Genomic DNA, 72,089 nt, shown 5'->3' with positions numbered 1-72,089 from the left:
CCCCCAAATCATCAAAATTTCACATTTCAAAAAGCTTTAAATCGAGGTATTCCGACTTACTTTTTGGTAAAACTCATGTATATAAAATTCTTAATAGTTGCTTTTTACTGTGGTCTATATTTTTTGTGATCATTTTGTGATTTGATTAATTTGTTATTTTTTATCCGGATTAGATTATTTATGTGCTAAAAAATTAGTAAAAAGGATAAATTGCTATTTTATGAATAATTAATGTTATATGTGATTTTATTATTGTACGTATCTTAATATGTGACTTTATTGTTGGTTAGTGTCCTTTAGTGTTATGTTGTGCCCTTTAGTGTTATGTTGTGCCCTTAATTGTAATGTAGTGCCCTTTAGCGTAGTAAAACTGATAATAAATTTTAGCTTATGATAGTTGACTTTGTTCATGGCTATTTAAAGTAGAATTACTTTAGTAGAAAAATGTTGGAAACTAACATATGAAATATTAATATAAAAAATTTATCAACCTAAGTATTTGTTATATGAATAATTATCAAATTATCTTTGTAGTTATTAAAATTAATTATTTAATTATCTGTTAACCCCAAAAATATCTGAAAAAAAGATGATAACTTAAACACAAACCCTCTCGAATTTTAGTCAACAAATGTAAGAAAATAACATAAAAACAACAATATAGAAAATTTGTCAAACTAAGTATTTTTATATGAAATACTTATTAATTATATTATGTATAGTTATGAAAATTAATTATTAAATTCTATTATACTCAAAAATAGCCGAGTAAGAAATAAACATATAAAATAGTAAATAAACAAACATATAAAATAATAAACTAACATATAAAATAATAATATAGAAAATGTATCAACCTAAGTAATAATATAGAAAAAATATCGATTAAATATTAATATAAAAGATATTGCAATATATTTAAAGATGTTAAACAATTAAACAGAAAAATACTTTAATTAATATTATTCAATTTACAGACATCGTCATGGAGCTTTCCCCTGTGCATTCCAGACCTGCATCTCGAGAGCTACTGTTGCTATAGGGCAACCATAGGTCTTCACACATCTGGGATGGGTATTGTCTGTCCCAGACATTCCGCCCCAGATGAATAGACGATATGTGGGAGTTCATTGGGGACCACCCACTGCATTCTCGTATAGTTAGATGCCTTCAGGATACAGATTTCTACAGGATCATAGAGATCAGCCGGTTGTAGTTCGACTGGATGTTGATCACGGCTATGATAGAGTGGTGGCGACCGGAGATGCACATGTTTCATCTACTCATCGACGAGGCTACCATTACGCTTGAGGACGTGGAGGTTCTTTTCGGGCTGCTTGTTGATAGTATACGTGTAGCTTACCCGCATGCTCTTAGAGACTATAGGGGAGTGGATTACCTTCATATGTTGCAGCGGCTCACCGATTTCTAGCCAGCGGAGCCGACTGCATTGAGTGGGGCCAGTCGATTGCAGCTGACGCTCGTTCGGCAATATCTAGTGGCGATGGACGCGGAGATTACAGATGATTCACCGCCAGAGGATATCGACCGACACACGAGACTATTGCTGATGCTGATGTTCGGTGGTATACTGTTCACGAACACTTCGGGAAGCCTAGTCAGCTTGAGATTTCTACATCATTTGGAGCGGCTAGATGATTTATTTGGTTACAGCTAGAGTGCAATTGTTCTAGGTTACATGTATAGGCAGATGTGTCGGGCGTGCATGGGCACCCAGAAAGACGTTGTCAGATTTTTACCGCTGCTGCAGGTGAAAACATAGTCAATTATTTTCATGATTATAACATAAATAGTAAAAATAATACCTTAAATTTTACGTCCACAATCTATATTAGGTTTGGGCCTGGGAGCGGTTCCTGTAGTTCTAGCCAACTCTACCACCGATCACTCCGGATGCACCACCTACACCGTTTCTCCTTTTAGCTTGGAGGTGGGTTGATAGGTGAGGCTACGCTCGCGAATTCGAGGCTCGACATCATCTCCCTTATTACAAGAATTTGTTGGATTTACTTAAAGGCGCGCAGGTACATATATACATAAGTTTACTTGGCAAGGCTTGATATGTGTTGTGTTTACTCACAATTATTGTGTTTAATAAATAGTTCGTATGGAGGACATATAACGATACACTCATAGCTGGTTTGCCCGATTATTGCTCTCGCAGCCGAGCTATGTGGATCTCTTCTGTCCCACTGATATGTTTCGATATAGTCGAACATCATGCCACCGAGCGAGTCCTTCGCCAGTTTGGTCGCCCGCAGCTTGTACCTATTCCGCCCACTTGGCACAAGACACATTACCAGCGGGATGATCGTTGCACGGTTGACCAGACATACTTGGACTGGCTAGAGGCCCAGATTGAGGTTGGGGACTAGATGTATGACCTGATTCCGCCATACCCTCCACCTGAACGTATGGAGGGTGATCATGAGTACATGGGTTGGTATCGCAGTGTTATCCGACTTCTCATCGGGAATCCTGTTCATCGCGCTGGTGGTCGATATATTCCATACGCTGGGAGGCATGAGGCGCTAGTATGTTATTTGTTATACTTACTTATAACATTACATTATCCTTCTATAATTAATATTTTATGTTATGCAGGTTATTGGCTTACATCAGTTCTACTAGTTGGGACTGGAGATGCTGCAGCATACAGGCGAGGGAGCGGCAGCTTTGCACGTGTTTGGCCGTCGGGTTACTGATCTTGCTGTTGACATATTGAGACGTGCCCGAGAGGATGAGCGCTTAGGATCTGCTTATGTGCCGCCCGAGGAGTACCATCATGGGCCACCAGTGGAGCCTGAACGTGATAGACGTGGCAGGCATGGCCAGAGAGGAAGGGGTGGCCTACTAGGTCGTGGTGGTCGGCGAAGACGGGGTCGCCAGTAAGGGGGCGTTGAGGCACCCGTGGAGGATATTAGAGATGATCATCCAAGTGAACACCCTGAGCCACACGATGCTCCTCATGATATGCCGTCATTTAGCCTTCAGCTATTGCCAGGGACTTCGCAGGTGACCCCGTCAACTCCATTGTTGATCGCGGTCATGACCATTACTCGACAGGAGTGGGATCAGTATTTTCCTGATCCCCTAGAGCCATCGACGATTGCTGTTGATCGTCCGATATAAGAGGTGCATAGTGGGCGACGACTGAGTTATAGCTCATCACCGAGGGATGCTGAGGATCTTTCCCATACTTCATCTACTCCATTGCACCTCGATATTCCGACAGAGCATTGTGGCGCTACTCAGGTGCAGGTTTGTTTGTATTACTATTATTTCAATTTGTTTTTATGTCATTGATTAGTCAGTTATATCTAAAGTGTTTTTATTTTTGTAAAGATTTCATCATCGCCAGTCACGGAGGCCACATTGTGTGATACTGACTAGTCGGAGACGGATGATTTTATTCAGGAGCCCGTTGAGACCATGGTATGACCATTAAATGTTCTTTTGCTAACACGTACGTTAGTATTTTATATTTCATATACTAAAATATCTTATTATTCTGTAGGTTACTGTTGGCCAACGACCGTTTCTACCGAGTCTTCCAACCTTACTGACGATCATGTTGTAGCGCATCCTCCAATAAAGAGGTGATGTGATGAGGATGATCCTGATAGCGTAGCCGGGCGGGATGGGATACGCCTCAGGCCAGCCAATGCTTTAAAGCATACATGCTGTGGGACTCATTGATATGTATTATTAGTTGTATATATGACATTAAATATATAATAGAAACATTATTTATGTTTTACATAATTTGCGCATGTGTTTTTATTTCTCGGGTTATTTATTAGTTTAACACTAGAACACAAAAACAAAAACAGCTTAACATAAATTTAGATTTGTTACCAATTAATGATAATACATGACACGTACAACATAAAAATAAAATACTACACTAAACGCATCCATGTGTTTATTTAGTCACAATCACTCATTATTCTATGCTTCAACCACTTAAATTTCTCTTCCAACCTATTTTTTTCTTCTTCTACCTCTTTTAGTTTCTCTTTCACTGCCGCAAGTTGTTCTTGTAGTTTCACGATCTGAAGTTCGTATTCACCGGTCAAATTCCAAATATTTAGCAAACATGATTTGTAGTATTCCTGGTTAATGGGTTCATCATACCATTCTTCAAAACCACATTGATTTTTGTCCTACCAATGGGACAATAACACAAGACTATTAATTAACATGTTATATAAAAAGTATTAACAAATATTTTTTTCCAAGAATAATAACTTACAACTTGTTTACACATCCAACGTCTGCGCCCCAGATTACAATTTGACCAACATGGTTTCAAAATCGCACGTTTATCATGGTAACACCTTGGTACGTCATTGCATCCAGACATGTCGTAATGCTCGAAAATGAAAAATTAATGGAAAGTTTTTCTATTCGTTTCGTTACAATGCAAATAATTACTAAAATGCTCGAGGTTTTTATAGGTAGCTAAGATTGATTTTAGGTTACATAACGCATAATAGTGAAGCGCTAAGCATCGCGTGCTAATGATTCTTTAGGGTACAAGTGGGTGTAGTTTTTCAGATCGACAGCCTTTTTAGGTCGACATGACAATACACATAACGCATATTGGTGAGGCACTATGTTTCACGTGATAATGATTCTTTTGGGTACAAGTGGGTCCGGAAGGGTGCGTACAAGATGTTGACGAAGAAGATGAAGACAGTGATAATGAAATAGTGCCAGATAGTGACGATAATGGCGAATAAAAATTATTATTTATTTCTTGGGATGTATATTAAATTGTTGTATTGAATCTTTAATGCTAAATATCAATTAGATTTAACCCTATTAGAAATATAATTTTATTTCATAAATTTTGCAAACTGAACATTTACAGACATTTAGTACAACAAAAATACTGCCATAAAACACTACGTTTATCCTTGATAAATGGGTATATTGGATGAACTGCCACCTGGAGCTGAATTACCACCGCTTTCCAAACCAGCTGAAGGATATTTATGGCGGTTGTGTCCTGTTTGGGAACATATGCCACATTTACGCGCATAAACGGTATCACCAACATCCATTTAGTTCGGTATCCGCGTTCTTTTTTGCACTTGCCGTTGACGCACATAATCCTTGTTACACACCATTTTAAATGGTTCCGACGTCCAATAATGCTTAGCACCCACTGGCTGCAACTGTCCACTATAGGTGTTTAAGTATGCAGCAACATTATATTCTTTATTAACGTATCTCGTTGCCGTGAAATCTGTATGTTGAAAGCACTTCATGGCATGTTGATGGTAGGCTATAATCCCGTATTTTAGTCGTTTATTGCACTCTAATTTACTACACTTTACTCATGTTGAGCTTTAATTAGTAGTATTTTATACTTATTATGTGTTTTATGCCGTGTAGGAGTGATTTCGAGTTATTTAGTTGTTATGGAATGAATCCAAACTATTCTGGAGCTTTCAAGTCTGAGTAAAAGCCCAATGATTAAGTTGGAATCGTGTTCGGGGATCAACGGATGATAGTGCACTTTAAGAGCGAAATAAAGAATCGAGCAGGCATACTGCATATTGTCCAGTAAAATGTACATAACGTTTCACTCAGAAATCCGTTTACGCTCCACAATATATCGTTGGAAAGTTATTGAAAAGGGCTACAATGTTCATGTTTTACATTTTTCCAAATTCCCAACTGACGCGGTGCATGGGGAAGCGCGAGGTACGGCTATGAAAAATGTGCCCAGAAAGTGATTTTGCAAATGTTCTGGAATTCTCCACAAGCGCGCCGCATGGTGCGGCATGGCATGCAGCGCGGTAGTGCAAAATTCTTAGAGTATGTTCCCATTTTCGCTAAAAAGGTATTTTCGTCCGGGGTTTATTTGGGGGATAGTTAAATACACGGAACAAATACCATTTCTGGACTTTCGACATACCTTAGACCTAAGTAAGCCAAGGAGAAGAGGGAGAAGCTAGAGCACAAGGATTTTCTCCTTCCTTTCTCACTCAAGATCCGGGTTTGGATTGTATTTATGTTTTCCTCTACTTTTATTTCACTTGTGAAAAAATTCTCCATGTCTGTGGAGTAGAACCTTTTGGGTTTTGATGTATTTGGTGTATTGATGGTCGTTTGTGGATTATAACTCTATTTTTATGTATTCGTTTTTGAAGGATTTAATTATTGCATCTATGTTCACATGTTCTTGTAATCGAAAAAAGCATAACTTGTGAGATATTTGCACCATATTGTTGGTTGAGTTCATAGATTCTTCTAAGTAATCGAAAGAGGCTAGTTGAATCCTTGATTAAACCTAGTTAGGAGGATAATCTAAAGAGGTTCTCCTAAAGACCAATCCATTACGAATTCTTGCATATCTTCACCGAGCTTAAATTGGTTCGTATTGTAAGGTTGAGACTTAATCGAGAGAGGAGTTTCTACTAAACAATTTTACTGATAATTAAGTGAATTCAAGAGACTCACTTGAACATTAGAAGTGAGTTATCTAGAGTTAGATTCCAAACAATTATCTTGCACCTATCCTATCAACCCATATTTTCTCCCATTGATAACTTCCTTGCTTACCTTTGTTGCTATTGCCATTAGTCAATAGCATTAAATTCTTAGTTATTTGTAGTTAGAATTCATATATATCTCTATTATTGATCCTCCTGGACAGCAACCTAGCTACGAACTACGATAATACTGTTTAACTCCAATCCCTGTGGATACGATAATTATACTTGATGTTTTAACTTTAATACCACATGGGAGGGGGTGATTTGTGTGGTATCCAATTTTTTACGTGCACAGATTATAGAAGGACCTGGTTCTTCTATATGTTCCTTATACTACTGTTGTGGAATAATAAATGCAGAAATTAAAGAACACAAGTATTTTACATGGAAAACACCTGGCTCAAAAGGTGAAAAAACCACGACCTACTTCCCAGTAGGATTTTCCCAAACTCTCCACTAAATCACTGAGCCAAAAACTGCATTTACAAAACATTTTGTAAACCTAGGATTAACTCTAATCCCGTTGTAGCAACCAGCCTCTAACTGCTGCGACAACTTCAAGTTAACTCTAACTTGAATACTCTGAGTACCTATTACAATTGCCTCTAGATAAAGCTGAAAGGTACAATATGAAAACACCTACTACAATTGAACTAGAATAAAAGACAGACACTTGGAGCTGGTTCTTCTATCTGGTTCATGTAGCTTCAGGTTCGCACACTTGAATCACACACGAACTGCTTGCAAAATGCCATGCTATTTTACTCTCAATTCACGTTTAACTTCTGCTTTTGTGCATTACTTGTAGAGTGAGAACATCTTGCAATATATAGAGTTGGTAGATGAGAAAATAACTAGAGTTCTAATGCTACTCTTCCTTGGTGGAAGAGTTCTAGTTAATCTCAACTCCTAACTCCTTCCTTATCTTGGATAATGTTCTCGTTGAGTAAGGAGTCCTTCTCCTTATCAATTATGCAATCTTTTCGATCAGGAGATATCTATTATTATGCCAGATTTCGTTTATCTCCTGCATGTGCATCTCACGTGCTTTGAATCTGCCTGTGTCTATGCCTACCGGTGATGGACACGGTTCATTCCTGAGTTCCTTTGTCAATCTTCAAAACTATCCTTTACTTGGGCCAATAAATTCCCCATTTTTTATGATGACAAACTCTGTGCTTCCATAAGCTTAAGGCCTGTTTCAACTTAGCCCCACATCAACACAATGTTAAAATAATTTTCACTTATCATTAAGGACCAGGTTCATCAAGTTATAAATATCACTATTCAGAATACAAAGCACACGTTTTCCCCTTTTTGGCATCATCGAAAAGTTGCATAAAAATGTGTGAAACCCAGATCTTAAAACTTACTCATGGCCACTGGGGCTACTTCAAATGCATTCATGGATTAATTAATAATAATCAGGCTAAGAATTTAAACTATCAGAGAAATATAAACAAACAGTTAGAGCAAAAACCAGCAGATTTCATTGATAGTCGATATGATTCTTCCACAAAACACAAAAAGAAATAAAAATACTGAAAACATGAGCAAAAACAAGAGATATCCCAAATCTGGGTCACTGAAATTTTGAGACTGGGCTAGGAAGTTAAGGCTTGGAAGAACTAGAGGCTTGATTTTTAGCTTGGAGAAGGTGCAACATGTTTTGAAGAATTCCATCATTCTTCTCCTTTTCCTTTACAAGTTCTGTTCGGAGAGCATCTCTCTCAGATTCTACCTCAGCCAATCGTGTCTTTAGCCTTGCTATCTCAGCATCCTTTGCCCCACTCTCATGCACCAAAGCTCTGACCTTGCTATTTACTGGTGTCCTTTTAGATGAACCAGGTTCATTGGGAGTGACATGGACCTCATTATCACAAGCGAGCAGGGTGTTAACCCCAAAATGGTCTTTTCTTGTAGCCATCTCCCACTTCTTTAGTGGCACCCTAAAATGAGCAAGAACAGAAGTGAGAATGAAGCCATGGGGAATTGCATGGGCTTTGGAGCTATTGATAACCCTATCAAGAAGTTGGATAATAAATTCAGGCCAATTGATCTGCGTCCCACTATCTAAACATTCCATCAAAACCAAGTCCATGAAGTTGGCAATATGCCTCCTTTCCTGCCTAGGCAGAACGCACTTGTTGATGAATTCAAACAATACTTTGTGGGGGGGCTTCATTTCACTTTTGTAGACAGCCTTGGGCTCACTTTCTTCTTCATTATCACAGAATTTTCTGGTAATGGTCAGGGAAGTAGGAAGGGTGTCTGGGCTTGGCCATTTCTGCCTTGTGTAATCACTGTGCCCTTTAGAAGGTACACGTAGCATATCACCCAGCTCCTTTGCATTAAAAGAAATATGTACCCCTTTCACCAGGCTTGTGACTTTTCCATCCTTTACCTCAGCGTTAGCCGTGAATTCAACAGTTTCATTCCTTGCCAGTCTTCCATCTATCTGAAAGACTGTGTCCTTCCACCCTTGCACCTCTAATTTTTCCAGCAGCATGACCATCCCTTCTTCCTCCAAATCCTTCAGGAGTCTACCCTTCAAGATAGTTCGTTTGCCAAACTTGGCCAGCTTGTCCTTGTCATTGTCTAACTCATACTCTTCCTCTTCACTACATTCTTTTTCTTTAGCAATTTTAACTCGTTTGGTTTTCACTGCAGACCTGGTCCTTTTGGCCAAGGTAGATGGTTCAGCAGACTTGGGTAAAAATGTAGACTTCTTAGAAGAAGTCTTGGCTTTCTTGGGCTTAGGGGCATGGACCTCTACCTCAATAGTCACTTGTTCACCTTGATGGATGTAACGACCCGACTTGTCGTTTTAAGAATTTAAGCACCGTCTGGCGGCATAAGGCCCTGAGCAACTTCTTATTATGTGTATTGACCTGCGTGTATGGTTGAATTCAGTTACCGGATGATTCAAAGTGATTTAGGACACTTGGTCCCTAAAAAGGAAGCTTAAGTCTTAGGATTTTGACCGTAGTCAGAACCATATGAAGACGACTCCGGAATGGAGTTCCGTCAGTTCTGTTAGCTCTGTATGATGATTTTGGACTTAAGATCGTGTCCAAAAAATTATTTGGAGGTCTGTAGTGGAATTAAGCTGGAAATGGCGAAACTCAAAATTTTGGAAAGTTTGATCGGGGGGTTGACTTTTTAATATCGAGGTTGAAATCCAATTTCGGAAGTGGGAGTAGGTCCGTAATGTCGAATGTGACTTGTATGCAAAATTTGAAGTCATTCCGAATTGATTTGATGTGTTTCGGCACAAGATATAGAATTTGAAATTCCAAAATTCATTAGGCTTGAATTGGGGTATGACTCGTGGTTTTCGAGTTTTTGGAGGCGATTTGAAGGTTCGACTAAGTTCGTATGATGTTTTGGGACTTGATGGCTTGTTTGGTTGAGGTCCCGGGGGGCTCGGGTGAGTTCCATGATGGTTTCGGACCATTTCTCCTTGTTTTGCAACTGCTTGAACTGATATTTGGTATTGTTCTTCGCGAACGCGAAGGGTCTCACGCGTTCGCGAAGAAGGATTTTGGACGGCTAGGATTTGCCCATCGCGAACGCGATGAAGAAGACGCGAACGCGAAGAAGGAGATGAGGAAAGCCTACGCGAACGCGAGTGGTCAGATGCGAACGCGAAGAGGAAAGGGAGTTCGGGGCCTGCCTGGCGTAATGCCTTCGCGAATGCGACTCGTGTATCGCGAACGCGAAGGGAAGAGGTCGGAAGGCATCGCGAACGCGATGAGGATATCGCGCACGCGAAGAAGGAATCTGGGCAGCACATTTTTGTGCTTCGCGAATGCGAAGCTATGGTCGCGAACGCGAAGAAGGCCTACCTGGGCAGAATTAAAAGTCCCAAAAACAGGGGTTTGAGTTCATAACTCAAAATCAAATTTGGAGCTTGGTAGAAGGCGATTTTCGGAGAGATTCTTGTGTGGGTGTTTGGGGTAAGTGATTCTTATCCAGTTTTAATTAATTTCCATGATTATGTCTTTGAATCCATCATTTAATTCGGATTTAATGGAGAAAAAATCAAGATTTTTGTAAAATCTTCCAAAAACAAAAATTTAAGATTTGAAAGTCGAGTTGTTATTGGAATTCAATAAAATTGGTATGGTTGAACTCGTATCGGAATGGGTGTTCGGATTTCATAAAAATTATATCGGGTTCCGAGAGGCGGGTCCCGCGTTGACTTTTGTTGACTTTTTGGAATAAATTTTTAAGTCGACATATTATTATCCGGAATTATTTTCGACAAATTTTAATGGAGTTATACAATTAATTTGGATAGATTTGAGTTGTCCGGAGGTCAATTCAAGCGAGAAGGCTATTTTGGAATATCGGCCTAACTTCTAAAAGGTAAGTGTCTTGCTTAACCTCGAGTGGGGGAAATACCCCTTAGGCATTGAGTATTATGTGCAAATTGTGTAATTGAAAACCATGTACGCGAGGTGACGAGTACGTACTTGGTTTATATGTGCAGATTTCATTGATTTAAAATCCTTATACGCCCTTATGTATTAAGTTGGAAATTATTGGCTCTTATTAAATCCTCTATTTATCATGCCTAGATCCTTGTTTGTTGAAATTGGTTTTATATGATAATTTGGTGTGATTGCCACCTTGAATTTATGTGAAATATTATTTTGTTGAGTTGTTCACTCCCGGATATTTTGTTAAGATTTTGTGCACATTAGGGTCAAGCCATGGACTCCTTATTGTGGAAAATAATGTATTGTCGATTTCTCTGGCAAGTTGTAATATTTGGGCACTTGATGTGCAATTTGTGATATGTTGTAAGATATGAGCACTTGATGTGCAATTTGTGATATGTTGTAAGATTTAAGCACTTGATGTGCAATTTGTGATATGTTGTAAGATTTGAGCATTTGATGTGCAATCTGTGATAAGTTGTAAGATTTGAGCACTTGATGTGCAATTTATGAAATATTGTAATATTTGGGCACTTGAGGTGCAAGTTGTATTATGCTGTGATATTTGGGCACTTGAGGTGCGATTTGAGAAATATTGTAATATTGATACGCATGCGGTGAGATAAGGGTGGCTTGAAACGTGTGGCTAGTAGGGGAACTACTAGAAGTCATGCGGTAATATAAGGTCAGGGTGTTGAAACGCATGCGGTGAGATAAGGGTGGCTTGATACGCGTGGCTAGTAGGGGAACTACTAGAAGTCATGCGGTGTGATAAGGGTGGCTTAAAAACGCGGGATGCTATTTCGGGAAAAATAATTTCTTTAAAATTAAATGTGAAGGCTCCCGCGGTAATATAAGAAAATGAGATATTGTGAATTTATTTATGAGTCGGGACTACGAAGCGGTACCTCGGGAGTGCCCTTTTGTTGATATTCTCTATGGCTGCACTTGCCTTTGGTTACTTTATTTTTTCCGAAATTTGTAAATTCTTGTATTTTTCGTGATGTATTATTTCACCTAATATTAAGTGTTTTGTATTTCTTGAGGTATTGTGTTGACCTTGACTTTTTCGTACGAGACTTTGAGGATTTGTATTTTTGGGTTGTATTTGTTTTGATGATTGAGTTGTTTTAAATAAAAGAAATATTCTAATATATTTTAATTTGATAAATTTTTTATATCCAAATCAGTAGTTGATCTGACGTTTCATTTTATTTGAAATGTTATTTTCTCTACCCAAATAATTCTAAAATAAATTCATCCATTTATTGATTTCTTACTTGATTTAAAGATTTTAACCTTACTTTATTGAAAAATAAATTGATCATGTGGATCTTATATACATTGAGGATATTGGCACATGAGTTGTCCGTGCAGTTGAGATATGAATTGAGGGCACGAGGTGACGGGAAAATATGATAATTTAATTATGGGCACGAGGTGCCGTGGAAACATGGAAAATGGGCTGAGACTCGTGTTTACAAAAAATATGAAATTGGGCTGAGACCCGTATTTTTATGATTTTGAAATGAGGTGTCACATGGTGACCTTTAATTGAAAGAATTATATTCAAAATATTTATTTGGAAGGATTTTTATTCAAAAGAATTATATGAAAGATATTTATTTAAGAAAATTATATTTGAAGATATTTATTGAAAGAATTTTATATTCGAAAGATGTTTATTTGAGGAAATTATATTTGAAAGAGAATTATTTGAAAGAATTATATGTGAAAGACATTTACTTGAAGGACTTGATTTAATTGGGTGTAATTGTACTTATTAATTATTGAGTGATATTAATGGTATTCTTGTTGTCTGCTGTGCATATCACTGGTTGTTTCATGTTGCTCTATTGTTATTTGTTTCCTATTATTTGTATATTATATTGCACAGGTTATTAGACTAGTGAGTGTCTTGACTGTACCTGGTTTCTACTCCATTGAGGTTAGTCTTGATACTTACTGGGTACCGACCTTGGCGTACTCATACTACACTTCTGCATATTTTTGTGCAGAGCCAGGTATTGAAAATATCGGACTTGAGCAGAGTTAAAGCAGAATCATAAGGATTCAAGGTAGAGCTGCTTGGTCGTCGCAGTCCCTTGGAGTCTTTTCATTTCATTGTACTGTTAATTTGTATTCAAACAGTATTGTATATTCAGTCCTCATAATCATTCTATGTATTCAGTTAGAGTTCGTGACTTAGTACTACCAGTCTTGGGAGGTTGTGTATTATAATTATTTTCGCTGTTAGTTTTGATTACTTAAAAAAAATGTTTTCAAAAATGTAATGGAAATCGACTTACCTAGTCTTTGAGACTAGGTGCCATCACGACGCCTGTGGTGGGATTTTGGGTCGTGACAATGGACCAGGTCCATCTCATCCACATCAATAGCCCCAACAGGCTCTACCACCCTTTTCTTTCCCTTTGTCCATCCTTTTCTTCTTGCTTTCATCTAAAGATTTTTGCAACTCCTCCTCACTCTGCTTTAGTTGACTTCTGGTGGCTCTTCCTCGTGAGGGAGGACTCTCCACAATGTCAGAAGGGGCAGCCTTCCTTTTCTTGTTAGCCCTAGCAGTGTTAGGGGTCTTAGCTTTGGAAGTTCTCTTCTTCTTGGGATTGTAACTGTCTCCTACTTTCTTCAATAGTTCTGCGAGGGTTTCTTCAACTGATGAACCAGGTTCATCTACCTTTTGCCCAAGTTGAACCAGCCCTTCAGCGGCTTCTCTAGACACACTTTCCCCTATTTTCTTGACACTTTCCTCTACTTTATCTACTCCACAACTAGCCATTCTACCTGTATCATGAATGGGTGAAAAATCAACCACTCTTTTACCCATTCCCTTTTTATTCTTACTGCCTCTCCTTCTGGACTCAGAGGTTTCTACATCCACCACAGATCCAACCAAAATAAACCTATTCTCCAGATTTCAACCAACTCAGAAATGACCACAGTAGTAGTATTTGGGCTAGAGGTTACCTGTTCAGTATCAGAAGACCCAGTTTCTTCCCCTGCAGTCGCAGACTTGAAAGAGTCGTCAGAGTTTTGGGGTTCTTGGTTTTGGCTAGCTTTTAGTTGTGTGTTTAATTTATTTGATAACGCACTTCCAGCCACAGTCTTGCGAGCAAGCATTTTTACTCTTCTTTTCTTAGGCTGAGGGGTGGTTGAAGATGAAGAGCATGGTGGGGGGTGTACCAGGGTTATCAGAAGGGTTAGTCATTTTGTGCTTGGTTCTGGAAGAAGGAAGAGAGGTAGATTGAAATTTGGAGAATGAAAGAAGATGGAAAGAATTTTCGACGATTTGAGAATTATGAAGAGAAGGCAGAGAAGATGACGGTCAATTTAAAGAAAGAGGGATAATTAATGGGTAGTGGTAGGCTCATTAGAACCAAGGGGGTAATTAGAAGTCTAATCAAACTGAAATGTCAGTTTTGAATAGACAGTGGAGTCTTCCCTAGAATCTAGGTGTTTTAATTTGGTTAGGATTCTCTTGAACGGAACTGATTCAATTTAATTGGATAAGTTTAAGAGAAATTTGAACTTGGGTAGAACTCTGCTCATGATTCAAATATTATTATTTCTAATTTTGTAGAGTGTAGAAAACATACCGTGTTATCTAGATGAACCAGCACTGATTGATGAACCAGATTCTTCACTGAAAATCCTCTTGTGCATGTCTAAATTTACCAAAATAGAAAAAATATCATTAGAGATTAATGAGTCATTTTAACACATGGCACAAGAGTATACTATTTGCAGTATGAAACTAAGCAAAAATTAATCTAGTTATTTACACAATTTCCAGATCTTCTAACCAATTTTTTTTTCTTCCGTTGTGAATTCTGAACTGATCCTGTTAGGTGATTTAATCATCCCTAATTCTAACTTGTTCCTTTCAAAGTGATCTCTACTTAAGGCTTTTGTGAAGATGTCAGCTATTTGCTTGTCAGTAGCACAAAATTCCACAGTGATCAACCCTTTTTCATAGTTATCCCTCAAAAAGTGATGCCTAACATCTATGTGCTTAGTTCTCTTGTGATGAACCGGGTTCTTGATTATACTAATTGCACTAGTGTTATCATAAAAAATGGGTATACAACCAACATCAATTCCAAAGTTCATTAATTATTGTTTGATCCATAACATTTGGGTACAACATGAGGCAGCAACAACATACTCAGCTTCAGCAGTAGATAAGGCCACTGAATTTTGCTTTTTGGTGGCCCATGGCACAAGACATGAGCTAAGAAAGTGTGCCATACCTGAGGTGCTCTTTCTATCCATAAGAAAACCTGCATAATCAGCATCAGCATATCCTACAAGATTGAAATTACTACCTTTTGGATACCTAAGACAAAGATCAGTGGTGCCTTTTAGATATCTCAAAATTCTCTTGACATCAGTCAAGTGAGACTCCTTCGGGTTTGCCTGAAATCTTGCACAAAGGCCTACACTGAAAACAATATCACGTCTACTAGCAGTGAGATATAACAATGAGCCAATCATTCCCCTATACAACTTCTGATCAACAGATGAACCACGTTCATCTATATCCAACTTTGTAGCTCTTGCAATAGGAGTGTTAATTTTTTTTGGAATCTTCCATTTTAAACCTTTTAAGTGTCACGACCCGAACTTTTCCACCGACGGGACCGTGATAGCACCTAACATTTCATTTGCTAGACAAGCCAACGTTAGAGAATCATTAACCAATTTTTTATTTCCATTCAGTAATTAAAAATAATTAACTAAGATGAAATATAATACGTGCGGAATATCATAAAACTGTATTAACTACTACCACCCGGATCTGGAGTCACCATTCACGAGCATTCTAGAATTTACGATAAGTAATAGTCTGAAAGAAATACAACTGTCTGAATGAAAGAAAATAGTAGGACATAAAAGATAGACGGGGATTTCAAGGTCTGTGAACGTCGACAGATCTACCTTGAGTCTCCAGACTACGGACCAGTAGCAAATCTCGATCAACCCGAGCCGGTATATAAATCTGCACAGAAAGTGCAGAGTGCAGTATCAGTACAACCGACCCCATGTACTGGTAAGTGTCGAGCCTAACTTCGGCGAAGTAGTGATGAGGCTAGGACAAGATACCCACATATAACCGGAATAATATAATCATGCTAGTGGCAACAACAGTAAATAAAGCAATAACGCAAAAATAATGGGAAGGGAACATACGGTGGGGGAATATAACATAAAGAGTGAGAATAATGAAAAGACAGAATTAAACTGAAAATCCTTAAACGAATTGAGCAATTAAAACAGCAAGGAAAACTGCACGGCATCACCCTTTGTGCTTTACACTCTTCCTCACAATATAATTAAATTATACACGGTATCACCCTTCGTGCTTTACACTCTTTCTCACAATATAATTAAATTATGTACGGCATCACCCTTCGTGCTTTACACTCTTCCTCACAATTCACAGAATCAATAACAACTGATAGAGAGATGTTTCACAAGAAATCAATATTTTATCAATGATTACTTTCACAATTAACATTTCGACCTCGAATCAATATTCATAATTTTATCGACCTTGGTGGAACCGGATACAAGTCTCCCAACATTTCAACAACAACAATGAGCATGGATAACAAGATTTAAGACTACAAATTTGCAAGAAATAGAATTTCACTCGCATGTTATGACCCACTTAATTCTCAATCACAGCTTTTCCTTTGGAATTCACCTCCAAACCACTCGTATCCATTCAAAAATGACTCAATAATATCAAATATTGCTAAAAGAATTAATTAAATTTCATATATTAAATTTCCCAAATTTTCCTCCAAAAAGTCGAAAAATCGACCCCGAGCCCGCTTGGTCAAAACCCGAGGTTCGAACCAAAATCTTTTTACCCATTCATCCCCGAGCCCGAATATATAATTGATTTTGGAATCCGACCCCAAATTGAGGTCTAAATTCCTAAATTCTCGAAATTCCTAGTTTCTACCCTAACCCCTAATTCTACCATGAAAACTCTAGATTTTTGGTTGAAAATTCAAGAAATGTAATGGGTAATTGAAAGAAAATGGTTTAGAATCACTTACCAACAATTTGGGGAAGAAATGACTCTTGAAAAATTGCCTCTCACCGTTTGGTTTTTGAGAAAAATGAATTTTTGGCTAAAATCCCGTTTTTGGATTCTGTTAAGTGCTGGGCGATAGTGCTCATCGCGTTCGCGAGAGCACTGTCGCGTTCGCGAAGGGTATTGGCTGCCAAGCCTTCGCGTTCGCAAGACCCAGCTCGCATTCGTGATGATTACTCCCCCATGGCCTTCGTGTTCGCGAGACATGGCTCGCATTCGCGATGAAGCAATGACCAACCCCCCCTCCCCCCCAGGTCCCCACATGCTTCGCGTTCGCGAAGGGTAAGTCCCCCTATCACTTCGCGTTCGCGAAGAAGAAAACTTCAGCTGCCCAGTTTACTCTTCGCGTTCGCGAGAGTACCTTCGTGAACGCGAAGAAGGACATGCCAGAACACACACTCTACAGAAAAACCAGATTTCCAAAGTTCAAAACATCCCGTGGCCTATCCGAAACTCACTCGAGCCCTCGGGGCTCCAAACCAAACATTTACACAGGTCTAAAAACATCATACGAACTTGCTCACGTGATCAAGTTGCCAAAATAACACCTAGAACTATGAATTTAGCACCAAATCGAATGAAATCCTCAGGAACACTTAAAAATTACTATTTTCTCAATCGAAGGTCCGAATCACGTCAAATCAACTCCGTTTCTCACCAAATTTCTCAGACATGTCTTAAATATCATAATGAACCTGTACCGGGCTCCAGAACTAAAATACAGACCCGTTACTAATAATGCCCAACATCAATCAATTCTTAAAAACAATTAATTTTTAGACTTTTAATTTTCATCAAAAATTCATAATTTGAGCTAGGGACCTCCGAATTTGATTCCGGGCATATGCCCAGGTCCCATAATTCGATACGGACCCACCGGGACTGTCAAAACACAGATCCGGTCCATTTTATCAAAATGTTGACCGAAGTCAACTAAAATCAACTTTTAAGATAAAAATTCTTATTTTCATTAGTTTTCAACATAAAAGCTTTCTAAAAACCTGTTTGGATTTAGCGCACACAAATTGAGAAGGGTAAAAATGAGATTTTTAAGTCTTAAGAGTGGAGATTCGAGTTCTAAAACATAAGATGACCTTTTGGGTCATCACATTCTCCACCTCTAAAACAACCGTTCGTCCTCGAACGGACATAGAAAAGTACCTGGGCTGGTGAAAGGGTGGGGATATCTACTCCGCATATCGAACTCGGACTCCCAAGTAGCTGCCTCAATAGGCTGACCTCTCCACTGCACTCAAACTGAAGGGTAGCTCTTTGATCTCAACTGGAGAACTTGCCAGACTAGAATTGCCACCGGCTCCTCCTCGTAAGTCAAATCCTTGTCCAACTGGACAGAGCTGAAATCTAACACATAGGACGGATCGCCATGATACTTTCGAAGCATGGACATATGGAATACCGGATGAACAGCTGATAAACTAGGTGGCAACGCAAGCCTGTAAGCCACATCTCCCACTCTCTCCAGAATATCAAAAGGTTTGATATACCTAGGGCTTAACTTGCCCTTCTTTCCGAACCTCATTACACCCTCCATGGGTGATGCCCGAAGTAACACTCTCTCTCCGACCATGAATGCAACATCACGAACTCTACGGTCAGTATAACTCTTCTGCCTGGACTGAGTTGTGCGAAGTCGATCCTGAATAATCTTGACCTTATCCAAGGCATCATGTACTAAGTCTGTGCCCAACAACCGAGCCTCTCCCGGCTCGAACCACCCAACTGGCGACCCACACCGCCTACCATATAATGCCTCATAGGGAGCCATTTGAATGCTCGACCGGTAGCTGTTGTTGTAGGCGAACTCTGCAAGGGGAAAGAACTGATCCCACGATCCTCCGAAGTCTATAACACAAGCGTGGAGCATATCCTCCAAGATCTGAATAGTACGCTCGGACTACCCGCGTACCCAACTCATGCTGGACTGCCCTCCAAAAGTGCGAGGTAAACTGCGTACCTCGATCGGAAATAATAGACACGGGCACACCGTGAAGACGGACAATCTCCCGAATATAAATCTCTGCTAACCGCTCTGAGGAATAGGTAACTACCACAGGAATGAAATGCGCTGACTTAGTCAGCCTGTCCAGAATAACCCAAACTACATCAAACTTCCTCTGAGTCCGTGGGAGTCCAACAACAAAATCCATAGTGATACGCTCCCACTTCCACTCAGGAATATCTAACCTTTGAAGTAAACCACCAGGTCTCTGATGCTCACACTTTACCTGCTGGCAATTTAGGCTCCGAGCTACATAGGAAACTATGTCCTTATTCATTCGCCTCCACCAATAATGCTGCCTCAAGTCCTGATACATCTTGGTGGCGCCCGGATGAATAGAATACCGGGAACTGTGGGACTCCTCAAGGATCAACTCACGAAGTCCATCCACATTAGGCAAACAGATACGACCCTTCATCCTCAAAACTCCATCATCTCCAATAGTAACCTGCTTGGCACCACCGTGCCGCACTGTGTCTCTAAGGACAAGTAAATGAGGATCATCATCCTGCCGATCTCTGATGCGCTCAAACAAAGAAGACCGAGCAACTGTACAAGCTAGAACATGGCTGGGCTCAGAAACATCCAACCTCACGAACTGGTTGGCCAAGGCCTGAACATCCAATGCAAGCGGTCTCTCACCCACTGGAATATATGCAAGGCTACCCATACTAGCTGATTTTCTACTCAAAGTATCGGCCACCACATTGGCCTTCCCGGGATGATACAATATGGTGATATCATAGTCTTTCAATAGCTCCAACCATCTTCTCTGCCTCAAATTGAGTTCCTTCTGCTTGAACAAATACTGCAAGCTTTGATGATCAGTGAATACCTCACATGGCACGCCGTAAAGATAGTGCCTCTAAATTTTCAGCGCATGAATAATGGCTGCCAGTTCTAGATCATGAACAGGGTAATTCTTCTCATGAACCTTCAGCTGTCGTGAAGCATATGCAATAACCTTGCCACCCTGCATCAATACCGCTCCCAGACCAATACGAGATGCGTCATAGTATACTGTATAATATCCTGAACCTGTGGGTAACACCAATACCGGTGTCATAGTCAAAGCAGTCTTGAGCTTCTGAAAGATCGCTTCACACTCGTCTGACCACATGAACGAGACACCTTTCTGGGTCAATCTGGTCAACGGGGCAGCTATGGACGAAAACCTCTCCACAAATCGACGGTAATAGCCCGCCAAACCTAGGAAACTACGGATCTCTGTAGCTGATATGGGTATAGGCCAGTTCTGGACTGCCTCAATCTTTTTAGGATCCACCTGAATACCCTCTGCTGATACAACATGACCCAAGAAAGCAACTGAACTTAACCAAAACTCGCATTTTGAGAACTTAGCATATAACTGGCTATCTTTCAGAGTCTGAAGAACGATCCGAAGGTGCTGCTCATGCTCCTCTCGACTGTGGGAGTAGATCAAAATATTATCAATAAACACAACCACAAAGGAATCCAAGTAGGGTTTGAACACTCGATTCATCAAATCCATGAATGCTGCTGGGACATTTGTCAGTCCAAATGACATCACTAGAAACTCATAATGCCCATACCGAGTCCGAAAAGTTATCTTAGGAACATCGGATGCCCTAATCCTCAACTGATGGTAGCCAGATCTCAAATCAATCTTTGAAAATACCTTGGCACCCTGAAGCTGATCAAATAAATCATCAATCCTCGGCAATGGATATTTGTTCTTGATGGTGACTTTGTTCAACTGCCGATAATCTATACACATCCTCATCGATCCATCTTTCTTCTTCACAAACAACACAGGTGCACCCCAGGGCGAGACACTAGGTCTAATGAAGCCCTTATCAAGAAAATCTTGCAACTGCTCCTTCAATTCTTTCAACTATGGTGGGGCCATGCGATATGGCGGAATGGAAATAGGCTGAGTGCCCGGAGCCAAATCAATACAGAAATCAATATCCCTGTCGGGTGGCATCCCCGGCAGGTCTGCAGGAAACACCTCTGGAAACTCACGAACAACCGGCACCAAATCTATGGAAGGAACCTCCACACTAGAATCGCAGACATAAGCCAAATAAGCTGGACACCCCTTCTCGACCATATGCCGAGCCTTCACATAAGAGATAATCCTGCTGGCAGAATGGCCAAGATTTCCTCTCCACTCTAATCGAGGCAACCCCTGCAAGGCTAAGGTCACTATCTTGGCGTGACAATCTAATATAGTATGATAAGGTGACATCCAATCCACACCCAGTATGACATCAAAATCAACCATGTCGAGAAGTAAAAGATCTACACGAGTCTCAAGACTCCCAATGGTGACCACACACGAACGATAAACATGATCAACAATAATAGCATCTCCCACTGGTGTGGACACATACACAGGAGCACTCAAAGAATCACGAGGCACAACCAAATACGAAGCAAAATAGGATGACACATAGGAGTAAGTAGATCCCGGATCAAATAGAACTGAAGCATCTCTACTGCAAACCGAAACAGTACCTGTGATTTTAGCGTCAGATGACTCAGCCTCAGGCCTGACTGGGAAAGCATAACACCGGGGCTGGGCCCCACCACCCTGAACTACATCCCTGGGACGACCTCTAGCTGGCTGGTCTCCACATCTAACGGCCTGACCTTTACCTCTAACAGTATGGCCTCTACCTCTGGCTGCCTGACCCTTTGCCTCTGCTAGCTGAGCAGGTAGTGCAGCAACTGGTGCCGGAACCATGGCATGAGAACTCTGATGCTATGAGCTGCCCGTTGCCCGAGGGCAAAATCTAGCAATGTACCTAGGATCACCAAAGTATAACATAACTTTGGATGTTGTGACTGCTGACCCTGAAACTGATCCTGTCGACCTGAATAACTACCCTGATGACTCTGGAGTGGAGATGCACTAATAGGAGCTGGTGGTGCACTATAGGCTAGCTGGTTGGAATAATGCATCTGAGGGCCACGACCACCTGAGGCACCGTGGGATACCTGGAGCGCTGAATGAAATGGCCTGGAAGGATGGCCTCTACCAAAAGTACTCCTGCCTCTAGATCAGGCACCGCTGAACTCACCGGAATGACAAGGTCTCTTGTCAGACCCCTGACCTTCCTGAGTAAGAACTAGTTCGACTCGTCTGGCGACATTAGCAGCCGCCTGAAAAGAAATCTCACTCCCAGCCTCCTTAGCCATCTGCAATCTGATAGGCTGAGCAAGTCCATCAATAAACCTCCTTACCCTCTCTCTCTCTCTCTCTCTCTCTCTCGGTGGGAAGCAGGACAATAGCATGACGGGTCAAATCCTCAAAATGAGTCTCATACTGAGTAATAGTCATACTGCCCTGCTGGAGATGCTCGAACTGACGGCGACGCTCCTCTCTCAATGTGATAGGTAGAAACTTCTCTATGAAGAGCTGAGAGAACTGGTCCCAAGTAAGAGCACGTGACCCAGCTGGTCTGATCAACAAGTAATCTCTCCACCATTTCTTGGCGGAACCAGTCATTTGAAATGCAGCAAAATCGACCCCATTGGTCTCCACTATACCTATGTTCCGTAAAACCTCGTGACAACTATCAAGATACTCCCGGGGATCCTCTAAAGGAGCACCACTGAAGTGAACAGGAAAGAGCTTGATAAACCTGTCTAATCTCCATAAGGCCTCAGAAGACATAGTTGGCCCATCCCCGACCTGTGCCGCAATAACCAGCTGAACTAATCCGACTGGCTGAGCTGCTGGAGCCTGATACTGGGGAGATATATGCTCTGGAGTGGGAGTGGAAGGAGTCTGGGCTCCTCCTCCATCCTGAGAGACTGCTGGTGCCATGGGAAATGCGCTAGTTTGGGCCACACTCTCCATAAGGCCCACCAAACGGACTAAAGCGTCCTGAAGTACTGGGGTGGCAATGAACCCCTCCGGAACCTGAGCTGGTCCGGCAGGAACAGTCTGGACTGGAACCTCCTCCTCAAGCTCTATCTGAGGCTCCACTACTGGGGCTGCTGCTTGGGCTCTAGGCTGAGCCCTACCCCTGCCTCGGCCTCTAGCACGGCCTCGGCCTCGACCTCTGCCCCGCGTAGGAGCTGCCACTGGAGGCTCTGGCTGCTGCTCAGCTGAGGAAGTGGTACGTGTTCTCGCCATCTGCGAGAGAATAAGAGTAGAAGAGTTCAATCAGCATTGAGAAAGCAAAAATCGCACGATAGAGAAGAAAAGAAGTGAAACTTGTTCCTTAACTTTATAGCCTCTGGAAGATAAGCACAGACGTCTTCGTACCGATCCTCCAGACTCTACTAAGCTTGCTCGTGAATCGTGATACCTAAGCAACCTAGGGCTTTGATACCAATTGTCACGACACGAAATTTCCCACCGATGGGACCGTGATGGCGCCTAACATTTCACTTGCTAGGCAAGCCAACGTTAGAGAATCATTAACCAATTTCTTATTTCCATTCAGTAATTAAAAATAATTAACTAAGATGAAATATAATAAGTGCGGAATATCATAAAACTATATTAACTACTACCACCCAGATCTGGAGTCACCATTCACGAGCATTCTAGAATTTACGAAGAGTAATAGTCTGAAAGAAATACAACTGTCTGAATGAAAGAAAATAGTAGGACATAAAAGATAGAAGGGGACTTCAAGGTCTGTGAATGCCGACAGATCCCTGAGCCCGAATATATAATTGGTTTTGGAATCCGACCCCAAATTGAGGTCTAAATCCCCAAATTTCCGAAATCCCTAGTTTCTACCCTAACCCCTAATTCTACCATGAAAACTCTAGATTTTTTGTTGAAAATTCAAGAAATGTAATGGGTAATTGAAAGAAAATCGTTTAGAATCACTTACCAACAATTTGGGGAAGAAATGACTCTTGAAAAATCGCCTCACACAGTTTGATTTTTGAGAAAAATGAGTTTTTGGCTAAAATCTAGTTTTTGGATTCTGTTAAGTGCTGGGCGACAGTGTTCATCGCGTTCGCGAGAGTACTGTCGCGTTCGCGAAGGGTACTGGATGCCAAGCCTTAGCGTTCGCAAGACCCAGCTCGCGTTCACGATGATTACTCCCCATTGGCCTTCGCATTCGCGAAACATGGCTCGCGTTCGCGATGAAGCAACGACCAACCCCCCTTCCCCCTCTAGGTCCACACATTCTTTGCGTTCGCATTGAGCCAGTCGCGTTTGCGAAGGGTAAGTCCCCCCATCACTTCACATTTGAGACCAGGCCTTCGCGTTCGCGAAGAAGAAAACTTTAGCTGCCCAGTTTACTCTTCACGTTCGCGAGAGTACTTTCGCGAACGCGAAGAAGGACATGCCTGAACACAGACTCTGCAGAAAAACCAGATTTCCAAAGTCCAAAACATCCCGTGGCCTATCCGAAACTCACCCGAGCCCTCGGGGCTCCAAACCAAACATGTACGCAGGTCTAAAAACATCATACGAACTTGCTCGAGCGATCAAATCGCCAAAATAACACCTAGAGCTACGAATTTAGCACCAAATAGAATGAAATCCTCAAGAACACTTAAAAATTACTATTTTCTCAACCGAAGGTCCAAATCACGTCAAATCAACTCTGTTTCTCACCAAATTTCTCAGACAGGTCTTAAATATCATAATGAACCTGTACTGGGCTCCAGAACCAAAATACAGACCCGGTACTAATAATGCCTAACATCAATCAATTCTTAAAAATAATTAATTTTCAGACTTTTAATTTTCATCAAAAATTCATAATTTGAGCTAAGGACCTCCGAATTTGATTCCGGGCATACGCCCAGGTCCCATAATTCGATACGGACCTACCGAGACCGTCAAAATATGTTTATGGGCCCGTTTACCAAATGTTGACCGAAGTCCACTAAAATCAACTTTTAAGGCAAAAATTCTTATTTTCATTAGTTTTCAACATAAAAGCTTTCCGGAAACCTGTTCGGACTGCGCACGCAAATTGAGGAGGGTAAAAATGAGATTTTTAAGGCTTAAGAGCGCAGATTCGAGTTCTAAAACATAAGATGACCTTTTGGGTCATCACATTTTTGCGCAACTCTTTTACATACTTCTGCTGATGGATCATAGTTCCATTTGAATTTTGTTTAATTTGTAAGCCTAAAAAGAAATTATGCTCACCCATCATGCTCATTTCAAATTCACTCCCCATTAGTTTAGCAAATTCTTTACTTAACTTATCAGTAGTTGCTCCAAAGATTATATCATCACCATATATCTGAACTACCAAGAGAGCTTTACCTTTTTCTTTCAAGAACAAAGTATTGTCAATTTTACCTCTCTTGTAGTCATGCTCAAGCAAAAACTTTGATAATCTTTCATACCATGCTCTTGGAGCTTGCTTAAGCCCATAAAGTGCTTTGTCAAGTTTGTACACATGATCAAGACTTTCCTTGCTTTCAAACCTCGGAGGTTGCTTGACAAACACTTCTTCCTTTAGATAGCCACTGAGGAAGGTACTCTTGACATCCATCTAGTGAAGGGTGAATTCCATGTAAGCAACTGAAGCAAAGGTTTCATCATAGTCTATGCCCTCCTCTTGGCTATATCCTTGAACCACCAATCTTGCCTTGTTCCTTGTAACTGTTCCATATTCATCAAGTTTGTTTCTGAAGACCCATTTTGTGCCAATTATTGATCTGTCTAAGGGTCTTGGTACCAGATGCCAAACTTGACTCCTTTCAAATTGGTTGAGTTCATCTTGCATTGCATTTACCCAGTCTGCATCCTGCAAAGCCTCAGCAACATTTTTAGGTTCAATAAGAGATAAGTAAGCATCAAAAGCACAAAGATTCTTTAATGAAGATCTTGTTTTGATTCCAGAGGTTGGATCAGTAATTATGTTCTCAATGGGATGAGAACTTTGATACTTGTAAGGTTTCACGACCAATTGGTTTCCCCTTGATATTCCTTCAGTATTTTGTTGTTGTGGAACAAGTTCATGGACAGGTTCCATTGAGGTTTGGGGATCATTTCCTCTTTGTTCTATTCCCCCTGTCAGGTTGCCCTGGGTAGAAGGACCTGTTCCATCACCTGTTCCTTCTTCCAGTGCTGCTTTAGTCTAGGCTGTGGTTTCATTTAAGTTTCTCACCAGTCCAATTGCTTCATCATCATGTTCATGTCTCTCAGAAAGAATGTTAGTTTGATCAAAAACCACATGAACACTTTCTTCAACACACATAGTTCTTTTGTTATAGACCTTATAAGCTTTACTATGTGAAGAATATCCTAAGAATACTCCCTCATCACTTCTGGGATCAAACTTGCCTAGGGAGTCTTTACCATTATTGTGCACAAAGCACTTGCATCCAAATGCCCTAAGATGGGATATATTTGGTTTTCTCCCTTTAAGTAACTCATATGGAGTCTTCTCTACAAGAGGTCTAGTCATGCACCTATTTATGATGTAGCATGCAGTATTTATAGCTTCTGCCCAGAAGCTATGAGGCAGTTTACTAAAAAGAAATATAGTCCTAGCCATATCTTCAAGTGTCCTATTCTTTCTTTCAACTACTCCATTTTGTTAAGGAGTCCTAGGAGCAGAAAAATTATGATATATGCCATGCTCGTCACAAAATTCAGCAAATTTAGCATTTTCAAATTCAGTGCCATAATCAGACCTAATTGATGCAAGTTGATTACCTAGTTGTTTTTGAGTATTTCTAACAAAAGAAGTGAACATGTCAAATGCTTCATCTTTAGATATTAAAAATAATGTCCAAATAAACCTAGAGTAATCATGAACAAGCACTATCACATATCTTTTACCACCTCTGCTTAATGTTCTCATTGGACCATAGAGATCCATATGGACCAGTTCCATCGTCCTGGTGGTGCTTACCACTTTCTTGCATTTAAAAGAGGATCTTACCTGCTTCCCCCTTGCACAAGCCTCACAAAATTTGTCTTCCTTGAACTTGATGTTAGGCAGCCCTATCACCAGGTCCTTGGAGACTAATTTGTTGAGTTGACTCAGACTTGCATGTCCAAGTCTCTTGTGCCAAAGGAGGGAATCATTGTCCAACACACATAAGCAAGTGAGATCATTGTCTAACACACTTAAGCAAGTGAGTTCATTTTTTGAAAGTATGGACAGATCTACAATATATATATTGTTCACTCTTTTTCCCTGCAAAACAATCTTGTCAGTGGTAAGATTAATCACAAAGCATTTTGTAGAGGTGAATGCTACCAAGTTACCTCTATCACACAGTTGTGATACACTAATTAGACTGTATTTTAAACCCTCTATCAAATATACATTCTCAATCGAGTGAGAGTCAGTCTTACCTACCTTACCAACCCCAATAATCTTACCTTTCTTCCCATTTCCAAAGGAGATATTTCCTCCTTTGAGGTCCTCAAGTGAAAGGAACTGGTTCTTGCTTCCTGTTATGTGCTTTGAGCAGCCACTATCCATGTTCCATATTTGGCTGCTCCCCTTCACTTGGACCTGCAAAAGGTGATCAGGGGTTAGTCTTAGGAATCCAAACTAGTTTAGGTCCCTTTCTATAGGCAAAAAGATGAATCAAATTCTTTTTAGTCCAACCTGACAGCCTATTTTTTCCTTGAACAAACTTTTTATTCTTTTGAATAGTCTTTTCTTTTGCAGTGCATTCACTTTTATATTGACCAGTCTTACCAGAGTGTATGCAAATTTTGTTCTCAGAAAGTGTGAGATACTTGCTTTTGGGATCCCATTTAGGTGGAAGATTCCCAAAGCCAATTCCTCTCATATTGCTACTGTGATGTTCTGTAGCCATGACAGTGCATCGGAGGACCTGTTCCATTTACAAGTTCTGTCTAGTTCATGCTTGACCTTGCCTAGATCCTCTGTCAAAATTCTTACCTGCTCATCCTTCTTATACAACTCATCTTTTAGTTTACCTACATTTTCTTCTAGAGTGAGTTGTGTGCAATCAGTTGTCTTCTTACTTGTTCCTAATTTCAATTTTAGGTTTTCAGATCTAAGTTCTAAGACATTTGATTCAAATGCATGAACCTGGTTCTTTAGTGCAGTATTTTCACTTACAGTCTCACTAACTCTAAGTTCCAGGTTCTTACACTTTGCTTTTAAAATCACACATTCCTTAGATAGCTGTTTTTTTTCATTGTTTATATCCTCATATTTATCAATGAAATCTAGAAGTAACTCAGATAGCCTTTCTTTAGACAAAAACTTAATCTTGTCTTTTAGATGGATTATACTTACTTCAGATTCCTCATCGGATTCTCCAATTACCATAAGTGCTTGTTCATCTTCATCTTCATCATTTGAGTCGTCATCTGAGCTTTCTCCCCAAGCAGCAACCATAGCCTTTGTTGATCCTTTGTTCTTCTTGGGATGAACCTGTTCCGTCTTTCTGTTTTTTCGTTCAGCTCTTTCCTTCTTCCATTCAATTTCCCATTGAGGGCAATTTTTTATGTGGTGATCAGTCTTCCCACACTTGTAGCAGCCCTCATTGGTCTATTTTCCAGGAACCCTTGATTTGTTGTAGCCTCCACTTCTTGAAGAACACTTTCCTCTCATTAGGTACTTCTTGAATTCCTTTGTGATCATAGCCATTTTATCATCTTCTAGATCTGAACCTTCAGTGATTCTGAGTGTCAGGATCCTTTCCTTCTTGGGTACATCCATCTTCATGGTTTGCCTTCTAAGTTCATAGGCAGTGAGATTTTCAATTAGCTCATTCAACCTAAGAGTGGCAATGTTCTTTGATTCCTGAATGGCAGTGATTTTGCTCTCCCAAGTAACTGGCAGAACCCTTGTTAGAATCTTCTCAACTCTGTCTTCTGCAGAAATAATCCTTCCAAGAGACTTAAGTTCATTTGTCAGTGTGGTGAACCTTGTATACATCTCTTGGATGGTTTTCTCTTCCTTCATGGTGTAATTCTCACATCGAGAATATAGTAGTGTTTCTCTGGACCTCTTCACTTGAGGTGTTCCTTCATGGGCTATTTGCAAAGTGTCCCAGATTTCCTTAGCAGTGGTACAACTTTGGATTCTACTGTTCTCATCTGGACCGAATCCACAAACAAGCTATTTTTTGGCTTTAGCATTCTTCTCCCATTTTCTCAAGTCGTCAGCAGTGCAGTCAGCCATGCACGCAAATTCTATACAGAACTTAAAATACCGACATGCCGATCAGACATTAGACAAATACCTGAACGCTATCTGACAATGTGCTCCTTTAAGTAGTTCAAAAATAATGTCCACGTCTCTTGTCTTTCATTGGCACAAATAGCAAATGCTAGGGGAAATATACTTCCATAAGCATATACTTCAACGGCGATCAACAACTTAATATCATACTTTCCATAGACATGAGTGCCATCTATGGATATTACCGGCCGATAATGCACAAAACCATCAATGGTTGGTTTAAATGCCCAGAACGCATATCTGAATATGTATTCCGGTATTCTCGGACTCTGCTCAAGCTTTCATTCAACAACAGTCCCGGGGTTAAGGTGTTGCAATGCAGCCATGTACCTGGGTAGAGCGGCAAAGCACTTATCCCAGTTACCATAAACAATTTCAAACGCATGTTTACCCCCGAGAAATATCTTTATTTTGGTAATGGTACATCCATATACCTGGTGGACAAATGTTATACACTCTTTGATCGTGTACCTTATGGACGCTTCAATGTGTGGAATCAAGACAAGGAAAATCAAGTCAACATTCAAGTTAAAATGATTCCTACTGAATGTGTTCATTTCATAAGTGTGGGTACCAATGTATTTTCCCACAATCCATATATTTGTGTTCAACTTTCTCGCATGCAGCATCTAATTACAACCTTGAAACCATCTATGACAAATAACCTTGTATACTTTCGGAGACGGCTCATGAACCACGATCTCACGACACTCTTTTATGATGTACATTCGTACTGCCCTTCTTAGGCGCGTTTTATCAGCAAAAAGCATGCCCTTTGACAGCATTATTGCTCTAGATTTATCCCACATTGATGTCTGAATATCGTCAAGATTTCTTGTGAGGGCATCAACATCTGGCATACTTGGCAACTGATCAAGGTAGGAAATCTCCCTTGAATGAAACGGCACATGGGACTCGTACACTCTTGGTAAAACGGGAGGTGGAGCATGCTCCCTCTTCAAATCAGGTTCATTGTTCTCGTCCTCATCATCATCACCCTCATCAAGGAAGGGTGTGTCATCTCAAGACTCATCAACATTGTTATCATAATCACTATCATCTTTCTGACTCTGCGCATTTGCCAGATCCCGATTAAATATGTCGTCTTCGGGCAATTGAGTAAGGACAGGACCTTCAAGTTGCTCGTTTCACTGCACAACCAATAAAATAATGAGTTTCTCAAATTCATCCAAACATTACATATAAATTTTATCACTTAACTTACAAATCATAATGTGTTGATATCCCATGATGCACATTATCATGTTGTTGATGACTCCCGGATGCACCACTATGATCCAACACACCAAAACTAGGCATATTCCAACTGTCTGTTAGTTCATAACTTGTAAAATTCATATCTGGCTGGTAACCCATATGGAATATATGAGTGTTAATACAAATACAATACATAAAAATAAACATCGTAACAGAAAGAAAATTGAAGTTTACCAATCGGCTTGTGGATTATGTTAACTTAGGGAGAAATTATGTCCTCGCTCCTCATTCGCCCGTAGAGATAAGTTTAGATCTGGCCAAACTCTTTCACCCAGAACCTGTTCGGATAAAACTGCTCCAAAAAAACTACCCGATGATTGAGGGACATCCCTATTTTGCGGTACCTCAATATTGCGAACGTCTTCAGTTTTGACGTACATTTCCAACATTTTTATCACAAGAAGTTCCCGGTGTTCATCCGGAGTCCTCAAAAAATCTGTCAGAGTTTCATCATCTTCGATGTTAAACTCAATATAAAAAGCAACCCCTTTCGGAGTAACAGAATACGGATATCTTCCGGTTACTTTAACCGAACGTTTGCTCACACTCATTTTTTTTATAACAAAGATATCAATCTATCGTACTCCGTTGTAAGTGGCAACTTAACATGACACTCTAGAGAACAACTATAGCGTACTGAGTTATTCTCCACCACAACCTTATCCTCCCTCCCCCAATATAATGAAACCCTAATTTTTCGTTCTTCGGACATTATGACAAAATGCAAAATAACTTAACGAACAAATATTTCGAAAGACCTGAAGGATCCTGAATGGATTTTTACTAAATTCTGAAACTCCTTAAATAAGAAAAAATTCAGTCCGAGAGTACAATAATTGAGGTATAGCGCATGCATAATTGGCGCTATATATGTAGCGCGTATACTGCATGCACTATACCCATATGAATTATTTATTGGTCAGTAAAGTGCAGATGAATTATTGGTGGGGCAGAAAAGTTCAAATATACCGCGGTATTCACCGCGCTATACCTTAACAGACAAAAATACCATTAAAATATAACACGATTACCTATTTTTGTTGTTTATGTTCAAAAAGATCACACTTTAATTCCGGACTCCGACCATAGCACACTATAAACGAGCCCAATTAAGTCATGCACAGTTTGACTCTTTAATGTTTGTCTTCTCTTATAAAACCTATGTTTCTACAAAATAATAATAAAACAAACAAGACGAGTCCTTTAATGGATATAATTAAGCTGGCAAGTACTTACCTAAAATATAATAAAATCAAGAAGCCCATTTCAAGCCGGTTCAAACTTCAAAATCACAGCTACTTTCAATCAACTTGTCCAAATTAATTATTTAATATTTTTCGTTAGTGCTAATTTGATGCGCAGCCATGGCCTCTTTTTCTCCAAGTTCGCATGTAGCTGTCTTTTGACTGGTATAAATTAAGTAATATAAGTCTTTGCTTATTGTTTACTTATTTATTTGAGCTTTTAGCTTGTTTCAACTACTAGTATTTTTTATTTTTTTCGGTGAAATTCAAAAATAGTCAGATTTATAACTGGTAATTGAAAAATAGCTATAATTTCAAAAGTAATCGAAATTTAGCCATTTTTCATGTAAAAATAAAATCTGAACAAAAATACAGTTAAAAATCCGAAAATATTTCAGCATAATATGCTGGAGTAATTTTTAGATATGAGCTTCCAACATAATATGTTCGAAATATATAATGTGCTGGAGTTCCATCATATTATGCTGAAAGTTTATATGCAGGAGCTCCATAATCTCGCATATTATGCTGGAACTTTCCGTGTCCTGGAGTTCCAACATAATATGCTGGAAGTTTATACGCAGGAGCTCCGTAATCCCGCATATTATGCTGGAAGTTTATATGCAGGAGCTCCATAATCTCGCATATTATGCTGGAACTTATGCTGGAACTTTTCGTGTACTGGAGTTCCAACATAATATGCTGGAAGTTTATACGCATGAGCTCCGTAATCCCGCATATTATGCTGGAACTTTCCGTGTTTCAACAAAACAATGACAAATTTTTAATGACTTTGCAAACGCGAGTTATTTTCGATTATCAGACCGAAAAACGACTACCCGTGCTATTTTGACTAAATATATTGCTAAGTTTTCATACATACCCGAATAACCAATATTACATCAAACTTGTGAAAATTAAATTATGCTTAAATATTAGTAGTAATAATTTGAAAAGCTCAATTTAAAGGGAAATTAACCTGATTCGTATCTCAGGACAGGCAATTGCCGATTTTATCACGTCTATATATCTCCTTGCGACACGAGTTAACTTCCATTCTAGATGAATCTGACTTTATGGAAGTTTCTGCAATTGTGTTATCCTCTTATTTTTATCTACTTGTTTTTTGTTCTAGATATTGTAATTAACTTCTCCGGATATTATACTTAGATTACATTTATATAGTACTTTATGATCTCTTGTAGGAAAACCTAAAAATAACGTGTACAGGGTAGGTGAGTTAGACTTTACGAGTGCATTAGAACTAATTCATTGAATGCAGATTGCAGGCAGCGGAAAGCTACGAAGTATAGAACTTTGTTAAATTAGAAAATGACATGCTCAATTTGTAGTAAATAAGGTCTATCATCTGTGTTCATCTACAAATTCACACACGTTTGCAAAATATGCTGGAATATTCTAGGAATAATATATGTGTATAGGGTAAAATATGATATGACACGTGGCTAACTAAAAGGAGGACATGTGGAATCCAAAATGGGATGGCTGAGGACCAAATGTAGTCACTCTGCTTGTCACTGGAAAGGATAACGTTCATAAAGGTGTATTAAATGCTCTGCGCCGGTAGCATTTACTAAGAAATATTCTGCAGCATTAAAAGCAACGGTCCGTTACAGAGAACTTGGCATTTATGTTTACCGTTACATGAGGGGAATGATGCCATACCGGTGCGTGACAGACGGTACCCTCGATGGGTTCGGGAGGCTACTCCCAATGATGCTGATGAGGAGCATGTAGCGGATGTTGTGAGGGTCCTGCAAGAGCAACAGGCAATCATTCTATGCCGTCTCATGCGGCATGATCAAGTTATGACAGAATTTAAGCAGGCACTATCGAGAGCCTCGAATAATGCAAACAGACGAGACCAAATTCCTCCCGTTGTTCCCGCATACCAAACAATGCAAAGAGTCAACAACAATACTCCCAGGGGTGAAGTTGGCTCCAACTGGGCTAGGGGGAGCAGATCAGGTCTTAACAATGGGAATGATTCATTCAAAGATGAGCTTTTACGGTTCATGAGGGAAGTAAATGCCCGCATGGATCAAATCCCGGGCGCATCACTAGTATTGAAAGGCCCGAACTCGAAAAAGTGTGTTCAATTATTGTACAAGCCAAATGCGGTACCAGAATTAATCCCGAAGCGTTTCAAAATACTTGAAGTTCCAAAGTATAATGGAACTTCAGACCCACAGGAACATATTACCACCTACACAATAGCGGTGAAAGGAAATGATCTAGCTCCTCATGAAATTGAATTTATGTTGTTAAAGAAATTTGGCGAAACTCTCACGATGGGAGCCCTAACATGGTATTCATTACTGCTTGAGCATTCCATAGATTCCTTTGAGATGCTCGCGGATTCTTTCATTAAAGCTCATACCGGGGCCAGAAAGGTGCAAGCCCGGAAGGCAGACATATTCAAAATCGCACAAGAAGATTATGAATTATTACGAGAGTTTGTTACCCGATTACAGAAAGAAAGAATGTTACTCCCGGTCGTCTCGGATGAATAGGCAGCTAAAGCATTCACCAAATGATTGAATCTGAGAAGTTCAGACGCTTCCCGTAAGCTTAAGGAGAGCCTGCTTGAGTTTCAAGCAACAACCTCGGCAGATATTTCACAACCGGTACGAGTCAAAGATAAGGATCGAAGATGACCGGGTCGGTTCGACATCATCGGCCAAAGGACGGGAGAAGAATAGAGAAAAACCAAAAGATGACTACGATGCGGATTGGCGAACTTCGAGGGGTCGATTTTTGCCTTATGAGCGTACCGAAGGCCGTGGCAGAAATTTTCGAGTAGCAAAAAAGTTCACCATTGACAAAGGGACTGATCGTGATCGAAACAATAGATCACTTCAAGATAAAGAGACGTCGGGGTCTCGAGGTCTTTCTTACCCCAGGTTATCAGAGTATAACTTCAACGTCAGCATAGTGGAACTGGTATTAGCCATGAGGAACATTAAAGAAGCACGATTCCCGAGACCTATGAGGTCTGATTCCAGCCAGAGGGATCCCAATTTATGGTGTGAATACCACAGGACGAACGGTCACCAGACAATAGACTGCCGACATCTTCGAGAGGAGGTGGCAATGCTATTGAAGAATCGTCATCTCCAAGAATTCTTAAGTGATCGAGCTAAGAACAATTACTGTCGCAACAGAGACAGCACGAAATCTTCGAAAGCATGAAAAGAAACCCCACGCCAGACGATCAATATGATCTTTGGGGGAACCAGATTAACGGGGTCACCTTTTCGGCGGCAAAGAAGACTAAAGTATCGATAACTCACATCAAAAGACTCCAGGAGAACGATATCACTTTCACGGAGGAAGACACAGACGGATTATTGTTACCACGAAACTACGCACTGGTAATCTCTTTAAATGTGTTAGATTTTAAAATTAAGCGCGTTCTAGTGGATCCAGGAAGTTCGGCTAATATCATACAATGGAGAGTATTGGAACAAGATAAACTCACCGAAAGCATTATTCTGGCAACAAAACTCCTCGCTGGATTCAACCTTGCGAGCATGAAGACCTGGGGAGATATCTTGCTACTCACGAACGCTGAAGGAGTAATGAAAACAACTCTCTTTGAAGTAGTAAATGGTGATATGGGATACAACATCATATTAGGAAGGCCATGGTTACACGAAATGAAAGTTGTACCTTCAACGTATCACTAATTGCTGAAGTTTCCAACGCCCGAAAGAATCAAGCAGATAAAAGGCTACCAACCGGCAGTAAGGGAGATGAATGCAATCTCAGTTTCCAATAGCAAAGGGAAGGAGTGCACGGCATAGCAATTACAAGAACTGGCGCCTACTCCCGAGTTAGAAGAGGTTATTCCAGGGGCAGAGTCGTTAGAACAATATCAGGTGCCGAGATATTTCAGAGTTTCGGAAGAGACGGACGCAACGAAATTCACGGCAAAGGAACTAGAGCAAGTGGCATTGTTCGAAGAATTCTTAGAAAGAACATTTCACTTGGGGACAGGACTGCACCCCGAGCTTAGGTGGTTTTATTGAATTCCTTAAAATTAACGCTGATTATTTTGCATGGTCGCACAAGGATATGACAGGTATCCCGACGGAAATAGCCATGCACAAGCTGAGTTTAGATCCCAACGTACCACTGGTACGACAGAAGAAGCGCCCTATTGCCGAGGCTAGGAATAAATTCGTCAAAGAAGAGGTAACCCGCTTGCTTAAAATCGGTTAGGTCAAAGAGGTAAGATATCAAGACTGGCTAGCCAATGTAGTAGTAGTTCCTAAGAAAAATAATAAATTTCGTATGTGTGTAGACTATAAAAATCTTAATAAGGCATGCCCGAAAGATTCGTTTCCTCTACCAAATATCGATCAAATGATTGATGCCACGGCCGGGCACGAGTTGATGAGTTTCCTCGATGATTATTCATGGTACAACCAAATCATGATGAACCCAGAAGATCAGGAAAAAACTTCATTTATAACAAATTTTGGTACATGTTGCTACAATGTAATGCCATTCGGGTTAAAAATGCCGGAGCCACTTATCAACGGCTCGTAAATAAGGTGTTCAAAAAATAAATAGGAAAAACTATGGAGGTTTATATAAACGATATGCCCGTTAAGTCTTTGAATGCAGGTGACCATCTTAAGCATCTGCAAGAAACATTCGACATCCTGAGGAAGCATAACATGAAACTTAATCCCGAGAAATGCATGTTCGGGGTCAGTTCTGGTAAGTTTCTGGGATTTCTGGTCTCGCAGAGGGGAATTGAGGTAACCCCCGATAAAATCAAGGCAATAGAGGATATCCCGAATCAATTGTTGAATGTAAAAGAACTCCAAAGACTCACAGGAAGATTAGTAGCCTTGAGCAGGTTCATTTCCCAATAGTCGGAAAATGCCATCGCTTCTTCACATTACTTAAAAAGAAGAATAATTTCAAATGGACGCCGAAGTGCCAGCAGGCTCAGAGGAACCTGAAGAAGTACTTATCAAGTCCTCAATTGCTTTCAAAACCAAAAGAAGGCGAAACATTTCTAGTCTACCTCGCGGTTTCAGAAGTTGCGGTAAATGCAGTTTTGGTCCGGGAGGACAAAGGTACGCAATTTCCCATTTATTATGTTAGCAAAATTTTAACGAGAGAAGAAACTCGCTACCCACATTTGAAAAAATTGGCCTTAGCTCTCGTAGTCGCCGCTCGGAAGCTGAGACCCTATTTTCAATGCCACCCAATAGCTATGGTGACTACTTTCCCTTTGCAGAACATCCTTCATAAACCCGAGCTCTCGGGGAGATTGGCCAAATGAGCCATCGAAATGAGTGAATTTGACATAGAATATAAACCAAGGACTGCGATTAAGTCACAAGTCTTGGCTGACTTCGTGGCTGATTTTAGTCAGGGACTGCTACCTCTGGCAACCAAGGAGGTAGTAATGGTGTCGGAATTGATATCAGGGGTTTTGGCCTTATTACGGACGGAGCCTCGAACGTAAAAGGGTCTGGGCTCGGAATAGTTTTAATCACACCTTCGGGGGAAACCTTAAGGCAAGCCATCAGAACGATCCATTTTAACTAATAATGAAGCAAAGTATGAAGCTTTGATTGCAGGGATCGAATTGGCCCGGGGACTTGATTCCAAGGTTATCAAAATCAAATGTGACTCACATCTGGTGGTAAATCAGGTCTACAGGATCTTTGATACCAAAGAAGAAGGTATGCAACAGTACGTGGTAAAGGTCGAGGCCCTTCTGGCACGATTCCGGGAGTGGTCAATCACTCATATCCTGAGAGAGGATAATGGAGAAGCTGATGCATTAGCAAACCTAGGTTCATCGACGAAAATAAAGGGATCGGAGTCTGTAACTGTGGTACAATTGATGAGCTCAGTCCTTGATATGGATGGTTATTATGAGGTAAATTCGGCTAGTTTTGTCTCGGACTGGAGAAATAAAATAATCAACTACTTCGAGCACGAAAAGTTACCCGATGATCCCAAAGCGTCACGGGCGTTATGCACCAAAGTTGCACGTTATAGCTTCAAGAAAGGCCAATTGTATAGAAAGTCTTTCCAAGGCTCGTTGGCACGGTGCTTAGGAGTATCAGAAGCCAATTATGTCATGAGAGAAATCCACGAATGGATATGTGGCAATCACTCAGGCGCAGATTCTTTGGTGTTGAAGTTGGTACACGCAGGATATTACTGGCCTCACATGGAGCAAGACGCCAAAGATTTCGTTCGAAAATGTGATAAGTGTCAAAGCTACGCATCACTAGTATATCAACTGGAAGAACCCTTACATTCGGTTTCGTCCAAATGGTCGTTCATGAAATGGGGGATGGACATCGTCGGACCACTGTCATCGATTCCCGGAAAGGTAAGGTTTCTTTTAATTTTGACTGATTATTTTTCTAAATGGGTGGAAGTAGGTTCCTATTAGAAGATCGGAGAACACGAAGTGATCGACTTCCTGTGGGAAAATATAATTTGCAGGTTCGGAATACCAAAAGAGATAGCATGTGACAATGGGCCACAGTTTATCAGTACAAAAGTTACAAAGTTCCTCGAAGATTTGAAAATAAAGAGAATCACATCTTCGCCTTATCATCCGAGCGCAAATGGTCAAGCGGTTTCAACAAACAAAGTAATCATTCAAAACCTCAAGAAAAGGTTGGAAGCGGCAAAAGGCAAATAGCCCGAAGAGTTGCCAGGGGTTCTATGGGCCTACCGAACAACGGCTAAATCAAGTACAGGAGAAACTCTTTTTTCCTCGTGTACGGTGCTGAAGCCCTAATCCTGATTGAAGTGGGTGAACCCACGTTGAGATATTCTCAGACAAATGAAGAATCAAACAAGGAAGCAATGTTAATCAACCTGGAACTGCTCGAAGGACGCAGGGACTTGGCACTTGTGAGAATGGTAGCTTAAAAGCAGAGGATGGAGCGATATTACAATCAAAGAGCCAACTTTTATTTTTTCAAAGCCGGAGACTTGGTTCTAAAGAAAGTATCCCAAAATACACGGGAGCTCAACGCTGGTAAGTTAGGTCCAACATGGGAAGGTCCCTACCGGATTTTGGCTATCACCGGGAAAGGTACATACGAATTGGAGAACCAAAATGGAGACAAGTTGTCCAGAAACTGGAACGTGGCATACCTCAAAAGATATTATTGCTGATGAACAACGCTCAAAAGGAAGGTATGTGCTGTACTCTTTTTCCCTTCGTTCAGTTTTTGTCCCAATTGGATTTTTCTAGCAAGGTTTTTAATGAGGCAGCAACATAAAGCATACACGAAGACAGCAGCAATAAGACCTTTGATAGAAAGGTGAACGGACAAGCTTCCACTCGGGGACGATTAGACAATTTTTGGTTCGATAGCAAATTCCCACTGGGAAGTTAAGTTTGCTACCGAACAAGGATTACCCGACCGTTCATGAGCACAAACCACTAGAGGACTGTTAGGTATTCTTTCACTCGATAGCATGGATTCCTAATAGGAAGTAATGTATGTTGCCGAGTGAAGGATTATCTAGCAATTCATTGATGGAACCCCCCGAAGGTACAAGACTTCCAGTGTTCAAATTCGCATTCGAGCACTTGGGGGAACAATATGATGAAGGCAACAATGATGGCCACGTCAGCCGGGAACGAAAATCCGAAAATAAAATGCATCATCGGGACCGGGGATTGCACAGCCAGCCCCGTAGAAACAAGTTGTACAAGATAGCCACCAATAATGGCAATTTTTTTCTACATAGTAAAATGCTTATGTAATTTCTGAAAATAGAAGGAATAAAATGAAATCCTTTTGCTTTTATCTTGTTTCTTGTCTGAACGACGAGCTAACTTTATCCTTTAAAAGTTAAACAAGTACTTCAAATGTTAGTGTCGTAATGAACAGGAGACGTCCTCTTCAAGAGCACTGTAAACATAAGAGGACCCTCTCTTATAAAAACCCTTACGTTTAAGGGTTGGTTTCGGAAGAATCAATGCCCGAAATCTAAAATGCCTTTGGGGAAAAATACACCCGAAGCCGCATATGAAAAGGAAGCAAAAGGCAAACTTGTGCAATGAAACCCTCACGTAAAAGGGATAATACTTGGAACCAAAATGCTTTGAAGAAAAAGCATCTGAGACTACACATAGTAAAACGCGAGCAGAACAACATGTGCAGAATGCTCAATCAAATGCAAAAGTTAAAGACTTGCATAAATATTCAAACGAAAGTGAGACTTAAACGATACTTGAGCAAATAAATATGTCTTTATTTACAAGGACATGCCAAAACGACAAAATTTCAAAATGAGAAAAGAAAGAAAAAGCTAAATTGCAGTGCCTCCGGGACCAAGATGAAGATAAGTATATGTATCCCCGAGAAAAATAGGTGGTTCCACATATGGCCCAATATTTTCCCTAGTTTGGTCTTCGGCCTCATCGCCTTCCGATCTTTCTTTAGTTTTCAAAAACTTGGAACCGCAATCAGAAGAACCTGGAGCATCAGACTGTGCCGGGAGTCCATTTTTAGCAGCCAAATCAAGCTCTCGGGCCTTAGCAATTTTGGCATCAATGTCAATGATACCAGTTTTGGCCTCTTCCAAGGTTTTTCTCCTCATGTTATACATGGAATAAGTTTTTTCAACAATAAGGGAAGTCACTCAGCGCTTAAGTTCTTCTTTGAGTTGAGTAACCTCGGCAAAAAGGTTTTCCCGGACAGATCTAGTAGATTTAAGGCTGACGTCGAGCTCGCGGACAGTTGAACTAAAGAGCCTATTATGCTCGATAGTTTTCCTGTACTTCTCTTTTAGCTGGGCATGTTTTTCCTCCAGAGCAGCAAGCTCTTCATTTTTGGAGTTCAAGGCTGATTCCAAGTTAATCACTCTTTCAGCGGAGGTAGCCTCACGGTCGATTGCAGCAAGAACGGCGTTCTGGACTTCTAGCCATTTGGCATTAGCCTCATCAAATCTAACCCCCAGCGGCCCAATTTCTTGGCTAAGGGTTACCGCTCGCTTTGCTGCAAACGAGCCTCTAAAATAACGGCCTCGGTAGCTCTGGTTTCCAATTCTGAGAGGCGGAGAACAATCTGGTTCCGTTCAGTCAAAATCCGATCCCGTTCATAAGTAAGTTCTTCCTTCTCACGAATCAACCTTTGAAGGCCCTTAAAATCAAGAAAGTTGTCCTATAAAATAAGAAGAGGTAAAAATTAGAATACGTTCGTTCAAAAGTAGAAGAGATTACAGGGGAAGGAAGGAACATACCGCCGCGGTGTTATGCATAGCATTGTTCAACAAACATTCTCCCGAGAGTGTCTGAATTTTTTCCCAGTCTTTTTCTAAAACCAAAGGTTTCGGGTAATTAGCAAGCTCCACCTGCCGTGATAGCAGGTTGCACCCGGTAGAGACCGACAGAGTATTGTTCCTCCTCCTTTGTGGATCTTCAGGAGGAGCAGCATAATTTTGCCCTAAAATTCCCATGAACTGGGGACTGTGGAAGAGGAACACCTTCTTCATGGTCAGGTGCGGCCGATGTGGGTGATGTAGCAATCGCTGGTGTAAGAGTTGACGAAGATGGGAATGATGTAGCAGTTGCTGGTGTTGGTAAAGGTGGAGATGAAGCTGATAGAGTTGAAGAGTGAGAAGCAGTTGCATCCAATGCAGTGGTGGTTGTTTGATGTTCGCCAACCAAAGACCGCAAGGACCCGATACTCAGCCTCGCAGCACCGGTTACATAAATTAGGGTCCAAAAGCGGGAGTTGGCATATTCTACTAAATCAGATTCTCCCCAAAGTGCTAAGACATCGTCTTTAGTTGGTGCAACTATCTCAACAGGTTGAGCATCATGTTGAGATGATGAGGATCATAGCCTTCTATGTAAAGAAGCTCCTTCATCACTAGCTTCTTCATCATTATCGATCATCACAATGTCTACGACCGGCCCGGTAGGAAGACCGGTCATCATCTCCACCAGAGATGACTCGGAGGCATTAATCTTTGCCCTTTTATTCTTTTCCCCGGCCGCGGAGGAACGTCTTCTCTTTGTTTATTTATCCTCCAGCCGGGGACTCCGTAAAGAAGTACTCGCACCCGAAACAGACCCGAAGATACCTGTTCAAGTAAGTGCTTCCTGAAGCAGCCTCGCTGCATTAGCAGGATAAGCCAGAACGTCCTCCTCGGGGACAGTAACAGAGCCCGCAGGTAGACCTAGTTTCGTGAATAAGTCGGAAGGGTTCAACCAAGTTCTTCATATACAAAAATGGAAGCAAGGTAAATTAAAGTTATCATAATTTTTGTTCTTCCACCCGTATTTAAGGGCCAGTTCTTTCCACAAATGAGTTTCGGGCGTTGTGACGTCCAAGATCTTCTGAACCCACAGATTCAAACTTTCCACCACTGGTGGGATCCATCGAGTTGCTGAAACATGCGAAGGGTGAAGATACGGCCATAGAAGAATATATAGTAAAAGGAATACTATACAAGGAACTTACGAGTGCGGTTCCAAGCAACCAGAAAGGATGAAGCCGTTGTCGGAATAATGTCATTGGTGGAAACTGCAACGAACCATTCCATCCACCCACGGTCGTTGTCATTATTCATGCTAGACAACAAAGCATGGTGGCCACGCTTGCAAAGGTTTATCATTCTCCCGCGGAAGATTTTGGGGAATGGAGATTCATCATATGAGCTAGGGTTAGCTCCTCTCCAGCTTCTAGGCACAAACGTCGGAGGCAAGCGATCGTCCTCCACACTTAAGGACTTACATGTGCCAAACACACCTGGTAGCAGAGGAAAAATTTCGCAAACACAGAATCAAGCTCTCCGCTCAAAGAAAACGCACCCAAAGTAAAGGGATACGTGAAAAAAGTATGTAAAACCTTCCTTGGGAAGGGTCACTCCCTCCGCTAGATCAGGAGCAATAATTTTCAGCTCATTGCAGTGGCAGTCCTCCTTCACAGCAAGAATATTAGAATGACGAATGAAAGAATGGGTACCTGCTAACATCCCATGTACAAGGGTTAGCAATAGGAAACTTCTCTTCAAAATCCTTCGAAGTACTAAGCCTTCTTGGGATGATGGAACCCACTGTTGGAGGAACGAAATCCTCTGTTTTGTTCTTGCTCTTCGAAGAACCAGCACGCTTAGAGGAAGGTGCCATTGGAAAAGAGGAAAGAAAAGATTTTGTGTTTGAAGAAAGTTAGAAAATTGAGTGGAAAACAAGGATGCAAATTAGAAGCTCAAGCAATTGTGAAACGCAAAGGAAAAGAAATTTTGGCGGCTAAATTCATAGCCATGTTTATCTCGATAATCGGCAAAAGCTATGCTGAATCATGGGATGACGCATGTTCGGGGCATTAAATACGAAGAGATGTGCGTCTAATCAACCGTCAGAGACCTTCAAAGGGAGTTATAGTAATTTTCGCCAAAAAGGTATTTCTTCCAACTTCCTGGTAACACAAAGTTATGTCACTGGAAAGCAGGGGGACTATCTGTATAGGGTAAAATATGATATGACACGTGGTTGACTAAAAGGAAGACACGTAGAATCCAAGAGGGATGACTGAGGACCAAACGCAGCCACTCTGCTTGTCACTGGAAAGGATAATGTTCATAAAGGTGTATTAAATGCTCTATGCTCGGTAGCATTTACTAAGGAATATTCTGCAGCATTAAAAGCGTCGGTCCGTTACTGAGAATTTGGCATTTATGTTCACCGTTACATCTTCATCAATGACCCTCATAATTGACATTAAAGGAGGGCACGATCCTAGGACTTTTTCCCTAGACATAGCTATAAATAGTGAGCTCAGTTACCATTATAGAGGACACAAATTTCTGGCTAAACTTACACTCTATTATATACACAGCTTTATACAATCTTACTAATTGCTTTTTAGTCTCATCATCGCTGTGTTCGAAAACCGTGTTCACGGAATCATCATCTTTACTATTTCATCTATATTCTAAGGCTAAGTATTGTATATTTCTTTGATTATTGCATTATTTCAGGATCAAATTAGTTCACTTGTCTAGAAACCACGTATAAATTTAACTGTACCGTTTTACGGGCAAACAATATAATTAATTAATCTCTCCCATGGTTAGAAATAGAAAAAGTAAATATGATTTTTAATACTTTGTTCATGTACAACTACAAAGTACCAAGCATTCTAATTGAATTAGATTAATACCAATAGATCCTTCATCAGTCAAATCGTTAACTACAAGTGACAGAGAAATGACGATTTAAATAAGAAAAATTTAATATTTAAAAATTGTATCGAGAATGATTGGAAAGGTGCAAACAAGACCAAATATAATTTGATCATTATAAATAAATCAAAAAAAATTATAGATAGAGTAAAGCATTAAAAAAAATTAGAAGAAGCATTAACCATTAATACCCAAACGTGCACTTTCTTAAACATTGGCCACACTTTTCTAAACAATAAAAAAAAAATCACTTCTATGTCAAATTTTCAAGCTATTATATGTCCTAATTAATTTCTAAAAACTATTTAATAAATTTTCTTTAGCTTTCGAAGAGCGAAGAGAGAAAGAGAGACGAGGATATATTGTTGTTTTATCTTTCTCACTTGACAAAATATACTATTTATGAAGTATATGTCGATGCACTCAACAAAAAAACATTTCAATCATTCCTACACATAAAGATAAATCTCTGAAAATGCCCACCTTCTGATTACCGTTATAGTTTCATACTTTCACCTGTTAAATTGCAATTCTTACGAATACTTTGGGTATTGCTTGCATATTTTGACGGAATAATGTGACATAGAAGATTAAAGAATGCATTCGTAGATTAAACCTTCTACCTTAGTTGTATTTTGAGATATATATCATCAAAACATAAACTTAAATAAACCAATTATTTAAGTGACACTTAGCTAAGTTTTTTACTTATAGTTTGCGGTTCCTTTTATCCAAGACCATGGCATGTATCATCTGTTTTGGCCAACAATCCTTATAGATTTACCCTTGGGGCTACGCTATCATCGAGCTCAAAAACGCACATACCAAACTTGTGTTATGCCTTTTAAAACTCTTTATTTTTCTCTCACATTCCAATATGGGATTCGCTTAATGTATCATGCACACTCTTTCTTCAAAAATCTATCAACCTACAAACCTGTCAGTCCTTCTCTAATAACCTTGTCGGTCCTCCCACTATTATGGGCGTCACCGGGGGCGGAGCTAGGTGGGCAAAAGGGAATTTAGGTGAACCACCTTTGCCAAAAATTACATAATTGCGGACATGACATAGCTATACACCATGTTATAATGCAGTATAAAAAGGCAATTATTTGTTATTTCACACTATACAGCTTGTACATAAACACTAATAAAACGAAAGCATTGATCTTGCGATCAAATTTCAAATACTGTTGTACGTTTTAAAACGTAAAGTTGAAACTGGTTTTGGAGCTGGCTTTTGGGGGGAATGCTCCTACACCTATAGGACAAATGTATCTTGTGTTGTCTGCCCCAATCGAACTTGGCGCTTTATGTTTAAAGAGGCATGAAATGATTGCTTGAGTTACTTTTGCATCAATATAAACACATTCATTCCAAGGTCCTTATAAACACACAAAAACTTAAACATGTGTACATAAATAAATATATACTATTGGATTTCCAAGCTCGCATGTGCTAAGAAAAATAACTGGGATGTACAATACTAGGTGGAAGGGAATTTTACTGATGGTAAAAGGGATTTGCCCGTGGCAACAAGGGTAGTGGCACACCCGAAGCAATCATGAAACGGTCATGAGAACCAGAATAATTCCTGAATATCCCTCCTGCGGCAGCATCTGATCTGTTATGTTGCATGAATTGGCTATGGTGCAGCTGTAAATTAGGGGGAGTGCTACAGTTAGCATCTCGACTAACTTTTGTCTGCAGGGCTAACTTGTGAAGGCGCTTCATTTTTAGTCGTTTTCTTCGGGACTGCTGGATAGAAACACCCTCGCTAGATGAGGCAAGATTCTTTTTGGGGACAGCTTTTTGCCCTTGAGAAATCGGCTCACATTGAGTTCCTCCGCTTCTCCCATCACATTGGAACTTAGCAGCAAAGCCTAATTGTTTTTCTGGGATACTTAAGTTTGCCCTCTCTCTTTCAAGCTCGGCAATACGTGCTCTAAGTTGGTCAGGTGAGTATTCTGATTGAAGGTTGTGCAACGCAATGCGGTTAACTGCAGCTCTCAGGGCAGATAGTTCATTAAATATAGCCTTTTCTTGGGCTTGATGAGAATCGTGTCCATCACTACGTATTTGTTTGGCTAGCACTATTGAGCTCTGAACATAGTTCTTCAGGAGCAGAACAGGTGGAAACGAGTCAACAAGTTCAAATTCATAGATGTATTTAATTGCCAGCAGCGATTGCCTTTTCCTGATAAGATTTTCGATAAAGCATGGAATCTTATCAGTTAACCCGAGGATTCTGACCAGATCCATTACCTTGCTGGTATGCTGAACAATCTTCAAGAAACCTATAAGGTCATCTGAATCAAAAGAGGATGACAATTCAAAAGTAGCTAGAAAGTGCAAAAAGCCTATGGCCTCCCATGATCCAATCAATGTTGCTCGCCACTCAACTGCAAACTCAGTAGCCTCAGTTTTAACCTGAGGTCTTATTTCTGGAGAAACTTCTCTCAGCTGTTCCAACAAATCAGGGAACCTAGTCATAACTGATGATAACTTTTTGCACTGAACCCTTTTTCTTTTTTTGGTAAGTACATTTTTCGACTTCTCCCGTTCTGCACAATAGCACTTCCTCAATGCATCCAAGACAATTTTTGCGGGATCTGATGCGGCGTGGACAACACTCGAAGCACAACCAGATATTAAATGCTGACCCTTGATTCTCCTTTCCATATTGTTGGAAAAAGGTTCACCATTAGAGTGAGAAATACCAAGTACATGACAAATCTGAATTACATTCGCATGTTGTGCTACAGTGCGACACAAACTCTTTAGCTCATTTTTATCAAAGGCAGAGGCCAAGTTGTAGGCACCTACTAGAAGCAGAAAACCCAAGATCGCCAGATGGTTTTCTCTTTCATCAATCATCTTTGCTTTCCAGTCAGATGCAAGCTTGCTCGCTTCTAACTTAGCCTTTGGTGTAATATCTGGAGAGATTCTAATCAATTGTTCCAATAAAAGGATACAACTTTTCCTGATAATACTACTATTACATTCTATCTTTTCTTTATGAAGTTTTTGAGGATAAAATCCTCCAAGTGCTTCCAGCACAAGCATCCCCGAGTCAGTTGATAGTTTAAGAGCTGTAGAGACTTCAACGCGCAACAACTCGAGCTCTTGACAATGATCATTTAAAAAAGCCTGCAAATTCTTACCTCCCATGCCCACAAGGATGGCAGCGAAAGCATCAGAATGACCTAACTTGCAAGTGGAGGCCGTTTCAGAGGATGAAGTAGAGCTGAGGGCCTTTGTATCAGTGAGAACAGATGGACAAGTTGATGCCATCTGTTTCAGCTGAGTCTGCTGTGGCTTTTGAGCCTCAGAATTGACAGATGATGTGGTTGCATCTGCCTTCAGCCTTGTGAGAGATTCTATACACTCTTCAAGCTGAGTAAGTGGGTATTGAGATTGAAGCTTGTGATCCAAAATGGATCCGATAACAGCTCTAATAGAAGCTACACTCTGTTCAATGGCTTCAATCTTTTCTTCAACTGAGCACGTTTCTCTACTACGGACAGTCTCTGAAATCCACATAACATGTTTCACATAATCTTTCAGAATAGGTATTGGTGGGAAACGGTCCACAAGCTCAAAAGCAAAAGCAAATTTAACAGCTTCAAGATTCTGTTGCTTGGCTACGAGATTCTGGATGAAACAAGAAATCTTCTCCGTGAAACCAAGAATACGACATAAGTCTTTTGACTTCTTGTGCTCAACAACAATAGTTAGCAGGCTCATAAGCTCATCTGCATCAAAGGCAGAAACCAGACTGTAAGAAGCCAATAGATACATGAAGCCCAAGATCTCTAATTGATTTCCAGTTGTTGCCCTCATTTTAACCTTCCACGCTCTCGCAACTTCCATTGCTGCTTCCCGCACAATGGGTTGAATCTTCGGTGAGACTCTAATCAACTGCTCTAATAGAAGAATGCAACTCCGCCTAGAAACACTGGCCTCGAACTCTGCTTCTCCCTTCCTCAAGTGGGGAGGATAGAACCCCTCCATTGCATCAAGCACCAGTTGTCCAGGGTTCGGAGACAATTGAAGAGCTTTAGAAACTTCATCAGACATAGAATCCAGCTCCTTCTCGCGCTCATTTAGGTATATCTGTAAACTCTTCCCGTTCATTGTGACAAAAAATCTTATTTCAGCAGACTTAGTAGTGGTAGCACCAACTCTATCCGCTTCTGCATAATCAGTAGGCTCGGTCTTCACACGAGCATTACACACAGTTTCCAGCTGCTTCTCTTTCTTTTCAAGCACTTTAAACCGCTGTTCAATGAGTTCCTCTCTTTGTTTAAGCTCTCTAAACCTCTCCTCAACCTGTTTCTCTTTTAGTGCTATACCTTCCATTCTTTTCTGGAATAATCCTTGCTCTTTTTGGAAATTTTCCTTTTCTAATTGAAACTCACCATCACAATTTTGGATGGATGCGCTAACCAAATCCAGTTTCTCCTTCCTAGAATCAAGTTCTTCTAAGCTCTGCCCACGTGCTTTTCGAACAAAATTAAGCTCTCCCTCCCGTAATTGGAGTCTCTTCTGGGATGAAGTTAACTCCTGCTCCTGGAGTTCAAGTTTCTTCTTAGTTGTATCCAAACTCTTGTCCTTGAGCTCGAGTTCCTTCTTCACTGAGGAAACATGGTCTTCCATGATTCTAAGTTGCTTCTTCACCGAATCCAAGTTGTTAACCTTTCCTCGGAGTTCATTTGCCACTGAATCCAAGGTAGTTTCCTTCTCCCTAAGTTTCTTTCGGATGAAATCCAGGTTATGTTCCTTATCTAAAAGTTCCCTTTTCACATAATCTAACTTAGTTTCCTTCATCCTTAGTTCTTTCTTCACATTGTCCAAACAATTTTCCTTTACCATAAGTTCTTTCCTCGCAGAATCCAAGCTCCTTCCTTTAGTTTCTATTTCCTTCTCTATCGACTGCAAAATCTTTACTTTACTTTCGAATTCTTCCACTCGTTCGTCGAATTTTCTCTCTTTCAACTCAAGGGCATCTGTTTCTTCACGAATCCTGCTTTGAATCTTGCTGAATTCCTTTGACTGCTCCTCAAACTCCTCCTTCATCGACAGCAAAATTTTTTCCTTAACTTCAAATTCCACCACTCGTTCCTCGAATTTTCTCTCTTTCAACTCAAGGGCATCTGTTTCTTCACGAATCCAGCTCTGAATCTTATCGAATTCCTTGGAACGCTCCTCCAACACCTTCTCCTTCATACGAATCGCCTTAAACCTATTCTCTACAAACTCCCTAAGATCCTCAAGCTGCTTGCGCTCAAATTCAATTTCCTCCCAAAAGCGTTCCACCATCTTCTCCTGCTCATTCAACTTTTCCTCTCTCAATTTCACAACCTCATCAAACCCTTTTCTGGCCAAATTCAAATCCTTCCACTTGTATTCAAGATTCCTAAATTCCCCTTCGCGGTATGCACAAAACTCTTCCTTTTTCCTCTCAACTTCCTCTCGTCTCTTCTCAACGGATTCCCTAATCGAATCAAGTTCCTTAGAACTCTCCGTTACTGATTCTTGAACTGAAGTCAAGTGCTTTTCTTTGGCTTTGAGTTCGTTGAAGCATTCTTTCAAACAGGTGGTGGATACATTCAAGTCCTTCTCAAAGTCCCTCCATTCCAACATTAACGTCAAAATTGATTTCCTTAAACCATTCTTCTTCTCCTCATTTTGTTGCATCGCTTCCCCTATCTTCTCCATTACAGACATTATAAGTCAAACAAAACCCTAGAACTGTGGTCAGAGTAAACAAAACTGGAAATTTGATTGAGAATCAAAAAGGTCTATACTCGGCAATATATAATAGGAGTGGGCAACGTGCTCCCTTAAAATTCGTTCTACGTGTAAACCTTTTTAAGATAGGAAACGGTTTCCTTAAATTTTAAAAATATTCATTTTACTTGTAAACATTTTTAAAATAGGAATAGGTTTCCTTGAAATTATATTCAATATTCATTTTACTTGTAAAAAAAATTTAAATTAGGACTAGGTTTCCTTAAAATTATATTCAATATTCTTTCGCTTGTAACGGAAGCAATATCTGATTCTAATTAATGTAGACATTGAGGAGTTACGATATTTCATTACATACACTAGTAGTAAACAAAATTAAATATATGATTTTGGTCAATTTTGCCACCTTCACAAAATATACGAAATTTCACATCACACATGTATTGTATTTTTTAATATACTAATTTTAGGGTACGTGCGTTACACGTGTAAAACGCGTATGTTAGTAAGAAAATTATATATAACGAGAACGAACAATGTATAATAGTAATTAATGTCCAAATAAATTCAACATGCAATTGAAATAAAAATTGAGTGTAATTACATTAATATAATAGGTGAAGTCAAATATGCTGGATATCTTCTGAACCTGCAAAAGGCAACACTTTGATTAGTTAAGGTAGTGATATAACATTTGTAATTATAAATAATATATTTTATGATTTAATAACAGTTATATTGTTATATCTTACATAATATCTCTTTATAGAAAATATTCAAAAAAATTTAAAAGATTTATTTAAAAGAAGATTTAAAAGAAATACTTAAACCACTAATAAGGATTTAACATAATAAAAAAATTTATTTGCTAATGCACTGACGTATGTTAATCTAACCAGAATGCACGTACTACTAAACTATTAATTTTTATACTTCTTACCTTGTCATCCCCTCTAACCTATTTAGGATCCTCTAATGTTGCAATTTATTTTATGGAGAATTACAATCCATCATCACTAATATTGACGAACATAAATTATTTCTTGGTGAGATAGGACTTTAATTTTTGACTTCCTATATTTATAAATTTATTTGGAGACCATACATTGAGCAAGATCGTATCAAATTGAGGATTAATATGCTTTTGTTCACATATATAAGAACACACCTTATTGCACAATAAAATTAACTTTTAATAGTAGCATAAATATCAAATAAAACTATAGTAAAAACTATCAAAATTTTGGGTATATGCAAGGACACCAATTGCCAAGAGCTATTCTTTAAGAATACAATTATAATATTGTGATATGTATAATATAGTCAATTAAAAGAAGTAATTAAATTTAATTTTTTCTTACAAAATATGAGCAACTTGAGCTGGCATAACAATTAGTAATTAAAACTATCAAACATAAAGTGAAAATAATCTTAAATTAATAAAATATTTAATTTATATGAGTTAGAATGTCTAACCAATTTTATGTGATGAATGCAATGATCCAAAGAACATGTACAACATTCGTATATGAGTCAATTTTAAACCAATGATCATATATGATACATTGTAAATAAAATCACAATTGACAAACTTTTTATATGCAATTGTTTATGAGTAATGCATTAAAAATCATTATTACGTAAGTTCAAAAATATAGAACAAGGTAGAAAATTTTTCTCAATTCACAAGCAAGTTTACCTATACGAACGTTGATACTATAAACGATTTATAATAAAGAATGCAGGTTAATGACTTCTTTTTATAAAGTGGTTAGCTCCTCCTTATTTTAACTGTTTTGGTTCTAAAAATCTAGAAACCTAAATTGAATCCTAAATATAAATAAAGTGAAGATACAACATTACCATAAACTACAGTCGGTGAACTAATATTAAATTGAATCCTAAACCTACACAAAAAAACAATGAAAATTGCCGATACAAAAGAAACGATGGAAAAAGACATACCATAATTAAAAAGAAAGAATCCTAAAAGTAAAGGAAACAAAAACGCAAGAATTCTAAAACAAAAGGAAACAAAACCAAAGGAAAAGAAATCGTAAGGCAAGAATCCCAAGTAGTGTAAATTCTAAAGAATTCTAAACCTAAAAGGAAGTACACGGCAGTTTTTGATTTTGGGAAGAAAAAAAAGAAATTAATGATTATAGTTACAAATATATCCACTATAAAATGTACTTACGAAGAGTTAAAAAGGCGAACGACATTTCGACAGGACCTTCGTGCTTTTAGTATAGTATAGATAAATATAAATTAATTTTATATTATTATGATTTAATTATTAGCTTAGCATGTGGAGTACTGTTTTTCAAGTTAATTGCTAATTTACATAGAATTGATGAGTTTTACTTATAAAGTACTTTATTCATTCCATTTTATGTGACGGAGTTTGTAATACGAGTGTTATGCTATTATAATTTTTTTATGAAGTTGAATATTAATTTTTTATTATTATTAAAATAAAAACTACATATTTAGAAACTACCTAAAAGTATTATAAATTACAATACTTCATAATTTAAAATATTTAAAAAAATTGAAAAAGTTTTGATCAGAGAAAAATTCTTATAATTAATTTTATTAAATAATTTTTTAATAGGTGTGTCAAAACCTTAAACTATATTTGTGGTAAGGTTTTGTGCACTAATAAACATTGAGATTAAGTTGTGCATCTTCGGGTACAACCACATGATCCCTAATCCAATTTAATTGTAGCTCGGGAGACTAAGAGCCTATTTGGTCAAGCTTATGGCCTATGGGAAGAAAAAAGTAGTACTTTTTTTTTTTCTTTCAAAAAGTACTTTTTTGTAAAAAAAAAATAAAAAAATAAAATAAATAAAAATAAAAAAATTACTTTTTGAAAAATTTGGACAAAATAAAAAAGTACCTTTGAGCAAAATCAGAAGAGCAGTTTTTCTGATTTTCAGGAGATGTTACAAATTCTAACTTCTTCCAAGAAGTAGAAGCAGAAGCAGAAGCAGAAAATTAATTTATTCAAAACAACCTTACATTAAATTTATATTTTTCAAATTACCCCTCATTAATTTAATATTTTTATTTTCTTTTTCTCTTTTTATCATACATTTCTTCTCTTTTTTATTCTATTGTATTTTTACTCTCTTTCTCTTATTTCTCTTTGGAATATTCCCTCTACTACAAATAGTTCTCTTCTTTTATATAGTGATTTATAAGAGTATATTTTTAATTTATATTGAGGGATATATTTTGATATATTTAAATTATCATGTAACCAATAAGTAATATTAGATGCCCCGATATTATCGTTTTGGAATAACTATATTTTATATTGATTAAAGATTTTATATTATATTTTTATTATAATAAATATTTAAATTTATTTATCCCTTTTAAATAATACTAATTGCAAACTGGTCCTTTTTCGTAATTTGATATTCAATGTACTTTTGGAGTGATTGGCCAAACACAATTTGCTTGTAAAAAGTACAGCTCAATGAATTAGTCAAACACAAACTGCTACTTTGCAAAATACTTTTTGAAAAAGCACTTTTGAATAAAACAACAACAACAACAACAACAACAACATACCCAGTATAATCCCACAAGTGGGGTTTGGGGAGGGTAGTGTGTACGCAGACCTTACCCCTACCTGGAGAGGTAGAGAGGTTGTTTCCGATAGACCCTCGGTATGTTGAATAAAAGTATTGTTAAAAATAAGCAGTTTTTGGCTCTAATAGAGTACAAAAAAAATTAAATAGTGGAGAATCCACGTTATTAGAAGCGACACCAAGATTTGAAGTTATGGGTATGAGATTTTAGTTCTTTTACGTAATTGGATGCTAAATTAACAAATTGTACATATTTAATTAATTTGTTAAGATTGGACCAAAGTTACTGAACTCGATCGAAACCTCTAACTTCAAAGGCTAGCTCTGCCCTGCACGTTATTATTGCTTAGATATTTAAACTACACATATATTTTTGCCTTCGTATAAATCTTGTTTCTCTTGCATTCCCTAATTGAACTGGGTGATTTATGTTAAAGAGACATGAAGTGATACGCTTGATTACTCTTGCATCAATATAAAACTGGGAAACATATTCATCGGTACATTGGCTTTTTAGGACTTAAAAAAAGGGCTGATGATTAAACACTATTTTGTAGAGGCTCTTATACCCAATATAATCCCACATTATGGGTTCTTGGAAGGGTAAAGTGTACGTTGACCTAACAAGATATAGAGAGGCTGTTTCCGAAAGACCTTGAGCTCAAAAAAATATTTCTCAGCGGGTTTGAACAGAAGAACAGTAATAAGGTCATGTCGAAAATACTAAAGATAAGAACATTAACAACAAAAGATAAAGTATTAATATAACCAAGCAAAGGGAGTAACAGATGCTAATGGACACCACGAATGAGAAAACATTAAAATAATAATACTAGTGTTGGTATGTAAAACAAAACAAAAAACAAACCAAAACAAATTTAGCAGATACAGAGTCCTAAACTCTACAGCCTACTAATCCTCAATCCTAATCTTCGGCCTCCATAACTTCCTATCTAGTGTCATGTCCTCGGTAAGTTAGAAACATGTCATGTCCCGTCTAAACACTTCTCACCAATACTTCTGTTCAGCTGACATTAGTGTAACCAAAAAAAAAAAAAAAAAACATCAATTACATGGGATGGGATACATAACTCCAAATTAACCCTCTTCCAAGCCCATATAGCAGACTTAACCAAGATAAATCTCTCAATTAGCAGAAATGTAATTAGAAGTTTAAAACCCAACGAACAATAGAGGAAAAAAAAACACACGAGTACCTCGCAGTGACAACTTAATAATATTTTTTAGTTCAGCTGACTAGTGTAACAAAAAGAATAATATTAATTTCGTGTGGTACATACATAGCTCCAAATGAATCCTCTTTCAAATTCAGATAGCTGAATTAACCAAGACAAATCTCTCAACTCGCAGAAATGTAACAAAGTGGGAGCAAAAAGAACAAAAAAGGGGAATTAGGTCCACCTGGACATTTCAACTAAGCTACATACAAGTTTATACAACATCATATTACAGAAGATGAACCCCAGTCCTCAAATGTACACAAGTATCTCCTCTCTATAAGACCTACTGTCGCATATACTCACATCATGTGGAGAAGCCATAATTACGTGTTGCGTCCCATGAATGTGAGATGCCATTTTTCGATGTCATACTGATTTTTCCCACGAGACGAGCTTGAAAAAAATGTTGCTAGCTAACACTCGAGCAATGAACCATACCATCACCACGGCCTTATAGTCCAACCCATTTCACCCATCTGAAGATTTTGCCAACTCTGAACGGCAACTCATAGTCTTTGGCTACAGCAGGCTCCCTTTTAGCTGTCTCGGGTTCAGACCAAACATACACCCCACGCTCCTGGCGACTGCCGGGTACAGTGTTGTCGAGGATCACAGCTACCAGGAATGCAATCACCATGTGCAGTGATAACAATGTATTCAAAACGTAGTTTAGCTGCAAAAGAAATATTTTTTGCGGGTCAGGACAGATTCACGAGAACTATAGTTTATATGATACGTTGAAGATGCATACCCCTCCAAACTTGGTGCGGATTGGACCGTGAGATGCCACGACATATGGTTGAAAATAACTCGGAACGGGCAAGTTGCTGTTCGGAGAGACGTCATACTGCTGGAAGTAGGCTGGTATAGAAAGAGATAGGAACAAAGACAAGCCAACTATGATAATGTTCCTTGAGCTTCCGGCTTCACTATAACGTAAATTTGACAAGCCCAGGGCAGTTAGCATTGCCCACATAAAGCATAATAGGGCTGCAACCATGACATCCGGTATTGACGCAATAAAGCCTCCAACTTTACCTGTTTGCATGTCAGAAGAAAGGGGCATGGTTACTATTACGTCCCTTATACCAGAGTATGTCAAAGTAAAAAAATTGCATCAATCACACCAGTACATGACTACTCAAGGTTAAAAGTGAAATACATAGGATATCCGCAATTCCGATCTGCAATCTTTAAGACAAATAGCCCTATGATTGAATCTAATCATTTGTTGTTCTTTATACATGTCACAGTAAATAGCTTTTCAAGATTACTATATTACTAATGAAACCTAAAGGGTAGTCCAACCCTTACTGACAAAGCTGCTGACCAAACACTTGACAAAAAGGATTTTTTTAAGGGAAAAGGGCCAAATGTACTTTCGAAAAATATTTAAATATACCCTTCGTTATACTATGAGTCCAAATATATCTCTGCCGCTATACTTTGGGTTCAAATATACCCCTCAATTAAACGGAGGGACACGCATCATCGGCATGTTGGCCAATTCTAAATATCTCCTAATTAATTAAAAAGATCCATTACCCATACCCGAAAAGCAATTTTCTAAAGCAATTTTTTTTGTAAAAACTTGAAAAATATGAATTTTTTTTTTACTAAAAACTGAAAAAAACGAAAATAATTTTTTTTCCAATTATTACAAAAAATTGCTTTAAAAAAAACTGAAAAATATTTTCTAAAGCAATGTTTTTGTAAAAACTGAAAAGCAATTTTCTAAAGCGTGTAAAAACTGGAAAAAACTTAAATGTTTTTTACTAAAAACTGAAAAAAACGAAAATATTCTTTTTTTTCAGTTTCTACAAAACATTGCTTTAGAAAATTGCTTTTCAGTTTTTCTTTTTCCGTTTTTACAAAAACAATTGCTTTAGAAAATCTTTTTCAGTTTTTTTAAAGCATTTTTTTTGTAAAAACTGGGAAAAAAAATATTTTCATTTTTTTTGTTTTTAGTAAAAATAAATTCAGTTTTTTTTCAGTTTTTACAAAAACATTGCTTTAGAAAATTGCTTTTCAGTTTTCTTTTTCAGATTTTACAAAAACATTGCTGTAGAAAATATTTTTAAGTTTTTTAAAGCAATGTTTTTGTAAAAATTGGAAAAAAAAATATTTTCGTTTTTTTCAGTTTTTAGTTAAAAAAAATTCAGTTTTTTCCAGTTTTTACAAAAAAAAATTGCTTTAGAAAATTGCTTTTCAGGTATGGGTAATGGGTCTTTTTAATTAATTAGGAGATATTTAGAATTGGCCAACAGGACGATGACACGTGTCCCTCCGTTTATATGAGGGGTATATTTGAACCCAAAGTATAGCGGCAGGGGTATATTTGGACTCATAGTATAACGAAGGATATATTTAAACATTTTTCGAAAGTACAAGGATATATTTGGCCCTTTTCCCTTTTTTTAAAGGAGAGGATATTCTTTCTTTTGAATCTTCCTTTTTGAAAACAAGAAATCCCCTGTGGGTTAGTTGGCCCAGCCCCTGTTGGTGCAAAGGTACGAGAATCAGGGGAATATAAATCCGCCACTCTACCCACCCACCCCACTTAAACACCAAGCGTAGTCTTCGACAGGCTTTGATGTTCGCCTACACACATATCCTGGCTATGTACTTCCTTTACCATTAAACCAAGCCCTAGGCCTTTTAGATAGATAGCCGAGAAATCCTTGAGAGTTAGCTAGCCCAACCCTAGTTGGCGTGCAAGTTCAAAGCTCAGAAGAGTATGGGTCTTCCCCTAATTTTCTTTTGAATCTTCCTTATTACTGTTAAACATAATTCCCTCACAATTCTGTAAGATGTGGGGGTTTCTTGAGGGGACGGAGGGTACCCTCAGCAACTCTCAGGACAATGAATCATGATAGAAGACTTCAACTTGTTTTCCTTAGTTGACATAATCAGGTTGATCTAGATAATCAAGAAGAAAATGAAAAGTATTCGTAGCAATTCTAGTCCTCTCCGACCATTTAAGAATCTAACTGGAAATACAAAGTCCCTTCCAGTCCATCATAAATTCATAATGCTCATTTGAAAAAAAAAATACCTCTTCAAAAGTGAAATGGTTAGTTTTTCAAAGTTTCTAAAAAATGGCGGAAGCCCCCTCCCTCCCCCTAACTCATTTCTTCATCCTATTCCTTTTCCATAATGACAAACAAACAGGGATCGAAAATAATGAAGCCTCTTTTCCCATTTTTGCTTTCAAAACTATTTTTCCTCGTATCTTTTTCCCAATTTTCTGTCACATATTCCAGTTGAGAAAGTTCCTTCGGTCCAAGTGTGGTGTTCTCAGAGGGAGAAGTGAACATAGCACCAGTTGATTCTTATCTTTAGGCTTTGTCAGTTTGGAAGGACAAACTAATTTGATACGCTTTAGTCCATAACCTATAGCACCAGTCCGTTCTTATCTTTAGTGAGAACAAACTAATAGTGTTGCTATTTCCAAGTACTCAGGAATATATATCAAGTAACAAGTAGGACTTACTCTGGAAAATTCATCACCTTTTAATAGTGTTATACTCATTCAGACATGACGTACGAGAGGGGACTAGATGTATGATATGCAAAAAGTAAGATCGAAATTTTTTTTCCCAAATCGGGACAATTCATGAAGCATATCTTAAAGCATCGAGTACTCATGTCCCATTTTCTCTTCATTATATGGTCCAAGAGAATCAACTCATTACCAAATTAATAAACCAGTTGCTAACTGGCTATCTTGGTGATGAATTTTCTAATATGAAAATTGATATCTTATCCAACAAAAAACAATATTATTGCATTCAAGAAGCCAATATAAAATAAACTTTTTAAAAAAGGAATAAGAAATAGAAAAAATAAGTGAATCTAATAAGAATACTTGTGGGCTGTGGCCAGGAGGGAAAAGAAAACAAAGCTTTATAAAAACTGAGGATATACAGACAAGATAATTTATCCTCATACTCACACCACTCACAAAGTAGAACATAGAGACTGTGGAATCATAAAGGTTTACTGAAGGCCTTTTTTCCTTCAACTAAGCACAAAATCAGTATTAGAAATTGTACTTTCATGCATGAAACAAAATTTTGCTCTTGGGAGTTGCGCAAATGCTAAGAGTTACGGGAAAGGCACTTAAGATGCCTATCTGTGAGGGATATTTATGCAAATTTTATAAATTATCTTAAGAAGCATACCTATAAGGGACAGGACAATTAAAACACATGCCCCCAACTCGATCGCTCTGCGGCTTCCCATTTTGGTAACAGCAATCGTGTGCACATTTTCAGTTAAAGTTGCAGATCCAGTTCCGGTGCCCCATAGACCAGCCAAGAGGCTACAAAGACCTTCAAGACCAATTCCTCGACTTAAAACACCAGGTGTTGGAGGTCTGGATGCAACCAACAATGATGATGCATGATATGACCCAACCTAAAAGTTGACAAGACGTTAGAAACCAAATGATAGTTCAACACCATAACATAAGAAGAAAAATGCATTCTGCATACCGTCCAATATTTGAGAAGAGAAATATTAAACCAAGCGGTGTGGTAAAAGTGTTTTCTAAAAAGGATGCCTGGTATAATTTATCTTAAGGGGTTTTCATGTAAAACTTTGCAAATGAAGTGCAACTTCCATTTCGTGCAGGTTCCACAAGTCAATGCTAGAATGTCCAGAAAGAATGTCCATGTGATTAACATCCGTTTATCTTCAGAGCAGACCAAACTAGTAACCGCCAAAACACAACCTGTGACATATACTGGACCCAAAATTACTCTTAACATGTTACCCGAACATCATTCTAAGTTAAGCTGAATGCAGACTCTACCATTTAGAAATTTCACTAGAACAAAGTTTGAAAGAGAAAGATAACTATAAAATAACCTGAGCCTTGCTGAAGTCCTTTTAGAATAGAGGATAAAGTGCATTGAAATAACAATGACAGTTACTTCATAGACAAGAGGAACTTAGTTTTAAGAATCAACCTTACAAAACGTTTTTTCCCAACTAAAACCAAGCATAGCTAAGGGTGCTTTATTTTTTCAGTTCGTGAAAAGGTCACTGGCTGAGGCAAGGGAGAATATCCCACAAGGCTGCATTAAGACAAGACACGCGGATTTCCTACAAGTCTGCATTGATAGTTGGATAGTTGTGTGGCTTCAGCTTCAGTAAAGGTCTTACTTTTCAAATGACCTTTCTGAAGAGTGGAATGCCTGGTTGACCAATATATTTTCCTCAAGTTGGCTCAAGGGACAGTGACTCAGATGAGTTGAGATTCCACCATGTAACAGTCTATATAATGCTAGACAGCTCTTAATATTTAGCATCAGCTCGCAAGATGATACTACAGAAAAGTGCATTATTTTAGGAGTAATTTATTACAAAGATAAGAAAAATTAAAATTCAACCGGGAAACAACTCACCGAATCCACAGACGAGATTATTGACACCACACACATTACAAGAGCCATTTTCCAGTGGAAGACAGGCGTACCCCATTGCAATGGATAAGGGAATCTAAACCATGGAGCTGATCTTAATGCGTGAGAAGTATCAACACGACAGTGCTTCATCCTAGAGATATTCTTTCTGCAGTGGTCGGATATTATATTTGATACTGGTATATTCACATCACAGCCTTTGTAGCTATATGCTCCCACTGAAGTAAGGAGGAAAGCGACAAGCCATGTTATTGCTAGACCCAATGGAACCTGCACATGAACATGAATGCACAGGTCAGAGGACAGTGAGCTAACAGAAAAAGAATAGAAGATAAAAATTAATCCACGGATTTACCGCGTAGATGAGAAACACACGATGACCAAGAACAGATATCTTACGAAGGTACTGCACCACAAGAAAAGATTTTCATAGAAGAAGTTAGACATCATATACTTGCAAAAAAATGTTAACATGATATAGCCAGGCAGAAAAATAAAGGAAAATTATGTGAACAGAGTGAACAAATACAAGAAAGTGGCAGATAAGCTCAAAATCAGACATTTCGGTTGTCTTACATGATATGGGAAAAAATATAAACAAGAACTTGTGGGAAACTTACAAGAGAGAATATAACAACCAGCAATATCTGCACTGCACCAATTTCAAGACATGTACCAACTTGTGGGAAACCATAACTGTAGAAGGAAAGTCCAACAGCTGCAACGGTAGGAGCCACAACCACAGGATTGATCAACCTGGACCAGAAAAGGGCAAAAGAATGTTTGGATTTGGATGTGCACACCATGCAACAATAAGAACATTGACCAAAGAATAGAAGCAGGATGCTTACAGTTAAAAATAAAATAGCCACTACAGAACAAATTTTAGACCTATACATAAAAATTCCAAAGAAAAACTGTAATGACAAAGGGAGGAGCAAAAGAAACAGAAGACTACATGTGGAAGTAAAATTTTCTTCCAGACATTTAAAGAACAGAATTTTTTTTATTGTTATTATCAATCTCACACACACACACACAAAATATATATATATATATATATATATATATATATATATATATATATATATATATATATATATATGAATTGATGATATAGAAAGTGATAACTCTCTAAGGCTGTCAAAATAGATCTAATTAGCCAACTATATTTGCTTCAATTTCCCTACAAAAGCTTATGTATCCATTGTGTTTAACAAAAAGATTTGAATAAATCAAGAGTGTGGATCTAGTGAGATTACTTATATCGTCTTTTCTCCGTTTTCACGAGAAGATGCAACCGTTCAAGTAGCACACATCGAGGAAAATGAGAGAAGGTCGCTTGACATGGTTCGGTCATGTTTTGCGTCGACCTCCAGATGCACCGGTTTGTAGGTGTCCATGGTGAACGAAGGTGTTAAAAGAGGACAAGGTAGAGATAAAATCACATGAAAGGAAGTTGTCTTGAAGGACCTACAAATTCTGGTGACCCATGCAGACTTGTCTTTCACTTAGCAAAAGATAGGGCACAATGGAAGAAGATCTATATAGGCAATTTGAGAATACGTTTCGAACTTTAGCACTTTTACTATAGGTCTCATGCGTTCTACAAGTGGTTTAATCTTTCAGAGATTTATACGTTTAGAAAATATACAAAATTTCTAATACGTTTTATTTGAATTTGCATAATATTGGCATGAAATGATTTAAATGGAGTAACGTGGTCACTGAGGATTCATATAGTTGGCCTAACTTGTTTGGGACTGAGGCGATTGTTATTGTATCATCTTTTTCTCCTCCTACTACTGTTCTGATGTCTTTAGTCTCATTTTCTTATGTACCGAATCACAAACTTCTACACTCATTGTTACACCCCTTTTTTTACCCCCAAAAGATATATAGGTTATGGATTGTGGGTAAAAGAGTTTTTCCATTTAAAGTGACATTTTTGAAGTAGGAATTATTTTATTATTCAGAGTCGCCACTTGTAATTTGATTTTTGGGTGTTCCAAGTCACCTTTTATTTGAATCCCTATTCAAAGGAAGATTTAACTCTTTTATTATTGGTCTGCGAAAACAAAGATTTGACTCTTTTATTCTATTGCTCACACTCATAGATGCTCAACTTGCTAAACTCAAAAGTCAAACTATGTCATAGTAAAACAGGAGGGAGGCAGAACTTAATATGGTCCCCAAATCCTCCAGATGCCATTTCTGTCAATTAAGCTTCTTCCTTATCCGGTAAAAAGAAATATGCAGCAGTTCATCGGGGCATAGAATCATTACTATTTTAACAGAACCTTTAACTTTTTGAAACTTGGACTACTTAATCTTTTCGTATGATAGTTGAACCACATAATTAATCATGGCACAGAATTTCTAGAAGCTTTATTAATGATATCACACCATCAATAAGTACAAAATTGAGAATCAACTAAAAAATATGATACTGACAGTTCCATTAGCATGTCCAATTCAATTCAACCACTTTGCACCAAAGACTGTTATGGTACTTGAGCTTTTAATATTTTGAACATTTCTGTAACCGGAAAAATGTCTTCCGTATCTTTTCTACCTTCTTAGCCATTATATGTGTACCATGGTTATGGAGGGGCCCATTTTATTTTGACAGGTCCTGTATCATTCTTGTTTAGTCCTGAATCCTACATACAGACACTGTAAAAAAGACAGCAGCTTGAAAAACAACTAAACAAGAATGACATTGTTGTGATGTTACTTGGTTTCAAAACTGAAGGAGGATTAGCTCCTGTCAAACTAAAATGGGCTCCTCCATGACCATGGTACACATATAATGGCTAAGAAGGTAGAAAAGAAACGGGGGGAGGTGAAGGAATTACCTCCGCAGGAAATAGGCGGCTAGCCAATCTTAAACACTAGACCCGCTAAAGATGTTAAAAGAAGATAATCACTCAGTTAACACCCAAAGGATCACTCTCGATTGTAGTTAAAACTAAAGCTACATTTCCCCTAACATCATATACCATCATAAGACAGTCGAGAAGTTGCTATTTTCTTTTACTACTCAGTTTTATTAGAATCCACATGAGGCTCCAGATATCAGCTGCATAACTAAGAAAGCATGAATCGGCAGCATAGCATGAGAACAGAGAAGAAAAAGTAAAAAAAATGTCGGTCAAGAATTTCTTACCTCAAAAATACTGACATCAGCCCACTGTATCCAAGCATTGCCTGAAAAGCTGAAGAAATTATTATAGCTCCCTGCAACTCCTTCATGATATGCTTGAAATTCTGCAGGTTGGAAACCTTCTTATTACAATGTTTTGACATAAATAACTACTTACAAGACAAAGTGAACGATCAATAATTAGTGCTATAGTTAAATTCAGTGATGGGACAAGAATCAATGCAAACGACCAAGGCAAGTTTAGCAAAGACTGAAAACAAGAGAGATATGAAAAGCAAAAAATAAAAGTGAGAGAAATCAAACTCTGTCTCACAAGATGCTTTGCAAGTTAACAATAATTCATTGTCTTCTTGAAGAAAAATAGAGTACTCATGTAAAATCCCTCTAAAAAGATTTTCCCTTTTTTTTAAAAAACTATTGTAAGAGCCACATCCAAAGAAATAAAGACTGCTTGACTTATGAGGTACTTGAAGCCACACAGGTTATTGTATGACAATTCATTACAGACAGAAAAGGTAAGCTGCAAAAGGTCAATAAAGTGCAGCAATTAGTAAGTACAGTACTGAACCATAAATTCAACATTTAAAGCAGCTACTTCATTTTAGGTGGAAGAGGAATGTTTTCACTACTCAACAAGATTCTGTGGGATGCCAGAACCACATATACACATGGACCCTTGTAAAATACTACTCAATAACGTAGCAAAAAGGAGAGTTGAAACATACATTTCCATTCAATCCTAAGAACTCTGGGGAGTGAATTATTGCAAGTGCTGGAGCAAGATATACAAACGAAGGGCCCTGTATTAGAGGCAATCTCGAGCCAAATGACGTGTGCAACAGCGTCGTTACTCCTGACATAAAGAGCACTGTGGAGACGACATTTGATGTATCCTCCTACAAGTACTAACTTTTATCAGTTCACATCAGTTAAATAAACACAGAATTAAACAAAACTAATACTGTATTAAACGAAATAAGAACAAAAATAAAGTACTCACATGGTCACCACCCATTGCTGGAACTATCACAAGCGGAATTAGTATCAAGGATCCCAACATTGAAAGATAATGTTGAAATCCATAGAGTCCGATAGGAACTGCAACATATGAACACACATCAATAATCTCACAGTTAGACTAAAAGATTAAATCTTTTCACACAAACAGGTGTATCTCATCTCATATTCGACCTAATCATATTTAACAATATCCAGTACTGCAGTTACATGCTCATTGCTCAAAGCAGAAAAAATATCAAAAACACAAACAAATAGAAACTCATTATCCTATCAACAAGCAATTCAGTGAAAAATGACACATAGCTTTTCAATTAGCTAAATGATTAAAACTTTGTACATGAACAGGTGTAACTCATCTCAAGTTCAACCTAATCACATTTAGCAAGATCCAATACTGCAGTAACGTGCTCAAAACATAAAAAATACCAAAACACAAACACATAGCAACTCATTATCCTATTAACACGCAATTCAGTGAAACATGTGTAGCTTTATCTGGATAAACTAACATACAACAGCTACTACTACTACTTCTCAATCCCAAACAAGTGGGGTCGGCTATATCAATGTCCATGTAACTAACATATTCAACAAAAAATACGGTGAAATTAGTTGGGGTCGACTATATATGAATCCTCAATGCCCATGTAACTAACATATTCAAATAATAATTCAGTTGCAATGTAGGCTGCTGCGAGGTGTACTAATCGAGGTGAGCGCAAGTTGGCCGGACACAACGGCACATATCCAAATAAAGATAATGAAGCATAAGGTCTCACCAAGACCAGGAGTATCTCTAAGCTCATACTTCATATGAGAATGCCTAGACATAAAACCATCATCATCATCAACTGTTTGTGGCAACATATCAACAGCCTCATCATTCCTCGAAGCTCTTCGAGCCATCTGCTGAACCGTAGTAGCTGCAGCAGCTGGCTCAGCAGTAGCAGTGGTAGTACCAGCTGCTTGTCCATTAGTACTCTTATTCACCCCACCCCCACCACCATCAGAGTCTCTCCTTTTCCTCACAGACTTATCTTTTTCACTTGTGGGTTCCCCATTAGCTTTATCCTGTCTAGGAGGCCTAGCTCGACCCGCTTCAAGATCCAAATTCGGGTCGGACTCTCTCCTTCGGGTCGGCTGAGAAGACTGTGGTTGTTGTAAGCCAATTTGCCCAGAATCACTAGCATTAGTCTCACCAGAGAATTTGGGGCGAAACCCAGTCTTTTTAGCCCAAGAAGAAGGTGGCATTGCAGCAGATTCCGGTGCGGGTGGCCATGGACCGGGTCGTGGTTTCTTATTCGGGTCAGAGCTAGCCATTTTTTAGCCCTATGAATGCATAGCTTTTTAAACAACAAAACTAAACAAGGAGGAGTTTTTAGCGAAATGGGTTGTCTAAAACGTGAGTTGGATCTGATTTTGGTTAGGGTTTTTTAAGTGGGTCAGTTTGATAATTTCAAGAACAGCTAGTAAAAAAACACGTAAAACAATGAACTTTTTTTTCTGGGGAGTATGAAATGGTAAGTAGTTCACACAGTATGGGTGTTAGTGTGTGAGAGAGAAGGGGAAGTAGAGAAATGTGAGAGTGAGGATTGTAGTTCGCTGGAGCTAAGCTAGTAGAGAGAGAGGGAAGAAAGAGTGAGAGCGAGAGTGACAGAAGACGACAATAGAGAGAGAAGCAAAAGAGGGGGGAGAATTAGAGAGACAACTAATAAGTGATAAAACGACGGCGTGTGGTTTGGTGGAGGGGGAACCGCGTTTCTTTTTGTTCTCACGAAATATGATGTCACCCCTTATCCCTTTCTTTTAACCATTGTTTTAAAGATTTAAATTATATAGGTATAGAACTATAATGAATATGCAAAGAATTTTGCTGTTACTTGTGTAATACTTTTTTTTTGGTTTCCAAACCGAGACCTCTAATTAAGGAGAGATCAGTCTCATTCGCTGAACCACATTCTTTGATAGTTGTATAATTATATATGAGAGATTTGATTTTATACTCCATTTTAAATGTCATTTTAATTATATAATTTGCCGATGTATTTTGATATCCTTCAACTTTGGTAGAATCGCTTAGCCTCGTTCATTTTCGGCACAAGATCGCTCGATCAATGAGTTATTATGCACTCTTTCAATTGTGGTTGCTTCTAGGCAAATTTTTTTGACTGTCTCTGTACCCCTACCTCCTTTATCACTAAGCGGTCATTTAGGGGTTTTAACTGGTGATCCGGTTTCTTTCCCTCTCGACGATGACGCTTATCCCATAGTTAAAAAATATAATATTATTTAGTACTCCTACATACTAGTGATAAATAACCTTAAATAATTTGCTAAAATTCTTAAAGAAAATTTAGCTAGCGTTTGGCCATAGATTTCCAAATTTGTTTTGAAAAATCTGATTTGGGTGAAGTTTGTTTTGGAGATGAAAATGTGTTTGGACATCAGTTTTCAAAACATATTTCACTTTCTTTTTTTGAAAAAATATGAAACATGACTTATACCCACAAGTTCTAAAAACTATCACAAATACCCAACAGTATCTTCATCAATGACATTCATTATCATTATCACAAACCATAGTTCTGAACATAAATAAATGGCCAAATACATATACAGCCCACTCAATTTGATCCTATTTTTTATTTTGGTACTTTATCTCAACCTTGTTCCATTTTGGCCCTCCAATTCTATTTCTTATATTTCAGTTTTAACAGACAAGCTGAAACCAGTGCAAAAAAATATAGCGCGTGTGTATACACAAATCTGAGGTGTAATAAATATCCAATTAAATATTGTCCATCCTTGTCAAACGAGTCAATACTAAAATATCCGACCTAGATTTCTTGGTGTCCATGATACTTTCAGTTCAACTTGAAATCCACAAGAACAAATATCCATTCCATTATGAAAAAATAATTTTCTTTAAGACATAAATTCACTTCAAACTTTAGGCCTATACGAAATAAAGGATTAAAAAAACAGGTGGCAACATTTAATTGGATATTTATTACACCTCAGATTTGTGTATACACACGTGCTATATTTTTTTGCACTGGTTTTCAGATTTTGTGTTAAAATAAAATATAAGAAATAGAGTTGAAGGGCCAAAATGGAACAAGGGTGAGATAGAGTGCCAAAATAAAAAATGGAGTCAAGTTGAATGGGTTGTACATGTATTTGGCCTAAATAAATTTGGTACAAAATTATTATTCTTATAATGAACTACATAATATATTATCAGATGACCGAGAAGACGAAGCAGCGTTGTTGCAAAATAATAAATGGTAGGCTCTTTTATAAAATACAAAAGTTGGGGCAATTTTTAAAAAGTGTAATACTAAGCTAGAGTTTGGCCATAAATTCCCAAATTTATTTTGAAAAAATCTGATTTTGGTGAAGTTTGGTTTGAAGATGAAAATGTGTTTGGACATGATTTTTCAAAACATATTTCACTTTTTATTTGAAAAAACATGAAACATGACTTATACCCCACAAGTTCTAAAAACTATCACAAACACCCAATAGTACCATTATCACAAACCATAGTCTTGAACATAAATAAGTTTGGTACAAAATTATCATTTTTATAATGAACTATATAAATCATTAATTACAATGAAATCCCATTAGAGAATTACGACTCCTAAAAAGAAAAAGTTAACTGATATGAGTATTCAGAAAGTCATTTAGCCTACAAATCAGAAGCAAAAGTAAGATGCACAAAGGATTGAGCTGATAAGGGAGCATATTCATCAAATATTTAGTTGGTCGTAATAAATGTGGGCTCTTTGACAAACTATAAAAGTTTAGGGTAATATTTAAAAATTTTAAAAAAATATAACGGACATGTTTTGGCCCAAAATCAGCAATTGAGGTGATTTTGGAATTTTGGATTTGGGATTTTACTTAAAATGTGGGCAAAATCTATGGCCAAACATGTGTTTGCCAAATAAATCCCAAATTTATTTTGGCAAAACTCATGGCCAAACGGGTCCAAATATTTTGGACCATTTGGGATTTGGATTTTGGGTTTTGAAAATTTGTCAAAATAGAAATAAAATTTATGAACAAACATGTATTTGTCAAAAAAAAAATTAGAAAATTTTTTGATAAAATCTATGACCAAAACGGTCCTTATTTACCAATAACAATGAGTTATCCAAACAACTAAGTCAATGGAGCCATTTCAGGGATTGTATATGAACAATCTTACATCTGCAATGCTTTTTCTTTTTTGCTTTACTGAAAGAAATATTTTTTATTTGAATTATTTATTGGAACTAACCGGATTGGCGCTAGTCTCCTTTAATCAAGGCAATTGGACAATTACAATCTACCTTCTTAACCTAAAGCAGCTGTATATATATATACTGGAATATATCTTGGAAACTATTTAATACCAACATTTAATGGTTCACGTGTTCTCATAATTATTATTATAGTAATTAAAAGAAGAACTAATTAACTTGCTTTCCATTTTTCGGTGATTTATTAGTAATAATAGCTAAGCCATTTATAGTCGAAGATACACTGGATCATATTAAATGAAGGCACGGGTCTTGCAAAAGTAAACCAAATCAATAAAATGATAAAAACAAAAATTGCAAACTAAAATTAGGGGGAAAAGAAATAAATAGTATCTCTATCCTTAAATGATTGTCACGTTTTCCTTGTTGAGAGTAACTGAGATAATTTTGAAATTATTCTTTCTTCAAGGTTAAATGAGAATAATTTATGTAAATGTATTTTCATGCAGTTTTGCATATATAAACTTTAATTTCAAAATTATTTCTATATGGTGTAACGTTAAAGTTAATTAAAAAGCAAACATATTTGTAAACTAAAAGAATACTACACCTAACGTCTCTTTGAAAGGCCCATAGGATTATGTAGAGTTCCAAAAAAAAATAGTTAAACTACATTTTCAGATTAGCTAATTCAAAAGTAAGATCGAAGAAATATCATATTGAAAATGATGTCTGACTCTGACATATCAATTCCTATAAACTTACATGGCGTCAATAACCAATTCATAAAGTATTCTTATTATTTTTGTTTAAATTTACCTTTGAGAAAAGCAATGAAGCAGTAGCATTAACAAGAGACTTTCATTGTTAGACACAAAATACTATTCCCTCTCTCTCAATTTTTTTTCTTCGATTTTTTCATATGCCTTTTAGATATTTTGAATTGTTAATTATTGCGACACTTAATATCTTTTACGTAGTTTTCAAATATATAAATTTTATTTTAAAAAATTTAAAGATTCTATGTCTAAATCACGATCAAAACTAAGAAGTTTAACTCTCAAAATTGTTTAACTCTCAAAATTTGAGTTTCACCACATAAACGGAAAAATAGAGAGTAATTATTGAGAGCCGAACATCATTACATTAAGTGGTATTTGAAGGTCAAATTGATTAGGGATTGTTAAGAAAAGAAGAATATTCAACTTCTCAAGACCACCAACCTTGTAAATTATGGGTGGTATTACACCACGTACTATCTGGCTTTGGCTATGGTTTACTTCCTTTCCAAATACTTAAAAGAAAAATGCCCCCCCCCCCCTCCCACTCCCCCTCCCCCGCCACGACTTTGATATGGTGGAAAAAGCGTTGCTTGTGAATTGTCGGTTATCCTAAGCCGAGGGTCTATTGAAAACAGCCTATATATCCTCACAAGATAGGTGTAAGGTCTGCGTACACACTACCCTCCCAGACCCTACGGTGTGAAATAATACTGGGTATATTGTTGTTGTTATTGTGAATAGTGGGTTAAACACACATTATCGGTTTAAACTTTGCTATAGATAAAAATTTAGTATTTAAGTGAAGAATGAGTCAATCATTCTCCGAATTTCGCATCCTATGTTACTAATCCTTAAAGATATATTTAGTTTTTTTTTTAAGCTTAAATGTAGCTTAAAAGAGGGTGAATGGAAAATGGAGGAAAATTGAAAATATTTGAGTTTCCCTCATTGACAAAGGGATATTGTCCCATATTGGAAGAGGAAGAGATTTTGATTGGTATACATACAATTGCACTTCTTCTAGCTCGTAAAGAGTTAAGAAGAAGGCAAGCCTCGCGCCGTCGTCGTCGTCGCTCGCTCGGCTCGGCTTCGGCTTCGGCTTCGGCTTCGGCTTCGGATTCGATCAAATGATTGATTGATTAATTTTTTGGACCAAATTTATTTGTTAATAGTAAATATTAACAGAATTGTTATTAAATATCCGATTTTTTATAAACGAAATATTAAGATCAATAAGATTCCTCAAGGTCTGGCATTGTCACAATCTCATTATATTAAGACAGTACTTGAAAAATTCAAGCACTTAGGGTTTAAAATTGCAAAGACTCCAATTGACGTGAATCTTGTATTAGCAAAGAACAAAGGCCAAAGCATATCACAATTAGATTATGCTTGTGTGTTGGGATATTTAATGTATATCATGAATTGAAACGAGTTTTGGGATATTTAGAACATACCCAGGACTTTGCTTTGCACTACAGTAAATATCCTGCGGTGATTGAGGGATATTGTGATGCAAATTGGATCACCGGTTCAACTGATTCTAAGTCCACAAGTGGATATGTATTCACTATTGGTGGAGGAGCGGTATCTTGGAAGTCGTCCAAGCAAACTTGTATTGCTCGCTATACAATGGAAGCTAAATTCATAGCCTTAGATAAAGCCAGTGAAGAAGATGAATGGCTCCGAAATTTCTTAGAAGACATTCCATTTTGGCCCAAACTGTTAGCACCAATATGCATACATTGCGATAGTCAAGCTGCAATTGGAAGGGCTGGGAGCGTGATGTATAACGGTAAATCTCGTCATATACGACTAAGACATAAAACCGTTAGGCAATTACTCTCTAGAGGAATTATTACGATTGACTATGTAAAGTCAAGCGATAATGTATCGGATCCACTTACAAAAGGCCTAACTAGAGAGGTAGTTGAGAAATCATCGAGGGGAATGAGACTATGGCCGAGAACAAGCCATTGTGGCGGTAACTCTACCTAGAAGACTGGAGATCCCAAGATCTAGGTTCAAGGAGACCAAACAAAGTCATTAATGACGGTTCAACATTATCATCTAAAAGTTTGGTCCATTCTCGTGATGAGATAATGTTCAGAACCAAGGATAAAATATTAAGGCTTTTTAATAATTTTTAAATTTGATACGGGGTATATCAAATAATGTATCTACGGGATGACATATTTAGGAATCACCCATGTAAGTGTGAAGTGTTAGCCGCTTCAAGGAGAATTTTGTAAGGCCAATTCTCTATGCACTTATTAAACCAGGCGGTATTCATGGCTGAAACGAACACAACAATGAGAGCCAAAGATGGTTAAGGGTCAGTTGTGTGACTTATGGTTGTCTAGGTATACACCAAAGTTCGACGGTTCAAAGATATCAAATCTACCGATTGACCGAGTATATCCGACATAAGTTCACTACGAAAAGTTCAAAGGGAAACCTACTTATCCTGATACAATTAATCCTTACTTGCGAATCACACAGTTTTTCATGCATATTTCCGTGATATAGCCATTCCCCATTCATGTGGGGGGTTGTTGGTTTTTTTTAAGCTTAAATGTAGCTTAAAAGAGGGTGAATGGAAAATGGAAAATGGAGTAAAATTAAAAATATTTGAGTTTCCCTCCTTGACAAAGGGATATTGTCCCATATTAGAAGAGGAAGAGATTTTGATGGGTATATATACAATTGCACTTCTTCTAGCTCTTAAAGAGTTAAGAAGAAGGCAAGCCTCGCGCCGTCGTCGCTCGCTCGCTCGCTCGGCTCGGCTTCGGTTACGGCTTCGGCTTCGGCTTCGGATTCGG

The 72,089-nt window shown here is 38.4% G+C and overlaps 2 protein-coding genes across 2 annotated transcripts; both read right to left on the bottom strand.

The window, feature by feature from the left end:
• Window positions 1-45,372: 45,372 nt before the first annotated feature.
• LOC107785103 (uncharacterized) lies at window positions 45,373-49,879 on the bottom strand. Its single transcript, XM_016606328.2, has one exon. The coding sequence runs from the start codon at window positions 49,751-49,753 to the stop codon at window positions 45,527-45,529; it is 4,227 nt and encodes a 1,408-aa protein (XP_016461814.1). The 5' UTR covers window positions 49,754-49,879; the 3' UTR covers window positions 45,373-45,526.
• Window positions 49,880-54,588: 4,709 nt separating this feature from the next.
• LOC107785101 (nucleobase-ascorbate transporter 12) lies at window positions 54,589-65,971 on the bottom strand. The gene is made up of 10 exons (XM_016606327.2): window positions 65,015-65,971; window positions 64,216-64,313; window positions 63,941-64,111; window positions 63,219-63,319; window positions 60,670-60,805; window positions 60,405-60,455; window positions 60,032-60,319; window positions 58,805-59,039; window positions 55,372-55,658; window positions 54,589-55,293 (listed from the first exon to the last, which is right to left on the bottom strand). The coding sequence occupies exons 1-10, from the start codon at window positions 65,553-65,555 to the stop codon at window positions 55,072-55,074; spliced, it is 2,130 nt and encodes a 709-aa protein (XP_016461813.1). The 5' UTR covers window positions 65,556-65,971; the 3' UTR covers window positions 54,589-55,071.
• Window positions 65,972-72,089: the final 6,118 nt, after the last annotated feature.

This window comes from Nicotiana tabacum, chromosome 9 (genome assembly GCF_000715075.1).
Source record: "Nicotiana tabacum cultivar K326 chromosome 9, ASM71507v2, whole genome shotgun sequence".
Taxonomy (NCBI): Eukaryota; Viridiplantae; Streptophyta; class Magnoliopsida; order Solanales; family Solanaceae; genus Nicotiana; species Nicotiana tabacum.
This window is presented reverse-complemented; position numbering and strand designations above follow the sequence as displayed.

Bases quoted from the DNA above. Each gene is read 5' to 3' on its own strand.
- LOC107785103 (XM_016606328.2), bottom strand. From the start codon at position 49,753: ATGTCTGTAATGGAGAAGATAGGGGAAGCGATGCAACAAAATGAGGAG.
- LOC107785101 (XM_016606327.2), bottom strand. From the start codon at position 65,555: ATGGCTAGCTCTGACCCGAATAAGAAACCACGACCCGGTCCATGGCCA. The intron at 64,314-65,014 runs GTGAGACCTTAT...CATATGTTGCAG, and splicing joins TAGAGATACTCCTGGTCTTG to TTCCTATCGGACTCTATGGA. The intron at 63,320-63,940 runs GTATGTTTCAAC...TCCAACCTGCAG, and splicing joins TCTTAGGATTGAATGGAAAT to AATTTCAAGCATATCATGAA.